The sequence below is a fragment of the Centruroides vittatus genome, unplaced genomic scaffold, assembly GCF_030686945.1.
Source record: "Centruroides vittatus isolate TY-2023 unplaced genomic scaffold, ASM3068694v2 contig_3063, whole genome shotgun sequence".
NCBI lineage: Eukaryota > Metazoa > Arthropoda > Arachnida > Scorpiones > Buthidae > Centruroides > Centruroides vittatus.
The window spans coordinates 185,752-257,840 of record NW_027121966.1 but is presented as its reverse complement, the minus strand read 5'-3'; the positions used below and the strand labels follow the sequence as shown (position 1 = coordinate 257,840).

At 27.3% G+C, this 72,089-nt stretch overlaps 1 protein-coding gene across 1 annotated transcript; it reads left to right on the top strand.

Annotated features, from left to right (window-relative positions):
* The first annotated feature begins 13,416 nt into the window (after positions 1-13,416).
* On the top strand, positions 13,417-70,512 carry Cerk (Ceramide kinase). Its single transcript, XM_067267581.1, has 11 exons — positions 13,417-13,620; positions 38,705-38,986; positions 42,945-43,073; positions 44,777-44,840; positions 51,308-51,528; positions 52,690-52,842; positions 54,791-54,896; positions 64,396-64,469; positions 66,311-66,507; positions 66,739-66,920; positions 69,743-70,512. Exons 1-11 carry the CDS (start codon positions 13,494-13,496, stop codon positions 69,846-69,848), a joined length of 1,641 nt encoding a protein of 546 aa, XP_067123682.1. The 5' UTR covers positions 13,417-13,493; the 3' UTR covers positions 69,849-70,512.
* The last annotated feature ends 1,577 nt before the right edge of the window (positions 70,513-72,089 follow it).

Below are 72,089 nucleotides of genomic sequence, written 5' to 3'. Positions count from 1 at the left end.
TCAAGGCTGGGTTGGTTCCTCACATCTGTTGAGGGCATTGCAGTAGCCATGCTTGGGCCGGTGCTGCTTTCGCCACCGGTAACCAAGGGAGACTGTGACCTATTTTTCGAACGTGAGCCTCTGCCTAACCCACGAACGCGGACCTTGTTAACCCGGGCGACGTCCGAGCCGGTATCACACTTTGATCTAGTTATTACCATGATGAATATCTCCACAGAATGTGGGTGTGGTCACTCTTAGCTTCATTTCTCCCATAGACCTTACTGGCATGGGTGTCCCTACCAGGAGCTTATGCTCCAGCCTGCATTGCCCTATGGATCAGTAAAATTACTGGGCTCTCCCACCACGACCAGGTGGTGACCACGGGAGAGTTATTATTATTATTATTATTATTATTATTATTTATAAAGGCCATTAAAATAAAGTAGGCTTATAAACATGTCAAGTGGTTGTTTAGTTTGTTTCTATAGTTCATAGTTCTTTAATCGCTTAGCCTAGTGTTTTATTTATACAACATATAATAAATGTGTACATTTTAAATCAGAAAAATTAAGAAAAGTTTTATTAATAGAATTCTTATATACGAAATTCTCCAAATAATTATCTAATTATTGTCATTTTCATATGGTATGTGCTAATGGGATATTAAAATTACAGTGTTAAGAATTTTTAAAAATTTCTCTTGTAAAATGCAAAAATATGGATGTCTTTTAATGAAAAGATAATCTACATATTAAAATATATTTTTTTCCGGTATTTCGATCGCTTGAAAATCGACAAACAGGGTTTATTTAAATCGATTTTTACACAATGCCATTTTGTACTGGTCGTATTTTTTGAGTCACACATACACAACTTTTTTAATACAAGAGAGAATAATTTATATATAAAAAATTATTTATATTCGTAAAATTTTATTCACGTATCTTTTATATAAAAATAAAATATATAAATTACATTTTAATACAAAGTATATAATGTTTCGATAATAAAAATTGACGCCATATATATACATACATACATACATATCCAAGGAATTTTCTTTTCTTTTTAATTTTTTGGGTTTAAATGCCGGAATTTTGCAAAAAAACCCGAAGGTTTGAATTTGACACGACTCAAATACGTTTCTGAGTTATATACATAACAGCCGGGAAAGTAATGTGAGAAATAAACTTGTAAACCTGTCAGACATAAAATAGGCCTACAATTTCATTTACGAAAATTTTTAGTAATTTATCTAAGAAAATCTATAGTTAACCTAAGATATTTAATTGGATTTGTAATCTTCATTCGATATCGTATTGATATGAAATACAATATATACAAATTTTAGAATAATAGATGTTATATTTTGGAGTTTATAATCCGTAGGAAATGTCAAACGAACAGCTTCATTGTTAGTCAATAGTTCATCGGATATACGATCATAAATCTGTTATATCAACTTAGAGAGACGAATCGATATTATATTTTGTCGGGGAATTGATTGACTAGGGATGATTTGTGCGCTCAATAAATACAGTATTTTATTTCATAGTGTATTTGGGAAAAACTGTAAAAAAAAGAAGATAAATTTTATATTTGAAAATTATATAAAATGTAGTAGATTAAGCAATTTAAAAGCTTATTTAATGTATTTATGTTTTAGCATTTCACGTGTTGAATAATATTTATATTTTTACATTTCGAGAATATCTTAAAATAGAATAATTAGAAATAAAATTGTTTTTCACTTTTAAATTCTATTATTTATAAATTTTTAAAATATAAAGACAATCCTCGTAAATTCCACAGTATGGAGCCTCAAGATGCATAGGTTTTGTTGTAAATTTATAAATATCTTCACTGTTAGCAGTAGATTGATCTTCCGAGTTTTGATACGTCACTGATAAAATGTATTGTTCGGCAGTTAAGGGAAACAATTTAAAACAAAACATTGAACATAAACACCCATAACTTATTAAAATTGATCGTTTTATGCTATAGCTGTATCATGTTAATTTATTCATTCTTTAATTAAATATAAAACAATGTTTAAATATATATTAAACTAGCACATCTTTTGATCGGTTATTTTGTAATTAATTCAAGAATTTAATTTTCCTTTAGAGGGGTTTTTCTAAAGAAAAATTAAATTCTTGAATTTCTAGACAAAATTTAATTCTTGAAATAATTACAAAATAAATTACAAAATTAAATTCTTGTTCCTTTGGAGGTTTTTTTTTTCCTCAAAGAAACAAGAATTTAATTTTTCTTTGGGGGTTTTTCCCTATCAAAACACTTACAGAAGATATACATTCTATATTAAAACGTAGTTCTAAAATGTATTAAGTGTAAATAAAATATGCATTATTATAAATGAAAATTTTAAATAATTATGTTAACTCTAACGTGAAGGAAAATAATCCACAATAAATTTTTCTGTGAGTAGATATATTACAGATCTATTTCTACTTGTAGAAAAAAAAAAAAAAAAAAAAAAAACCCTTACGACGGAACAGAACGGTCTGATGAGGAATTGCTATAAAAATATTTCTGAAAATATTTAAAATACTTCTACAGTCTTTAAAACAAAATACCTTTCAAAGAAGTATTTTTCCTTATGTTGATTCATTTAATAATCAGCTATTAAACTTTTCCTTCTTTTCTATAAAAAAAAGTTTCCAAAGTTTCTCTTGTGAAACTTATAATTTTCCTTCTAGTACTATGATTTTATTATATGCAAATCATTAAGAAATTAATTTAACTATCATATTTTTCACTTAATCATTTTTTTAAATATTAAAAATTCGTAAGAACTGAATTTGAAACAAAAATAATATATAGGCCTATATATATATGTTGAAATGTAAAGCAAGTACAGTAGAGCATCGATTATCCGACACCCGGATTAACCGACTTATCGGTTAACCGACCGCGTTCTAGTCGGCAAATTCAAATGTCCGCTAGTGATGTGGCGCTACAATATTTGGTTATGTCTTAGCTACTTTAACATTATTTTTGTTAAATATTTGCATGTTTTAGCTGGCAGCACTGGCTCGACCATGAAAAAGAGGCTAGTATTTAAACCAGGCCTAATACACTATACTAATAATATATTTTTTTTATATTTTTCGGTTACCCGACTTTTCAGTTATTCGACCAACCCCAGTCCCCAGTTAAGTCGGATAATCGATGCTCTACTGTAAATCAAAAATTATAATTAAAAATTATTTTATTGTATTATGCATTAATAATTTAAGCAAATTTTATTAGAATTTAAACATTTTCAATAAAAAATAAATTCAGTAAAATTCCAAAATTTAAATTACTGAAGCAATTAAATTTAGAAATTCTATATTTTTAAATACATAACTGAGTTTACAGAGAAATACAGAGTTTATATAATACTTCTACAAAATATTACTTCTATAAACTACTATTTCATTTCTTAATTTGTTCATTTTGATTATTCTAAACATGAAAAATTACTGTTTATAACAATTAAAATTGGTATATTTAGCTGTAACCTTTGAACATTAAGTTTGAAAAATACTGCATTAAAATATAATACTAATCATACAATTCATGATATAAATACACTTAACAATTAATCATAATCTTAAATATTTTAAAATTTATTTTATATACTTAATCTACTTACTATCAAAATTTTGAATAATTTACCTTTATTAATCATTGTGATAGCAATTAATAAGGGAGAGAGAGTAGAATTAATTGAAAATTATTCATACTCTCATTAGTGAAATAAATTTAATTATAATTTCACTTATTTATAATAAATTAAATTAACAATTAATTTAATTATTTTCCAAGTTTTATTTATTAAAACTATTTTAATGTTTGTCATATATTTTATATTTTGGCATGAGATAAATGTCTTATAAAATGTGATAAAATTTTATTATGTATTTTTCCAAACTGTAATTGATTTTAGATTATTTTCGAATAGCTAATTTAAATAATTGAAAATTTATAAAATTTTAAATTTGAACTGTTTTTATAAAATTTTATAGATTTTTATAAAATTTAAAAGTAAAATTGGCCTTTATTCAATACTGCAGATAAAAACTTTACTAACTATAATATCTGGCAACATCCTTTTATTTAATGTTTTCCTCTATATTAAGCAATCAAAATTCAAGGTCAGCTTGGACAAAGAAAAGGAAATTTATATAAAAATAATTGTTTATTCACTTTTAAAAACATTTTTATTTTTTATTTACAAAATTATTTTAACTATCATATAATTTATTGTGCTACTATTTTCATATACTGTAGTCTCAAAATAATTCATGTAAAGAGGTTTCTGGGAACCAGTAATTTCTAGAAAGACCAAAAAAATTTGAAGTTGTTGTAGGTTATATATATACTGTGTAATAAATTAATAACTTTTAATTGATAAAGTGAGAGCAATCTAATAACGTTTCAGAAGTTAAAAAATGGGAATATTCAAAAATTTAAATGGTTAGAGAGGTCATTCGTGTATAAAACAAGTTTGTTTTCAAGCGTATAAATGAAAATTGCTGAAATATGACAGTTGACTTTTATCTTCTGGAACAAGCACAGCATTAACGCGTGTTGTGCTACATTCAAGCGTCATACTTTCGCACTTACCTCGTCATCTTTATCTAAAATGTATGAAAATTAAATTTAAAAATTGATTTGGTTTTATAGGAGAAGGCAATGTAAACATACAAGCGATCGGCTAAAGGGGATGCCTCCTGGGAAGACTCTATGGGAAATGGCTCCTATTTAGGTTTTTTTTTGTGGTTTTAGGCTCTTTTAGAGCACTAAAAGGTGTTAGACGTGGGAAAAAACCCGGAAAATTCCACGTAGCTAGCCATACAGTCAGGTGCGAACCCACGACCAACTACCAGTGTTCTGTGGTTTTATCCACTTGGGCAATTTAAAAATCGTGTCTTTTGATCACGATATTAGCAACATTAAATGATATTGTAATGATTACGTAAACAAAATTTAAATTAGAGATGTAAATGGAGCTCTTTGACCAGCGTCGTTTTATTATATTAATTAATTAAAACTACATTACCATTTCTAAATTGAATTTATCTCGAATCTATTAGATTTCAAAAGTATTTTTAAGATACTCATTTTATATAATGCATGAAAACTATGAAAAAATGCTAAATAATTTAATATTTATTTTTAAAGGTTTCTATTAAATTTCATTTTTCACAAAAAATATCACATCTAAATTATAGATTAATTAAGATGAACGTTTTATGACTCTCATGTAGAGTAAAACAAAATTTTTATTACAGTAACTATGAATTCACATAATTATATATATATAATATATATTTCGTAAATTCAAATAAAATATTTCGTTTAAATTTCTACAAAATTAACTTACAAGTATAGTTGTTATAAGTCCAATTTTAACAGGTTTTTCCTCCTTTTTTTCCTAATGTATAGTTTCAGTTTCCGCTTACAAATTACTTGTACAGTATTTTCCCTCTTTATGTTTCCAAACAAAAGGATTATATGCAGATAAAATAAAAAATCTGCAATGTTAAAATACTGTAAAATCAGACATTATGGAATTGTTATTTCAATAAATTTTTATTTTTAAACGCTAAAATCTTTAAAATATTTGAGATAATTTAAAATAAAATTACTTTTATTCTAAAATTAAATAATTTTAGGTTCTGTATTTCATTTATTTAAATTTTATGGTTATTAAAATAGAGTAAATGCTGACGTTCATGAGCCAAGTTGGATATTTGTATATATTTAATTATTTATAAATTAATTGGTAAAAATTATAATGAATAATCTAATTATTATTTATTTTTACTAGTAGTTATTTAGGCTACTTAGAATAAAGTGAAGAAAATGGAACATTTGCATTGTTTCGCAATGTAATTGCATATTAAGAAGTAAAAAGTAGGTTTCGCCTTTAGAGTAGCTAAATTTTTAAAACCAGTGAATTTATTTTCATTGTGTTTAAAAGAAGATTTTGGTTTATATAAAAATCATTATAAATTGTTTCCTTTTTTTTGTTTATTAAGATAATTTGAGAATTAATTTCAATCACAAATCTTCCGTCAGAAATTATTAAAAAAAATAATAAATATTTTCTTTTAAATATGATTTTATGCCATATTATCCATAGGAAATGCAATTCTATTTCAAGAAATTCAACAATTAGCGTTAGAATAAACTTTTTTTTTTCCGAAAAGTGTTTTGATATGCAATCTCGTATTCAATCTAATATAAATATATACATAATTGTAAACAAGTTTTAATCTGTTGATAAAATATAGTGATAATAAAAATATAAAATAATATTATATAACAGTTTGATCTTCATGCAGTTACTTTCTATGAAGATCATTATTCTTCCAAGAATCATAATATTTTAAAGACGATTATATTTTAATTATAAAGTTAAAAACTAGTTTATTGATATTTTATTCTTTAATTTATTTAAGATTAAATAATTTTATTATTATAAAAATATAGCAATCTCATATACATGCTTACTGTATATATAGGCTTATTACACAAAGTTTTTACTAACTTGTAAATTATATTATTACAGTACCGGTACATCGAACGTCTGAAATTCATGTATGAATAACAAAAATTTACTCTAATTTAATTATAGATTTTTCTTAAAAATAAGATTAAACATGTAGGCCTATATGTAGTACTATATGTGTGTATGTATATAATCCTACTTTTCATATTCTATTACTCTTTTATGTATATATGTGTATATGAATATTTAAATATAGATTAATGTTTACAATTATTTCATGTCTTATTACCAATAGAATCAAATATAAGCTATTTAAAAAATTTCGTTTCTTCCATGAATAATGTAAAAATTAAGCGGATATATTTGTTTGTTATTAACTGTATTTAATAAAATCACGCCAAATTAACAAATTTATGAATAAACGAAATAATTTTTAAATACAACGAGCAATTATCTATTTTGACATAGTCACAATGCCGCTGCAATTTTTTAATCATGTTTTTAATTTATTTCATTTAAAATATATGCTCTCCACCTCAAATTAGTACTGTAATGTCTTGCCCCTGTACATCATACTTTTCCTTTAACAATAGAGTCGTGTCGATCATCTATTAACTGCTTTCAAGTGAAACGTTTTGAATTGAAATAACGCGGTTTTCAGTTTGCATCAGAAGTACCTATATAGTTAATCGTGGCTGCCTACCCCTAAGGTTTCCATATCTGGCCTCGACTTTCATCTATCTAATTTCTTTCTCGAGATTTAGGAAAGACAGACGGACGGACGACAGTGGGAATTTATAAGTCTACAATTTTTTCAAATTGCAGCCCAATTATTTAATGCACTATAGATTAAAGAATTATGAAAGAGATATATATCTAAGTTTATAATTTTATAAGCACAGTTTGTATTCAATGAACAGTTTGATTCTACTTAACAGTGCTTTATTAGTTTTCGACATCCACTAAGCTATTAAAACTGTGCGATAATATCATTAACTTATGGTTTTGATTTACTTTACACAATTAATTAATACAAAATTGGGTTATAAAAAAATATTGATATTATATTATTATAAGAAATCATAATAAGTTTACAGACAGTACTCACATAACATTCCCATTTAACGTTTACTGGGTAGAATGCCTTTTGGAATGTCAAAATTCATAGAACGTATGATCTCTCCATGTTTTTCGACTGATGTTTCTTAGGAGAAAAATTTATATTTACGTTTCAAAAATTCAATACGGTACAACATCTTTAATAAAACAATATTCAGGAAAAGTCTCAAGTTACATACGAATTGTATTTGGAATGTAACTCGGAACACCCCGCATATTTTTGTTCTGTATCAGTCCCCATGTATTAACCAAATTGATTAGAATGTTGGAATCACACAAGCGTTTTGAAAAACGCTCCAAGCGTAATAAACGAGTTAAAATTAATAAATAAATAAGTTATTTATTACTGTCTTATAATACAAAAATGCATAAATAAATAATATACACAAATTTATAATTAATTAATCGTATGTTTTAAATTAACTTGTTGTTTCTTTTCTTTTAAAATAAACGAAACTACGTTTATTAATCACTTTTTAAGTTAGAAATTAACTGCGTATTTATCTTTTTTATGATACTGATCTATTTTCACTAATCTATCAACAATAACAGTCGTTCTGGGTCAAAAAGATAAAGCATAAACAAAAACCATAATTTTGATAGATATTTCATTATTTCTATCAAAGCATTCTAGTTTAAATTCTTTTCGCCTTCTATTGATATTAAACACTTGAAAAAAGAAATTCTTAATACTAAAAACCTTTTAAATAAAAAAGTACTGTAATTATATTTAACAAATCAATAAAAATTTTATATATGATCATTTACTTATTTCAATCGCTTTTCAGCGAAAGTTAATTTATATTTTTGAGTTATAAATTAATTCATATTGTTAAAATCTCTTTACCTTTAAAACTCTTATTAAAACTCATTAAAACTCTATATTTTTCCGGAGATGTTTTATTTGTTAAATGCTAATTTTCGATATTAAAGAGCTAATTTCGAATTGCTCAATCATGTTACTCAGATATTTTTAAAGTTCTTTCGCAAATTTTAATGCGTTTGTCAATAAAATTGATATATTCATTTTTTTAGACTAAAATTTACAAAAACAAATTTTAAATTTCAGAAGTTTTTAATATGGAAAATCTCGACAAAATTTGATTTTTCTCCCTACTGAACTATGAACCTTCTTACTTCTTTGAATTGAAATAACGCGGTTTTCAGTTTGCATCAGAAGTACCTATATAGTTAATCGTGGCTGCCTACCCCTAAGGTTTCCATATCTGGCCTCGACTTTCATCTATCTAATTTCTTTCTCGAGATTTAGGAAAGACAGACGGACGGACGACAGTGGGAATTTATAAGTCTACAATTTTTTCAAATTGCAGCCCAATTATTTAATGCACTATAGATTAAAGAATTATGAAAGAGATATATATCTAAGTTTTTCATCACGGATATTTTACATGCTCGAACATAAATTAATATCAATAATTCTTACAATTAAAATTACATTTTTAGAATATGAAAAATGAACGATTGATTTTCCAATCTTTTAAAGTAATTTTACGTGTAATTATTTTAAAATTGAAGACAATTTTTAATATAAATCCAAATAAACATAAAAGAATTAAATTAATAATTATCATTTATTTATATTTTAATATATGAAAATAAAGTACAAGGAAAAAATCCTAATTTATAACTTTTCTTTTATACAGTACTTCTTACTGTAACTTTTATTTAACCTTCTTCCTAATATGATCAATTATGATTAATTTTATTTTAACTGAATTCCTTTTTCTGTCCATATTAAAATTAGTAAATGAAAACAACTTTTCCTCCTTTTCTCTTATGTAGTCTACGCTTTTAATAATTGATCATAATTATTATGTTAAAAAGTAAAGAAGAACAATAAATCAAATTGTCGATACTTAACAAAGAAAATGATGTCTTAATGTGAAAAATATTTATCTATTTTTATAGCAATTTTCTTAAAGTATTTATAAATATTTCATATTTACAATAACAAAATATGTTTAAATAAATGATTCTATTTTTGAATCAAAACTGAAATAGTCATATTATTATTGTTGCTTTTTAAAAATAATTTATTTTAATATTTGTATAAGAGTTAAAGTAACTTGAAGAAGCTTTACATTTTAATAGCAAGTATTTACATACATCATATCAAATTTAAATAAATCTAATTATTTTAAAAGAATACAGTCTATGTTTATTTATTAGAAAAAGAGTCTTGAATATATATGGCATTATGCTAAACCATTAGAATTTTTTAACAATAAAATTAAATAAAATTTCTAAATAAGAACGATAGTATCCTGTCAGCTTTGTTAATCTTTCATAACAGGAAACTATACTAGGTTAAATCAGTGTTCGAATTGATTCATATTAGACTTAATTCTGTCACACTTCCTTTTAGTAAAATGGATTACGTTTAATGAATACATTCCAAAATGAATAGAAAAATTAAAAATTTATCAAGTATTTAACGCATAAGGTTCACGATTTCATGTAAGCTACCAATGAAGTATAAATATCTTTAAAATGGTGCTCGAAATTGTATACATTTAATTTAAATCTTTATTTTGGAAAGACTGTGTGGAATTTAGGAATAGAGTATAGTGAAAAACTTTACTGCTCTGTTATCAAGATATAGATTATATATATATATATAGGCCTATATGTTACTGTATTCTATATGTTGATTCAGGATTCAAGTATTTCAGATTTATTGATTTTATCTAATAGGCCTAAATCAAAACGACATAAAAAATGTTTAATTTTTACTATCCATAATATTATGTATTTAGTGGTATTTGTCTATTACAACATTTGTTTCATTCAATACTAACGTATTTTAATTAGTTTCAAGCACCATTTGACTAAGTTATAACCAGGTTATAACTGTACACCATGCCTGGAGCTGCAAAGATCGTAATGATCGTAGACGTTTGCTTATGTATTCTGTTTAGCTGTTTAATAATTATAAAATTAGAGTCAAAAAGTATGTTTGTCTTATGTTTGTCAAAAAGAAAATAAATTATAGTTATTTGTACTTTGTTGTGAATTTAATTTCACGTTCATATTTGGATTGAATAAATGATATTGAACTAACACCAATTTAATTATTAAATATTTTCTAAAACATCTGCTGTTTATCTCAGTTAAGTAAGCATTGTTATTATTATCACAAGTTTTGTCACTTTCTTGATAGTTCTTTGGAATATTTTCGGTATATAGAACCTAAACATTAATGAATTTATTTAAAGGAAATAATTTATCATTTGAATTATTTTATCGTAATGATGATTTCTATCGTATATTTTTTGTTTATTTGGAAACTAGATAATTCTCTCATGAGACAAATTCCACAGTGTATCATCTTGTTTTGGATGAGTGCTTTGTAATCGATTACAAATAATAATGAATACATACAATTAAATAAAAAATTTGGTTATTTTGATAGAATACATTCGAGAAGAGAAAAAATAAACATGTAATTACAATTAAAGTTTTTAACATTAAAATGTTTAAATATATTTCTATGATATTTAAAGATAATTATTATGAATTAAAACAAATAGGAAAAACAAATAGAGTTTGACAAGAACTATCAATCATTTATTTTATGATAACATTAAAACAATCAACTGATAAAGCTGATATGTAGCTTACTCTTACTGATGATTGAAATACAATAAATTCATATCTATCTTCTCTTTTCAAGAAAAAGCATTTGGCTATTCTTATCAATGTCATAAGAAATTATATTATTTCTTTAAAAAATAGCAATTTTTGTCGTTTTTATTTTGTACATAGAAATATTTAAATATGTTCAAATATATTATTTTCTTACTTACTGGCTATTACGTTTATCTGAAAAAATATAGGACAAAAATTTTCATGAAACTTGTGTTCATGTGAAAGAAACATAAATATTTGTCTTGCTATAAGTAGGCTATAATCAGGCCTATGGATAATATCGGGGTCGATTTGTGTAAATATTGGGAGGACGGACCAACGATAATGAGTAAGAAAAATTGGGTTTTTTGTCTCGTTTTGAGTGGATGAACAAAATGTTGGGGTGATATGTCTCCTCTCTCTCACACGGATTGACACCTGTAATACACAGGATTTTTAAAAGGATGAGGTTTAAAAACAAATATTATCTTTTATATATTCAATACTCAATAACTTATTTGCTCGCAATATAACTATTTACACACAAATATACAAAAAAAAAAAAAAAAGAAAGAAAAATATAGACATAATTTATACCAGGAATCGCCAAGAGACACTATGATAATAGTCTTTCAGATGCCTTCCCGAATGTAAGGTAACAATAAATTATTTAGAAATTACATACAAAAATGCCAAAATAACTTAAATGTACAATATGTCACTTAGGCTCTATAGAAAATATATTGCAGTAGACTAAAGAGGAGTTGAATGAATACAAATAATTAAGATGCCTATACAATATACTGTTTAATTTTAATTTTATTTAATTTTTAAATTCTTTCCAAAAAGGAGAGTTAAATTTTCCAACTCCCCCCTGAAAACAGCTTGAATGTACAGTACTGTACTTGTTTCTTCAATAAAAAAAATCAGCTGTAAGTAAATAATCATTACACACCCTTAAATATGTATTGGAATCTTCCGATATGCTCAGATTAGAAATGTATTATTAAATAGATAAAATAGATCATATGTTTTAACCAGTTCGCTTTTTAAAATGAATTATAGAACTAAATATTTAAACATAATAGATTTAAAAAATAAAGATTATTTTAAATTAATTAATAATTTTTACCATTAATCTAGAAAAATATTTTAAATTTATTTAATCTGTCCATAATGGATACATTTAAAATTTGAATGAGCTAATCTAAATATGAAATTGAGAGATTTAAAAAAAGTTTTGAAAATAAACAGTTACACTTATCCAACTCGAGAAATTAATTATTTTTCATGACTTTATTGAAAAGTATAATAAACTAATGGGCAAAAAATCTCTTAAAATAGCTTACGTCGCTCATAAAAATAAATATTTATATCTGAAAACATTTCATTTCAAAATTATGCTATAATATTCAATTATATTTTTATTTAGACATTCTACATGTGTGGTAGATGTATAATAATTCACTTGATTATTTGTTTAGGCCAAATAATAGCCATCATTTGTACTTGATTCGTAAAATATTTAAAAAATTGGCAAGTATACCAAATCCTAATTTGTTTTATAACACCGGTTTCAAGCTTCCCATGATTAGGCATTGAAGCGATGGAAAAAACAGTTGTTTGTCGTTTGTAATCTAGTACTTGTTTTACCTGTACTTTTAGTAGTTTCGAGCAATATTTGATTTATATCGTGCACTATTATTTTGAAAATCTTAAAAAAAATCCTTAATTTCTCACTACCCTGTGTTGTTTTGATTTTATTCGAATTTTTTTACAGTCAACTGATTGTATTAAACGATAATATTTTTTAAAAAAACAACAACCCTTTGAAGTATTATTTTTAACTCTTTGCTATTTAATATCTTAAACACTGCGTGAAATTAATACAGTATAATAAATTTAAATTATTCAAGTGTGCGATAAATAATGAAAAAATCTATTAATTTTTATCCCTAAAATCACTTTCTGGGTCATTGGACAATCTCAAGTAGTAAGGTAAGATTTTTCCTTTTAAGAAAGTGAAAAATTTCCGTACGAGATTCACTTTCTTTCTTTCCTGGAACTAGTTCAGTAAGAAAAGTGAGACACATCCAAGCATTAAAAAGAAAAAAATGAAAAAAGAAAGCAAAACAGGTTTCGCTGCGGAGCGTTTTCTTCCACCAGGCGGCATTTGCAGGAACAGCTGAGCTGACAAGCAATCGGAGACAGACTAAGCATGGCGGAGGATAAGCAGGATCTCAATCATATCCTTCTCATCAATACTTTCTACATCCGTAATAAAAGACATAGAATCACCCTTACCAAAAATAGCATCTGTTGGGAACCTGAATCGGCTCCAGATTGTAAGTCTTAATATTTATAAAATTTATATAAATAGATAGCTAATATACATACAGAAGGTGAATACCTATATTTTCCTTTACAATTGAAATGCTTGTATCAGATACATTTATTTCTTTAATAATTATTTAATATGTTTTGATAAATTGTATTTACATTTATATTCATATCATCATTTACTTGTATAAAACATGATACATATATTAGTATAATATTTATTTTATGTTTAAAACACAGCTAAAATTTATTCATATATTTTTTTTTTTATACAAAAGTTGATTGATGCATTTATTTATAATTTTGTTGTTTTGTTTTATTTTAAATATTATATCTGGTTATGTTAATGTTAATTTGTTCATTAATTAATGATTTCCATTTTCAATAAGTAACAACATTTTTTACCAAATGATTGCATATTTTTATTTATTTATGAAACATTTCGTAACAAAACTGTAAAAAATTTTACTGTAAATTCATTTAGTTTTATTGTTAATACATAAATTCAAAGTTGAATGGCATGTCTAATACTTCTATAAATGAATAGGCACAAAAGTGTGGATTTGATTTCTGCTTGGATTTATATGGTGTATTAAAAAATAATTACGGGATATACTTAATGTCACGTGAAAAAAATGCTTAATTAAAGACAAGTAGAAAATGTTCTAATTATGTCAATATCTTTTATGACAAATTATATCAGAATGGTCATTTATATTTATCAAGAATGAAAAGCTGTAAACAATGATCAGAAGTGAATAACTTAATAATAATAATTTCTGATGAACTATAATTTAGATTACAGCATCTTCATTAATCTCTATAAATTTAAACAATAGTAAAAAACTATTAATTGTAATTTAAATATATACCTAGCAATAATACCAAACAATAAATTTTATTGAAAATGATACTGTTGATATATATATATATTAATATATTTAAAGGATTTCTTTAACATAAAGAATTAATAAGCTTAATTATATGAATTTATTAATTATACTTTTAAGATACAATACTAAACAAAAGTTTATTATAGCTGAAACTATTCAGGAAAATTAAAGTTGTATATGATGGATGGTCTGTAGAATATCTTATTTGGAAGAAAGTAAAATTATTTAATAACAATGCCAAAACATATGTAATTAATTCAAATAATTTTAATTATTTGAATTTTTAAATTTTATTAATTTTTCTTAATAATAACTACTAATAATTCAGTTTTATTTCATTATTGTAATCATATTGTCATTATAATGCTTCATAGTTACAAATAATAAATCAATTATAAATACAAAACATTTATAAAGAGAAAGATTTTAAAAATTTAGGTTTATTAACTTAGTGTTTTAGCTTAACACATGATGATGATGATAAAATGCCTCCAAAATATTTAATGCAGTACTTATACAGTTAAAACTATAGTTTCTTTAATAAAATAGAGTTGTATAATAATGGAGTATATAAAAGGAAGTTGTGAAGATAGCTAAACATAGCCATTACTTTTGTAATTTTATTAGAAAGATACTTTGAGTTCTGAAATCCATCATTAATTTGCTTGTATTTAATATTATAGTTTATTGTTTAACATGTTCACTGTATGAAGAAGTCTTTTGATTTTTTTTCTCATAAAACATACATGCTGTTTGATAGATGCTATGCATTTAAAATTGGTTTTAGTACACAAAAGTGTTATTTATGCTGAGTGATCATGGTAGGTCTTTATTTTTTGTCTAACTGTGTTACATAATGGTTTATTAGCAAGGTTGAGGCTGAAGTTTTCAACGCAAAAATTTATATGTTGGACATTCAGTGCCATCTTCCTGTAAGCGTAGAAGTTTGACAATGGCATTTGGAACGTCAGTGGAATCATGCTCAACATTCCAAATGCCATTGTCAAACTTTTATGCTTACAGTAAGATGGCACTGAACGTTCGACGTACGTGTTTTCGCATTGAAAACTCCAGCTTCAACCTCACTATTATTATACTATATATTTTGCCTCTTGTGTATCATTTGTGGTTCACACTAAAAATAGATATATTTACATTATTTATAACAAAAATTAAAAAGTGCTTTTTTATGCTGGTTTTTTCAGACTACATTTAGGCTAATAATTTAAGGCCTCTACCTTTGGTGAAAAATTATGGCAGGAAAATTAGACTTGATTATTGATTACATTATCATTTATATATCATTTTATTTTTAAATAAATTTTTAATAAAAATTGGGTGCGTAGATAGTATAAATGTACTGTACTATAAAATAATGATAAATTTTGTTTTATTTTTTTATCAATATAAGTGCATCTGGTATACTTCACTTCAAATAAAATTTGTATCATCAAAAGAAGTGTTTATGCTCCAAATATGGTACACAATGATAGAGGTGCTTTATTTGTGCCCATATAAAATGAACTCCTAATATAAAAATGCAGCTAAGCTAAGTAACAATAAATTTTACTGAGGTGGTGAGCCACAAGTGGAGCACAGCAGCTGACATGAAAGATAAAAATGTGCCATCTGTGGTACACGATATTGTGAACATGTTAAAAGTGGATGCTGGAAAATAGTCTATTTTTCTTTAATGTTACTTTTGTTGAAAATAAGTTTATAAACTGTAAATATCTCTATGAACAAATGGATTTGGAATCTTATAGTAGACTGTTATTTATACAATTCAGTTTCTCCTAGAATGTAAGAAGAGAGAAAAAGTGATCTGACCTAAAAATGGAGAGAAGTTGCAATAATTGCAGCCATTGTCTTCTAGTTTCTTTATAAAGATTTCACTTTTAATATTTATGTAATTACTTAACCATTTCTAATTTATAAATCTCATTGGGTAGAGATGTTTGTGTTCAATCTTTAAAAGATTGAAATGTTAATTTTTTTAATAAATTTGTGTTCTTCACTTGATTTAGATGTCTTTGAATTAATATGATGTGTGTTGTTGGAAAAGGGTGATCTCAAAGAGAACAATACCTTAGGTATAACCCTTTTCCTCCATAGAAAAATCTATTAGTTTAGTCTGCAGTGTTGCACACTAGCAGGTAATTTGAAGTTAGAACTGTAGTTGTAATATTGGCAGAAAAAGTGGCCAGTCAAGCTGGATATATCCTATGGCCTTGATATATCTAAACTGAAATATTTAAATTTATATAAGTTAGTTTTGTTCATAATATATCTCCTCAAATTCAATTTGCAGTTAATTAGTTCTTAAAATTACTTTAGAATTTTATACTATTTCAAAGTACAGTTTTACATGTTTAAAAAAAAAATTTTTTATGTTTTCCATTATACTTCTCATCATTTATTTGAAAATATAAGATAACACAGATTAATGTTTTTTACATAATAAATTATTTAAAATAATTTGGTAATGGTAATATTAATGTCTTTAAAAATATGTTTGAAAACCAGATTTTTTAAAAATAATTTATCTTTTTCAACAATCTAACCTTGAGTTTAAGATCAGATTGTAAGAAAATAATATAAATCAAATTACATACATACTAGTACATGAATATTGTTAATTATACATATAATATATGCTTGTTTCATATTTTATACAGAGTGTTTCTAAATTATTGTCAGAATTTTTATGTTTTATAATTTTCCAACCAGAAAAACAACAAAATAAAACTGCTTACAAAAGATGAAAGTGTAACGCTAGAAGTTTTATGTATAGAATCAATACAGCAGAATACTAAAAACTTCAACATTTGTGCCCTTTGTGGAACGTATGATTTCCAAGCAATAATCAATTTTCCTTCAAGTGTTCTCATGCATTTACAGTATAACTCTCTCTCTCACAGCAGTTATTCTGAGTTTCAGTTCATCAATGGCCTGGGTCTAAACAATGTCCTTCATATATCCTTGTAGGAAGAAATCAAATGGCATAATATTAGATAAGTGCAAGGCCACAGATTGGTTCACTATGCCCAACCTAGCAACTGGAAAATGCATATCAAGAAATTCTTGGATAATAAGAGCCCAGTGTGGCAAGAACACCAACATTCAATGGTAGTGGCTATGAATGTTATACTAAAATATATAAGTGATACATTGATGACATGTGCAACACATGAAAGCCGAAGCCAATCATCAAAAAATTTATAAGATGCATGAATTGCAAACCATATGGCCTTACAATTGAATTGGAACAAATAAGCAATATGGAGGCTCACTTTTTGGACTTTAGTATAACATTCAATGGTAGCGGATATGACACAAAGATATACCGAAAACCAAGTGCCATCCTGATATATATCCCAGCTGACTCAAACGACCCATACAACTACAAAATGGCAGCTTTTAGAGAACTTATCGGATGAGCCTACACACACTGTAGCAAAGAACAAGACCAATGGAGGGAAATAAGGAAAATAGCTGAAATTGCTGAGAGTCACGGCTACAATAAAGGCCTAATATATAGAATGGCCGATAACCAACGAAACCAGCACAAAGACCAATTGAATGGGATCCCAGGAAAGGATCCCCGACAAGATGCATCTCCCGACCATATAGCTATAATGTATGAGTGCCCTATGCAACCCCTATTTCAAGAAATTGGAGCTTACACTAATGCAAAAATAGTCTACAGACGTAAGCCAGATACATTCGCCATGTTGAGAAACAAGAAAGATCAGGCCGAAATCGAAAGAACACCAGAAGTATATAAAATTTCGTTAAAAGATAAAAGATTCAATAGGGACCTCGTATATGTCTGATCTACAAAAAGATTGCTGAAACAACGCCTCTCTGAGCACAAAATGGCCATCGAAAAAATAAAGGCAATACTGCCTTAGCGATATATTCCAACGAAAACGACATTATCCCTACCCTACAACAAGCAACAATGATTTGACAAACCCGACATATAAACCAACTATGAAATCTGGAGGCATTAGAAATTTTTAAAGCAGACTGCAAAGGCCTGTCAATCAATTTTAAAGAAAAACAACTATCAAGAGCATGGCAGGCTATTTATGACACAACGCTATAACAACTAGCGCAGGCGCACATCATTTGGATATTTGAATTTTGAAATTTTAAAAAAATTCCGAAGATAGAAGCAGTGGAGATCCGAACAGTTAAAAATCGGAGTCGCACCAGAAAACTTATAAAATACCTGAAGAAGACCCTAGAAGTGGGTCAAAAACATTTGTGTTACATTTTTAAGTAGTAACTGCAAAGCCATACAAGGTTAGTAAGATGTATCTATAAGGGTTTCTGATCCCATATTCTGCAGTTATGGTGATTTGCCTTTCCTGACTAGAAATGACAGTAATTTGTGGTATGTCTAACTGCAAAAAATTCGTGTAGTTGATTTTTGTGGGCTTCAAGAGAATGCTTCCTGGATTCAATCAACATCTTCCTGCAAAGTGCTTAGTCTTCACACTTCTTTTTTGTGCTGAATATTGTCTCTTGAAATTGCTTTAATGAACAGTAGCTATCATTATCTAAAGGTAAATCTTTTACATACCAAGTTCTGAAATGATGATGTATTGTGATAAACTTTGTTTCAAAAAACCATGTACACACATCATTTTTTCTAGAAATATAAACATTTATAAACCTGATTATTAGATTAAAACCATGAGTAACCAGTATGGTTATATCTAAATTAGTAGTTCTCAAAGTGAAGATTGGATGGAGGACTGGGTAGTATAACTGGCACTGTGACTGCACAGTAAGCAGGAGTTGCAGGTTCAAGTCCTGCTTTAGACTGATTCTTTTCTTCCAGAATCTCCTGAATGAATTATTAAAATATAAATTTAATTATAATTATTAAATTTATCAAGGGATAGTGCCTAGCATCTACCTCTAGGTCAAATTACTCAACATTTAATTATTAATAGTAGCATTAATATAGCCTGATGTAATCCAGCAATCATTTGGCTTTAATTGGTTTTAATTTAATTTGTTTTCTCTTGAACAGTTTCCATTCTGAGATATGACATATTATCTCTGTCATCAATGTAGCAATTGTACATTACTAAATAAAACATTTTGAGTTATTATTTCATATTCTATAAGAAATTTTATTTTGTTTCTAGTTAGAAAATCATAAGGGACAAAAAAACTGACAATAATTTGGAATCATTCTCTATATAATTATAAAAAATGAATAGGTCTATGCATATTTTACTGCTGAAATGACCAAGATTAGTATTTTTTATTATGGTTTCTTTAAAATACTTAATTTTGAAAATATAATCCACTTTCTTCAATACATTTAAATATTTTTTGTGGTATTAAACACACTATCATGTATGCATTCTTTTTCTAATGCTTTTGGATATAAGAATACACTGCTTTAATATTTAATTTTAAAAGTTATTTGAAAGGATAATGTCAGTTTTTGAAAATTAATTATTTTGAGTTTTTAATATAAATAAAAATTAAAAATAAATAAATATATTTAAAAAATTACTAATATTTTTATTAAATTCCTATTATTAGTTCACACTCTCCCTATATATATTTATATATCTTGTTCAAATTTTCAATCGTTAATAAAATACTTTTTATTCATCCACTCAAGTTCAAATACATTTTTTTAAACTTGTAGTGGATGACACTTGATGTTAATACAGTTTTTTCAAATATTAATTCATTAATTAAATTTAATTAATTAATTTTAGTTTTATATGGGAGAAAAAAATTTCCTTATATAAGATATTTAGCATATGTATATACATATTTATATTAATTGTAATTATTTAATAAAAAGTAACTAGAATAAAATTTTCCTTTGTTGACCTAAGTAGGAATTGACTTTAAAAAAAATTTTTTTATATTACTTGTTTCATATTATATCATATATGATTTTATTTAATTAAACTTATATAAACATTTTAATAAAACATTCATCTCTTAAAATAAACTTATTTTAATCTCATCAAAAATCTGTTTAATTTTCTCATACTATTTTTTTTTTTTTAATTTTTATGTTATTTGTTATAATTTCAAATCTTTTTACCAGTTATTAGTTTGATATTACTGAAGTATAAAAATAAATGAATAAAGCTAAATGTTTTTATTAGTTAATAAAAATTTTCCAAATCATTTTAAAATATTCTTTGTAGCATAGACAAATGTTGTTATTAAGAAACAGAAGCTGAAAATGGCTAATTAACTGAAATGATAGCATTGTTAGTTTTGTTTACTACTATAATTGCAGTAGTTAATTCATATTTGTATTCTTCATGTTTTGAATTTAGTTATTAAATGCCTAAAATTAATTATTATACAAATCAATACATTATTGTTTTATTGTATTATTCATTTTAAATAGAATAATTAGATTGTTTATAAAAACAATGTAATGAGTCACAGACCTTTCTAATTTTTGGATTTTTCAGGAATGAAAGCATGCATAAAAAAAATGAATTATGTAATTGCTAATATACTTTTACTGGAAATTGTCATCTATTAAATTTATTAATATTATTAGTTTAAAAATTTATGTATGGGTCACAAGTAAATAATGCTTGTAACTAATAATAGTAAATACAGAGAAACTATTAAATTGAAAAACAAATATATAACTACATAATATAATTATGCACTCTTGCTAATTCAAGCCTACATTAATCTGGACTCTGCTTAATCCAAGTCATTTTTTGTTCATTTTTCCAGTAAATGTTCTACCCAAAATCAAAAAGAAATCAGAACAATGTAAAATTGATATTTTCAATAAATAGGAAATGTTTTATGTGGAGTAATAACTTAAAGATACAAAAATCTTAACATTCTACTACTAGTACTTTTTAAAATTAACTGTTTATCATCAGGAATGCAGTTTTGTTACTATGGAAATGAACATCATTTTTACATTAAAGATATTAACAAATAATAATCTTTTTGTAAATTTAACTAAATATTCTTTGATCTGAAAATCAAAAAATTCTTTGTTTTTCTAAACATCTTTGTCAAAAGATGCAAGTTTGTTAAGAGATATAACAGCTTGATATAGGAGAGAGAGCCTTCTATTTTCAACATCTTCAGGAATGATAAAGAGAAGATGGATTGCTCATACAAAAGTGAAGTCTAATAATTGATGAAAAGAAGAGCATAACTATGGAATACATAAAAGTATCATGTCGAAGTGTATATGAGAAGATAAAAGAAATCATAGAACTGTATTTGCTCCCTGTCCAGAAAAACATGCACATGAAAAAATACAGACAGAAAAATATATAGTTTTTATTATTATAGTTATGTTAGATGTAATTTTTTAAAAAAATGTAAATATGTTATATTTACAAGAAGCTGTGTTGCAATGTTTTCTAGTGAAATCATCAATAAGAGATATGTTAAAGGTATTTTTAATAATAAAATTGAAGACAAAGTCTGCCCAAAAGGGACCACCATTTATTTTTTCTGTGTTCCAGACAATACATGTTCTTGGCGACTGACCTTTCTTTGTAGGCTACTTGTCTCTAGAAGTTAAGAAAGTCCTTTTAAAAAACACAAAATATATCCAACTAAAATTACAAGTAATTTTTAAAAAAGGAACTGGTGACATACAGACGTTTTTCTTGCATCCATTATACCTTTGTTGGAGGTGTTACTACATTTATCTACTAGAAACAAGTGCTGGAAAATGTAGATTTTAAGAAATCTGCCCTCTGGTGACAATACTTGTAGAATTTTCATCTATAAATTTTCGTCCAATGGAGATTATTATTAATAATAAAATTGAAGACAAAGTCTGCCCAAAAGGGACCACCATTTCTTCAATTTTATTATTAATAATAATTTCTGTCGGACAAAATTTTACAAAAGGTATTTTCATTTAGTCAATTTGATCACATGCATATATTCTTCCTCCTCTGGCTCTAGATCAGTGTTTTTCAACCTTTTTTATCTCATGGCACACTTGAAACTATAATTAAATTTCCATGGAAAAAATCATGTGATTTAAAGTTGTGTTTGTAAGCATTCTATCACCATATCACTTGCCACTTAACCTAATTCTTTTTGTCTATATTTTTTATGAATTAAATAAAACAGTATTATTGTTCCTTAAAATAGCAGCAGGTTACAATAATAGATATTTTAATTAATAATTTCCATTTACATCATTAAAGCAATCAGAAAAGCAATTAACATTTAAATAACTTAAGTCTCTTTTTTCATTTAAAAGTGGCATGATAATTGCCTTTAGAAACCTGCCAAATGTCCCACTAAGAAAAGTTAAAATAATCTGAAGTAAATATGGAAAATTATAGATGCATTTTTGCTTTAACAAAAGTTTCATTTTAAATGAAATAACCTGTGTTATGCATATTTAATTTTGCTTATGAATATATATTTTTTACTACATTATGTATATGTTTATACAAGTTTTCATTGTTATAATGAATAATCAATTTAAAGAGGTTTTGATTTTGACATGTACACTTATTGTTCTTTGGGCTTCTTTTGAAAATAGTTTATTTGATAACCTTCAAAAATTTTCACAGCACATCTATGATCCTCTCGTGGTACGCTGATTGAAAATCACTGCTCTAGACATGGTATGTGCATATGTGTCTGTTTGTATGTGGGATGGTGATTGTGACCATTTGTTGTCAATTGTTTGGTATAGATCATTTGTCTCTGCTCTCTGCAGGCTCTTCTGTCATTATAGGTAAAACTTTTTATTATTAGGGTTAAGTAGTCTTTTGACATGGTCATTGAGTATACCAAAATAAACCGCACAGTAAAACTTCAATTTAGTAGACTGGATTTAAAAGACAATTTCTAGTATGCCATATGTGAAAATTAGCATCCTGTTAATTTTAAAATGTTTTTTTATATGTAATTAATTTAACAGATTTTTTCCAAATTCAAGAATCACTGTTCTTTAGAATATTATTTATTTGTTTAGTTAAATACAATTAAAATGTATTTTCCAAAAATGTTTGTTTATTTATTTCAATTTAGATAGTACATTTGTTTGGTATAGTCTCAGAACTGTTGAGTACAATAACACATATAGAAAACTTTACTGTGAAATTAAACTTCTCAAACATACTTAACTTTAATTATACAAATATATCTACATAAGTAAAAACAGATAAGCTAACTAATTTGTGAATTTTTAACATATGTATTTGGAAAATCTACTTTATTATATAATGGACTTTTATAATAGCTTAATGGACATCCCTCATCTGAATTATCCATTAAATTGAGGTTTTATTGTACTTGTTAAAATACAAGCAAAGGGAAATTGAGCTACAAAATTGACTTATTTTAAACTATTTTATCTTTTTAAAGTATATTAATAGTTTCAAATGTTATATTATAGTTTTAATTTCTTAAGAACCAAATAAGTAAATAAATAGCTTAAAATTCTTCAAATATTTATTATGTAGTTATTGTAATATACTTATGACATAACAAAATTGTGATTTTATCAAGTATAATTAAATAATAAACCAAATTGTTTCATATGAGTATGAAATATTTTAAGAGAGGAATAACAATTTAAAATGTAGGTAATATGTATTCATTCTCATAAATGGGAGATGGATGGTTATCTACATTTATAAATATCTATGGTACCTAAAATTGTGTATAAAACTTCACTTTTGTGTGAAAATTATTATACGGTGTACGTATAGTTTTCCATGTAAGCAATTTTCCATGTGGACATTCTTGGTGTGAGCCATTTTTCTTATGTGTATTTATGTTAGTGGGGTTCTTTCTCTGCTCAATTGTGTGCACAAAAACACACGTACAATTTTCTCATGTGCATTTTTTTCATAGAATTCCTTTGCCTGTAACAGAACTGTATTCCTGATGATGATTAATTAATGTTCAAAAGTACTAGAACATTAAGAATTTTTTATATCTAAGTTATTACTTTATATAGTCTAAATACAGTATAAATTATTTTAAATAGATCAATATGCATTTGTCTGTAGTCCTTTCTGAGTCCCTGTTTTGTATATAGATAATTTTCTAATTTGAAGTTATCTGAATTAATCTTTTTACTAATCTGAAGAGTTTCATATACAGTCTTGACCAGTTGTATGGGACACCTGTTAATATCATATGATTGAATAAATATATAGGATATAAATGTAAATGACCTATACAAATATGTTTTGAAAAGCACTTTATCAACAGTTATTACTCTTTAATCTCATCTTTAATTGAAATAAGAAACAAAGTTCAAAATTTTTAACTACAAAAATTCATTAGAAAATGTATGTAATGTGCACATTAAGGAATCAGCAGTGCAAATTTCACTCTAGTGGCCAAATTTTGAAGTAGAATTTTTTTATCTAAAAATTGAAATTGCCTACTCACGACAGTATCTATACCAAATTTGATTGAGATTGGCCCAATAGTTCTTTCTACAGAGAGATCTAAACACTACTATTTATGATCTCACTGTATTTTGCTTAAACACATTCTATTATTGTTTAAAAATCAATTTCTTTAAAAAAAAAACAAAGATCTTTTTTTAAAATAATTGATAAAACTTCACAGTTAAGAATAAAAAATTACATAGGAGAAACAGGAAGTCAACTCAGAACCAGAATAAAAGAACATGAAGCAGCAATTAGACTTAAATATAACCAATCACCATGGACTAATCACTGCAGCAAGTTTGGATGTACTGTACAATCAATATCAAAAGTGTAAAAATAATCTACAAAGAGAAAGTTATTTATGTAAATTCAAAGAACACTTTGCAATTGTTAATAAAAACAAAACCATAAACTTAAATAATGGCATGGAGATTGACAACGTATAGGAGGAAATAAGAGGGGCTAAAAAGCAAGTAAACCGACAGAAAGACAGTTAGAAATGCCTTAGGGGAGAAAACATCAACACTGCATAACTGAATGTCTAAACGTAAAAAAAGGTTAGTTCACTATAATGTTAATAATTCAAAATAATGTAATTTGTAATAATTTTTGTAACTTGTAATAATCCTACTGCAATAATTACTGTAATAAATATGTTTTCTACCACTTGTAGAAATGTAACACCTGATGAGGGGTGCAAGTTATACCAAAATCTTGCACCCAAAATGCATAGTAAAATAAAGAATAACGAAGATAACACCCAGTAGTTTTGTCTCTGATGGAATGCGGTACAGATAAAATAACAATGGTTGAATTTTTCATTCTTAACTGTGAAGTTTTATCAATTATTTTAAAAAAAAGATCTTTGTTTTTTTTTCTTAAAGAAGTTGATTTTTAAACAATATAAAGAAGCTGCACCATTGATATAATACATTCTATTATATTTATTGACTTATCATTTTATTTTTAATGGTTTTTAAGGTCTGGAACAAATCTTCATTTTTTCTGTATGGACAGTATCTTTTTTACATGGATTTTTCAGGATAGTATCTATTATATAAAATCATAATTGGATGTATAAGCGTTTATGCATTGCTAAAGGTGTTGTCTCTATATATGGAGTAATAGGTTTGCATTTATCACATGATTTATTTGAATTCCTAATAAGTGCAAATTCTTGTTGATCAGTAACTAAGTGGCCACAAAGTTCTGACAGTTATGTTAAGATCAGAGATGAAACATAGATGCAAAATCTTGGAGTTGGATGAAATTTTCTTTTTTTTTTCTTCTTATTCTTCTTCTCTCTCTCTCTCATGAATAATACTTTAATATTACAAGGATTTTCTGCACTTTCCTGAGAATTAATAAGATGGTTGATACTCTTACATTCAAAAAATAATTATAATGGCTTAGTAGTGTTCTATTTTATATGAACATTATCAAATCACTCTTTCTCTGTAGAAAAAAAAACTAAAATAAAATAAAAATAATTGAGGTTGACTTATTGCTTTTGTATATTTTTATTATAGGTAATGTAAAATAAATGGAATCATTTCTTCTATTGTACTTTTTGGAAAAGACTTTTCCTTTTATGCTGTTTAGATTTTAAAAGATTTATGTATAACTTTTCATTAAAAAAATATTAAAAAGATGCTGACAAACTCTCTGAAAAAATGATAAATTTACTCTGGATTGAGTATATCTGACAGAGATCGTACTGTTTGTGATTACTATGTAATATTGTCGGGAAAACTCAATAAATGTTGATTAGAAGAATTATTAGTTTAGTACATTGAATGATTAGAGGAATCATTCGATGTTCTAACAAATACTTTTGTTAGTGAAATATTTGCTTGACATTATATAATAATTATACAAATAAAGTTAAATTTTTAGAAAAAAATGAACAATAATTCACAGAATTGCATGAAGTAATGTTCATATTATTCAATAATTCTGTAAAAAAACTTAATAATAATAATTTACAAATATAATTGACTACATTTATTTGAGTTTGATAAATTTGAAACAGTCTTGAAATGCTATTCATTAGTAAAAAACGTGTAGTATTTAACAATATATTTTAATATCTATTAATATATTTATGGTTTTTAAATGTAAAATCTGTTTTTATATTTAGATGTACTGTACATTTAAAGTAAATTGAAATAGTTTGTTTATAAAATAAATAATGTATTTCGTTGTTTATAAAATTGCACATATTAAAAAACAATATCTTTATTTTAAATTTGTAAAGCCAAACAATCACTGGTTTACATCAGGCTACTTTTTCTTGATTATATTATCTTGGAAAAGAAGCCCAATGTAATCCAAAAGTTATTTGGCTTTTTTTGCTTTTTAATGTTAATACTTTTTTAATAATTATATTTTACATAAAAATTGTATTTTGTTGTAATATATAAATTTTTCATTTAACAATTCTTATTTTATTTCTAAAAATTAAAATATGTATTTTTTAAATTTATTTGTCACGGTAACCTAATTCTGTATGACCTTGCCAACTTTTGCTAGTAAGTTTTGCTTCTCCTATTTTGAATTAAAACAACATAAAAACTTTGTTTTTATATTTATGATCCTTATAAAAATGATTATTAAAAATTTTACTATTTTATACAGATATACATTATTTTATGGTAGATCAGTGAAATGAGTATTGATAAATATAATAATTTGTATTGATAAGTGGATTGTATACAGTTAACTAAAGTATTTCTACAATAAGAATAAGAATTAAAACAATAACTGGTAAAATAAATTTTTAAATGTTACAAAAATATGGAATGTTAGTAGACTTTTTCATGTCTTAGGAGTACCAATTAGAACAATTTCAAGAAGGAAAGTATTTATTAAACTTAATGATTGAAGACATGAATGCACTTGAAGATCAAGTTACCATCCCTGGTATATAAATATAATATCTTTTACTCTTACATCATCATATAAGAACTTAAAATTAAGTTATAGATATAAAAAATTTCTAGCACCAATTAGACTTAAAAAACACTTAACTTTGACAATGAATTTTTAAATGTGTTGCTTAGATGTCATATTTGCAATCAAAAAAGAATCTGTGTTGCATTTGTGAATTGACAAGTTCCTTGTGTTGTAAAGATTAACTTCATAAAATACTTTTTCCTGATCATATGGATTATCATTACTGGTTGAACACTACTATTAATATTATTTATAAACTGTATAACTTTTTCATGATATAAGCAATTGAAAGGAATACAATTGCTTATATCATGAACAAGGAATAAGGTAATTACTAAAACATAAGGTTGCTAAAAGCAAATTAATTTAAATTATATTATATTGTTTATTAGTAAAATTAAAAATTATGTTAGAATCTTGCAATTTTATTTATATTTTATATCAAATTAATATGAAGAACAGTATGTCCCATAATACAATAAAGTTATATAAAATAAAACATAAATATTTTTTAATAGCTGGCAGTTTCCTCATTTTCAATTCCCAATATTTTGTAACAGTTAATTTATTTTTCCATTTTCTTTTAAGTTTATGACTGAATTATTTTATAGCTTTGTTGTTTTGTTAATAAATAAATTTATATATTTTATTCTTTATATGGAATTCTTAATTTTTATTTAATATATTTACACAAAATTTATATTTTATAGGTTGTAAGAGGTCATGCTTATAATATAATGATTATATGCCTAATGTTAAATAATAGTACAGTGTATACAACATAAATTTCTGAAAAATAATTCAAACTTCCCATTTGACAATACCATATTTACTCGCATATAAGACAATCTTGCATATAGGATGAGGTGTGACTTTAAAGATTAAAAAGAAAAAGAAAATTAGATTTATTAATACAATTCTATATTTTATTTCATTTAATCACAAATAAAATATTATCAAATGCATGTAAATGCACACATTGTTCACAAAAATTACTGGCATTTTAAACTTTAAGGAAAAATCTTGTAAAATTGATGACATAATTTGTTCATGTAAAGCTGGACAATCGGGAATGTTTTTTGCCAATTCTTAACAGTCCAATCCATTCTCCGTCGAATCCACACTTAAGAGTTTCTCTGAATTCTGATTTCTGGATAATCATCTGTTTACACGTGGGAATGGATTAAAACTTATATCAGACTCCCATGTGATTTTGGAATTTCAATTCAGAATTCAATTCAAAAGCTTTGCATTTCCTATTGCTATTAATCTTTACTCCTGACAATACACAAGAACAATTCAAACAACCCAGATAAAATAGTTTTGTTTTAAACACCAGAGGGTGAGCATCCGGTAAAAAATGCAAATACGTGGTTCACAAAAATTATTGCAAAAACGCAAAGAATCTTTTGCTCGCATGTATAGGACGACCTAGGTTTCTGAAGCAGTGAAAAATGAATAAAAACCTTGTCTTATACACGAGTAAATACAGTAATTAAATTTGAAATGTATTTTATAATATCTGAGTGATTCTGTCAAAATGTATAATTGGAATATGAATATTTTTTCTTAAATGTATATAAACTTTAGCATCCCATTATATAATATTGATTCATTTCTTTAAAATTATATTTTATTGGATGAATTTTATTGTTCAAAAGTTTTAATATTAATATTTTTATATTGAAATATTTTCAATGAATCTAAATTCAAATTTTATTAGTAAATTTACCAATGGCTAGTTTCCAAGGAGTTAATAAAATTAACAACTCTTTTTACATAAACTTAAATATTAAAACAAAGTTATAATTATTAAATATTTTCTGACAATACAAAAACAAAAACCATTAAATTGAACCATTATATAAGTAAATAGGATATTAATTACATACATATAATTTTAGTGAAATAATTGTACAAACTATAAATTTGATCAGGTTCCATTGTAGTCCAAAAATTAAACAATTGACATTGCTAAGACTATTCATTTATTCCAGATTATATTTTAATTTGACATTTTGATATTTATTACAAATATAATATATATGGTAAATGTCCTGAACCACATCACAATTTTCACAAATTATATTTTCCAACTGAAGCAATAAAGAACTGACACAAGGTTGTTTACTGTTAAATCTCAACTGAATAAAAAAATTGTTTCATTTTAAATCTAAGTGATGAAAATAAATAATTGATCTTGGGGAAGTCTATGTGTAATTTAAATAATCTGTCTAGTAGATTTAGTTAGAATAAATAGAAATATATCTAGTTTATCATTAAACATATTACTCATAAGTTAAAACTGGCTCGTACTCTTTCTCATCATTCAAAACAGCCATTCCAGATAATCAAAATTTATTCAGCAGTAATTCCATCTTAAACCACCAGTTTAGATAACTGTTTACTTTTTATTTTTTAATATGCACCAACCAAATCAAACCCTCTTTCAAAATCAAATTCCTTATACATTGAAAAATAGTTTATATTAAGGTGACCAACTTTTTTACAATGAAAACGAGGACAGACATAAATTTGAAGGAAAAAATATTGTAAATAAAAAAAAACATTTTATTCATTGCAACAATAATACACTATAATAATCTCTATTGCATGCGTATGTGCCTTGTTGTGTTTTGGTAAGAAGTAAACAAAGCTACTTGCATGCAGCACTCTCTCTCAAGGTTTCCTGTGCAGAGCACATGCGTTTCATAATCGCGTTTTGCTGCACTGTACTGAGCCTTGATGAACCGTCATGTCAAATACAAACACATCACATCACATTACATGCAATGGATTGGCTTGGCATCAATCAAATATGGAGATTTACAGATTAGTCTTCAAATATCCAAAAGGGGAGACATGTAGGAGGACACTTTTCGAGGGAGGACAGAACTTACAAAAGAAGGACTGTCCTCCCTAAAGGAGGACGATTGGTCACCTTATTTATATTCTTATCGTAATCTTTTTAACAAAATAAAATATTAGACTGAACCTACTCAATTCTAATCAAATAGCATAACCTGGAACATCAGAGTTCAACCTAAACAATCTTTGAATAAATATATTCTGAATCACATCAATTTTGAACAGAAAGTCTATATTGGAGACATATAGGATGAAAAAACTCTTAAATAATGAAAAATTATTTAATAAAAAAAAAATGTTTTGGCTTTAAAAAGCTATCATCAGAATTAGCAAAATTGAATATAAATTTATAATTTTAATATATCATATAGAATAAATACAAAGGTTGAAATTATTTTTTAGAATTAGGTAACATAAAATAAAATTTAAAAATGTATAGTACTAAACTATGTTAATCTATCTTAGGTTTCTTCTCTGTTGTTGTTAATGTTCAACTTTCCAAGGCATGGACATATCCATATAGGACAGGGGAGACATATCCCCCCTAATATTTTTGTACCAGAAAATTGTCCCTTTCCCAATAAGTACTCTACACAACATATACATCTTATTTTGTATAGTCACTCAAAGTTCAACAATAAGAAATTTTTCTTACTCTTTGTCATTGTTTGTCCCCAATATTTAAACAGATCAATTGGGATGTTCTAAAGATACTGTATATATTTACAATATATGTTTGGAAAGTTAAATGAACATTTGTCTATTTTTAACTATTTCAAATGCTCGTGTGTGACAGCTGTGTTTGTTAATGTTATCATATAATATAATATCAATATAATCTCAGTGTATGCCTTTATTTCTGTGTGTACTAAGAATTTGACTCTTTTGTTTAGAAGTACAAATTTAATTTACTGTAAATGTTTTTGGAATCTAAAATTATTCAAAAACATTTGTAGTAAATTAAATTTGATTTCTAAACAAAGTCAAGTTACTTCATTAAACTTTTTTAAAACTTTGTATTATGTGTAATGTAGAAATTTCTATAAAATAATTATACCTACAATTATGTAAATTTTAAAAAAAAAATAAAATTGAAAATTATATGTTATTTACTAATAATTAAATAATTTATCTACAATTATTAGATTAAATTATTATTAAATTAGTTAATCTAAACTAATAAGATTTCAAATTATTATTATTTAATTTTTAATTACATTTCAGTATCATTGCAAAAGATATTTAAATAATTTTAAAACTTTTAAAATGAAATTCTTCATCATTAGTTAAGTTAAATGATAAAAGGTTGAATTTCAAGATAAACAATTACTTAGTTGTTTTAAACTTGGCAAAGAGCAAGAATGAGAAAAACAAACAATCATTGAAGTAATTGAATGAATAAGTTTATTCAGTATGTTGTTATGCTAGAAAAAAAAATGAAAGAATTTACAGGTTGTCTATCAAAATTTTATGCATATTTTATAAGTTTTTATGATTACTTTAGTTTTAATAATGGATTATACAATAAATGATGATGAAAAATAGATAGCTAAAATTACTAGAATGTTTATTAACTGAAATCTGATGAATATATTTATTAAAAGTTCTATATGACTAAAGAATTTTGTAATTAATAGAAAATTACTGTTTTAAATTAGGAAATCAAAGTTAATATTTATTTTTCTAAATATTGTAACTATGTAAACATATCTTTAAACTTATATGAACTAAAATAAAAAATAAAGTTAACAAACAAGAAATGCTTTTAGAGATGGAAAATAACAAAAATACAACTGAAGATTGTCAATATCCATTTTAATTATAGAATTAAATGTATTTTTCAAAACATTGAATATGTGATATCAAAACCAAAGTTCTTAAGCTATCAAAATTTTTAAGATTTTGAGAATTGTAAGAAAAATCATTTATATAACCAGTGCTCTTTTCCAAAAAATTTACCATACTCCCAATATGCATATATGGCGACTAAAATTAATGATTCTGTTTTAAGAAAAATGTAACAGTAACTAAAAAATAGTGTTTAATATTAATTAATTAATTTTTTCTTCATAAGTGTGTATGTATATATATATATATACTTATATACTTATAACAATATATATATATATATATTGTTGCATTTATACTATCTTCCAAATTTTTTGTATACCTGTATCTGCACTTCCTTATTTCTTGCTTTGGCCAAATGACTGCCTGATTAAATTAGATATATTTTCACTACTGTTAATAATTAATTACTGAAATTTTGGCTTAGAGAAAGGCATTAGGTACATTTCTTATTAAATTTTATAATTTAATAAGATATTTAATAATAATAATATTATATAAATATTATAATATAAAAATAATAATAATAAAATATTTAATAATAAATTATTAAATTTAATAAGCAATGACACCTAACACCTCTTAGCCCAATAATTACATTAATTAGTTAGAGGTGTTTATATATTCTTTTGGATTTGGTGTTGGTTACTGAAAGGATACTACTTAGCAACTAAGTTTTTAACTCTCTCTATCACAATATTATCATTAGAGCTTCTCCATATCTCATTTCTTGACAAGAACATAGAGAGGACAGACAATTACTAGAAAGCATTGTCCATCATTCATTGAAAGATGGCCATCAATAAAAGAGGATGCATCCCACTCATTTGCTTTTTATGTCATCTTCAATTAGCCCATGGCACTTGTGGTGGCTATTATAATGGCCCAGTTTATTTTGCTTGTTTTTATTGTGTAAGTAATTGTGTGTGATTTTATGCAATTGAAATTTTATTTTTAATTAAATAAATGGGCAAAATAAACATGAATTAAAAAATTTGCTGATATTTACTGTTGTTTGCATATGATTACTCAAAATTTAAAAATATACACTATTCCAGAAAAAATACAGCGAGAGTGGATTAGTAATTGTAACTTTTTATTTTTTGACTTCCTGCCTTGTGAACACTAAGAGTGTTTTTTTTAATCATGACTTGATATTTTTGAGTCAGTTTCATTCTTGAAAAATTCAGATTGACCCAGACTTGAACTCAGATAAAACTGTAAAAAGTATCTATAAATTTGATATCATTCATAACAGGAATGCTTATATTGTAAAATTATTTTGTTATTGATCATTTTCAGAAAGCATGGTTGATGAAAACTGCAGATGAATTTTTTCTGGAAAGAGCAAGAGCTTTAGTATTGTTTTGAACTTATTTTTCCTCTTGTTAAAAAAGTATAAAAGATGATAGTTTTATCTGATGCACTTGTTCATTAATTTTATTTTTTATGTAATTATTTAGGGGCTTTTACTTTTGTAGATCATCATTAGTTTGTAGTGTTTTTCAGTTTTATCTGTGACGATATATTATACGTCTGTTTTACTCATTTGTTAAATTAAAATTATACTTAAAAGATTTTAAAATTTGTATATTTCAAGTTATTTAATTCTTTGAAACTTTAATAATATGACAAATGTAAGTGGTAATTGATTGATTTGATTTGATTCATGCTTTATTTCAAATTTCAATACCCACTTGATTCAAGCAAGTAGTGATATTTGCATATTATAATATAAAAATTAAATTATGTTTTGTTAACATGAATCAGTTTAACTGAAATTGATTTAAATGATATTAGAAAGTGTTTATATTTATTTTAAATTATATTATAGTAATAAATATGATAGAAAAAGAAATTGCAACTTAATCCATGTTTGAATATAGAATACTGTCTTAATCTTTGAAGAACTTGAGATATTCTTGACAGCAGCAAAAGAATTAGCAGTTTATAAACTAATTTTTTTGCTACTTGAAATTAGTTGAGAATGTTATCAGATTGATGACTTGCTAAAAATGATTAAAACAAATTCTAAAAGATAAAGCAGATTTTAGAACATGAATAAGCCAAGCCAAGCAGTCCAATAATTTGATAGTCAAGTGATTTTTTTTTTATTGTTTTTGATCACTATAGAAAGGAAGCCTTTTTAAAGTTCTGAAGTTTATATAAGGTGGATTTTTATTGGAGATATTAGTTATTGTGAAATATTTTAACCATTTACTTGAATAAGAAAAAACATTTTAATTAAAATTACAGATGCAAATCACATTTTTCTTTAAGATTTGTGATGTAGAATGAGAATTTAATATATATAATTTTCAACCTACACCATAAAAAAGCAATAATGGCAAGCTGAATCATTTGAATAAATTTTGTAGTTGATGAGATTCAACAAGATTGTGATAAAACTATTTTTAAAACATAATTTGATGACTATATTATACAAATGTTTATAATATTAAGAAAATTGATACTTATAATTGTACTGTACATATTGCATTTATAGACAACTTTTGAAACTAATTCTTTGTATTTTTGAGCAATAAACAGTTTGGATTGTTAAAATTTTTTAAAGATGAACAATAATATATTTAAAAAAAACAAAAAAACAAAAAAAAACTCATTATCATTATTTTTGTTTGTTTGTTTGACGAAATGGTTTTGAAATTGTTTTATTAATCAAACAGTATCTTCACCTTATTAATTTGTTTCCCTTAAACTTCTTACAGATATTTGTAGAGATAGTGTATTGTTTTTTATTCTAAAAAAATTGACATCTCACTTATACATGATATAATGACAATAAAATTAACTAATTTAAACATTGTATAATGTTTAAATTATTGTAACAAATTATCACCTGTTATAATTTTATTTCATTTCTATAAAAAAATAAAAATCATATATTATTATTTCATATTAATAATTTTAATACATCACATGATGATTGTAAAGATAGTGCAAAACTTGAAAAATAATGATAAAGCTGTGTAAAAAAATACAGAAAAATTTAAAATTGATTTATATAAAGAATGAGTTTTGAGTATATCAAAAAGAATATTTATTGTTCCTTTAAGATTCTAACCTTTTGATAAAGAACTATTTGTCTTTTAAAAACAGACATATGGTACATGACAAACTATAAATTTGAATGCATAACCACAACATAGTATATGCAGTTTATTGACTTATGTAAAAATTATTCTAAGGAATACAGAGTCCAACTGATTTTAAAGTGTTCATTTTTTAAGTTGCTACTAAGTTTTGAAAGACATTACAAAGTATCTAACCTTCAAATTTAGTAAACTTAATTTTAATCAAAATAATTTTATAATTATTTCTCAATAACTTAGATCTTGTCATTATACAATCAATGGCTAAAATTAATATGTAACAGCAAATTTAGTTTTTTTTTTTAATATAATTTGTTTTTTAAGTGAATTAATCTCTTTTTTGAGATATTTAATAAGCATTTATTTTTCATTATAAATGATTAACAACTTCAATGAAAAAATCAAACATTGATTTTATAAACTAATTGAATCATGAACTGGTGATCTTATTTAATTTTGTGTTTTAAAAAATTATTTTTTAAAATTAAACATTCTCAAAGAATCCTTATGTTACATTCAAAATTTTTTTTTCTGGAATAGTGTATATTTTTAAATTTTGCAATTAATTGCTTAAATTGAGAAATAAATATGATTACTCATTTTTCTGTTCTCATTTTGCAAAACTCTACTGGAATTAGGTTTGCTATGTGAAAATAAATGGTTTTTCACATTCTTGCTTTTGCTATTGAATGTTTATTTGAACTAAGCAGAGTTCTTCACAGAAAACGAAAGCGTGATGATTAATTCTCAAGTCTGTTGGATATTATAGATATTAAAATTATTTTTTGTTTAATTTTTCTGAATTTGTTTTAACATTTATTATTATTTACTTTATTTATACTATTTGATAAATAAAACAAATTAAGTGATATGGTAAAAAAAATTTTGTTGTTCAGTAGGCATTTGTATCCTCAAAGTTTAGGTGGTTTTCTCTCAGTATGTTTTCTTTGTTTCATTTATTTTACAATTGCATCTACAATGAAATGTAACAGGAAAAAATGTTTTAATGTTTGAAATGGTATGTTGTAAACTGCATACCAGTGTCATTTTTCAGCAGCTGCAGGATATACAGTGGAGAGGATTATGTGAAGTTTTTGTTTCTGTCCTAGTGATTTTCTAAAAGGTATATGTCACTATGGGTTATATGCACAACATTACAGTATCTATAAATCTATTGTCGTATCTCTTTATCTACTTATATGTGATATATTAAAAGTTCAGTTTATTTTTGAATCTAACTTTTATTGTTAACAGTACAAATATTTTCAGATGAACTCCTTTTTAAAATAAGCAACTTCTATCATCATTTGTATTGATACAAATGTTTATAGAAAAATCAGTTGACAACAATTTTGAAGACTATTCTGCATTACCACTTGAGTGCAATCATTGCAATACTTTTTACATCTTCTGATTTGAATCTTTGATCTTTGGTAGAGCCTTCATTTTGGTAAAGACAAGTCTATGGGAATGAGATCTGGAGAGTAAGGAGATTGTGGAATTACAGCTATTTGATGTTTTGCAGATATTCACTGATAAGAAGAGTAATGTGCCAGGGTTGTCATGGTGTAGAACTAAGCCTTTTGCTTGCCAGAGATAAGGTGGTTTTTATCTTACTGTGCCACTGAGATGACTGAAAATGTCAATGTCGAACTCCTCATTAGTGACTATTCCATTGGGAACAAATTCATATTGCAGTAAAGGCATTATAGATCAAAAAAAGTGTTGATGATTACAATAATTGCTGACATTTTTAAATTTTAATTATCTGTAGACATTTTTACATGTAAAAGGCATGCATAGTTTTAATAATGGATGATTCATCCCTTAAGACTATATTGTTCTGTTAAAATAAATGCAAAAGTTGCTAATGTAGGAATGATGACTTTTCTTGTGTCATAATTGATGTTGCTTGATTTTAATGTATGAAAGCCTTGGAAGTTCAGCTTATATAGCTACATTAACAGTTAAAACTATCATATACAGGGTGACTGGGAAGTTGCATCACACCTGTATTTTTGTTATTGTAAAGGAAATATCAAAACATATTGTATGTTAGAACATACCTCATACTTGTTCAGAACTACAATATGAACTTTGTCATGATCATGGAAGAGTCTGATACAGTGCCAAATTGGCCAAAATGTTTTGTGGGGATAATCTGGTGTGAGAAGAGAATTTTCAGGGCATCTTTTCATAAAATCCACATCCACACTTAAGAAAATAAGTGACTTACACACTTATCCAATGATTTTTGGACCACTTTTTTTATGGTCACATTCACATGACCATATTATGAAGAGATGCCCTGAAAGTGGCTTTGTTCTTTGGTTGGTAAATGCAAGAATAGCAAACATCATTGTCTTTCAATATGATGGTGCTTCTGGTTATTTTGTGTTAAATGTCTGCAGATGCTTGGACAAACTGTTCCCAAATAGATGGATTGTTTGTGGCTGGAAAGCATCCCAGCACCTCTCCCATGTCCACCAATGAATCCCAATCTATGATATAAGATAACACTTTGTGGAGCTTTCTCAAGGAGAAATACAATTAATAGTGCTACCAGACAACAGAAGAGTTGAAGAATGCATTGCTAGAGCATTTTCTCATTTCACACTAGGTTATCTGTACAAAACATTTTGGTAAGCTTGCCACATTAACGGAGTCTGCAATCACAATAGAGCTCATACTGATATTCTGAACAGGTGTAAGGTACATTCTGATATATGTTTCAGTATTTTCTTTTAGAAAAGCAAAACACAGAGTGATGCAACTTCCTGGACACCCTGTATAAGAAAAATACAAGTAGAATAAATTTCTTGCTGGATATTCAGAGTTTGATCTTATATTTAATTTTTGCATTCAGTTTGATACATTTTTGACTTAAACTTTACTATATAGATATATACACAATAATAACGTTGATATATATAATGTAATATTGTTTTATAATTATATAAATTAAACAATTTTAATCAATTTCTATTTCAGTATGTACTGTTTTACCTTTAAGTGAAGTAATTGCAATCACTCCCTGTGACTGTAATGGTGATCAGACTTCTCGAACTATACAGTGCCATCATTGCCGGCATTCTCGAGATCAAGTCAGTCCTGCCATATCAGAATTAGTTCCTTTACAAGCTCAAGCTGTACGTTTATATTATGCTATTAGAGTTGGAAAATATCGATGGTCTTTGACAAGTATTTTATTGCGCCCAGTTGAATTGAATGTTTTAAGAGAATTCATAAGCAATTTACAAGCTACTTTAAATGGTAAATATTAATAACTTAAAATAAATTTTAAATGTTCACAATTAATTTGATGAATATTTTACACACATTTCAGCACAAATAGCAATAGAATCTATATCAATACTATAGTTTAGTCTAGTTAAATATCTATATTTACAAGTCACAAAATTCAAAGTTCTCATAAGTATATATGTTGGATATTTTCTACAATGATTTGTTATAATTAAACCACTAATGTTGAAGTATATTATTGTCATCTCATATTTCTGTGCTATTTTTTGATATTGAGATCTTAACTGAAGAAAGTCTAGACTGATTCTTTTTGAGATTAAACCATAAAAAGTCATTAGATACTAAACATGAGTATTAATATCAGCAATCTGTTTTATATATATTAAGATAAATTTGAAAGTAATTACAGTAACTACACACTCAAACCATCTTTAAATTTAAAAAAAATCTTTAACAAAACTAACATTTCTGGCCATTTTAAATGGTTATCCTTCAGGTTTACAAAACATTCAAATTTTCAAACATTAGAACTTTAGAACATTAGAGAACACAATTTGAATTTTAAAGAATAAATTTTGATAGGGTTACATATATGTTACATTATACATGTGCCATCACAATGTATGTATGATATTATTCCCCATACTGGTTTTAATAGTTTGGCTTCCTTGAGGAAAATTTTTATAGTATTTTGCATGGTGGAAGCTGCCAGTCACCATACATAGAGCAACACCTTTCATTAATGATGTCAGAAAGCTAGAAAACAGTGGTTATTGACTAGAACCATGATACTCCACCTGTGGCCCGCTGAGCTTTTGAGTGACCCGGACGTGACCTGTAAATAATGCAGTCAAAATATAAATTTTGAAATTTTTGCAGCAAAAAATAGATTTGGTCACTTCGCCCACACTGCTAAGTCCCTTTTATCCTTTCTGTAAAAAAATGTGCTCAAATTTTACGTTGTTTGCATCAATGTATCTGCGTGAAACGTCATACTCAAAAATGCAAAGAACATATATTTAGAAATCGGCTTACTGATTCACACCTGGATGCTGTTTTACGAATAGCGTGCAGCAGTTACAAGCCTAATTTAAATGAAATTGCAAAAAAATGTTCGCAATATCAACAGTCACACTAAATTTCTAGGGTGAGTGAGAAATTATATAAGTTTTTATTATAATCGTTATGTTGCGGCCATGTGTAATAGCTATCATGTGTATGTGGCCCGAGAAAAAAAAAGGTTGAGTAACACTGGATAGAATCAATCATGTGACAAATCTGATGTCACTTTTTACTCTTACAATCTGGTTACTTTAGTTTGTATTCATTTTGTGGACGAATGCTTTAATAAGTTAGATATCTTCAAACATATTGTTATATCTGTGGTTGCTAGTTGGTATGACTTGATCTGGTAACTATTTGTCATTTCTTTTGTAAATCACTTAATTTAAGAATAAATTTCCTATTAAGGTTGTCAATAAACTTGTGATTATATTGAAACTTTAGGACTATGTTTTTTGCATAATAATTTAGCATCTTGATTTTGAAGAAAAGAGGAATGCTTATTGTATTATTGCTCTGAAGAATTATATTTTGTAGAAAAATGAATCTTTTGATTTTGTGTATGTAAATTGAAAGCTAGGACAGCTTTTTATCATGAGGCTCTGGACAGGATCCAAACTCCTCACAAAAATTTGCTTTAATTTTTTTTTTTTTGAGTGAAAAAAGAGAGATAGAAATATTTTTTTGTACAATAAACATGTTGAGGATGTTTATTTTACACCATATACAGTATCCTAAGATCTGCCATCTCCAGTTGGGATTGAATTAAATATTGATGTTGACCTCTAGCAATCTAAATGGAGATTTTGTTGCATCTAGTAAACAACTACATATAGAGTGAAGATGGGGGTCTGGAACCAGTTAGGACAACCAATCGAAAGGCCACATTAATAAAAACCCATGTTTTGAAGGATGAGGTTCTTTGGTGAGTATCTGTTAGTTCTTCAAAAGAAGATGTGGTATTCTACTAAGATCTGTTCGTTATACGACGAACTTTCCACCAAATATTCTTGTTCCTTTTCAAGTGCTGTGATCTCATCTAACTGCTCCTGATCAGTATCTTCACTTGTCCAGATGGTTGAGAACATCCACTAGTAGTTCAACCATTCTTTTCCAATTTTTTATATAAAAAGTTTACAGTTAATGCATAAATTGCCTCAAATTCAAGAGAAATAAATAGAATTTTATAATCTAAGAGTGTTATTTATGTGGATTTTAACAGAATCAACTTCTCTCAATTTGGTTGGAGTCTAGCTTCTTTCAATTTCTTTTACTATCTCATATCTCTTTACTATCTTATTGACCATTCATTCTTAAGAGTTTTAATGAATTTATTGTAATTTCCATGATTAGAACTTTTCCAATTTGAAAAACAAGAATAATTATATATTGTAGTTTTACTGATATCTGTCATAAATAAAACACAACAAAGGAATATGCTAGATTTTTTAATATGGAATTTGAAATCTGCTACACAGACTTGTTAGAGAATTTTATTTTATTATTACTTATTTACATTATTATTAGCAATGTTTTTACTTCATATGTAAAGTTGAAAAGCTGTAGCAGTTCTAGAGAATTTGAAATTGATCCAAAGATGAGATCGGAAGTCTTAAAACTGTTAATCAGTTAAGTTCTGTTTGATTCTTTAGTCATTGGTAGTAGTTTAATAAAAAACTTACAACTTTGTGGAGATAAGAATATGGAGGAAAAAATAATATATTTTTCAAAAGATATTCTCTCATTGTAGAAATTAATTTTTGATATATAACTCCTTATTATTGATTAGTTTCAATATATTCATGAAATAAATGAAAATGTTATTACATTATTATTTTAGTTAAATATTATTAAATCATATTTTTTGAGATTATTTATTGATAGCAATATAACTTACAATGAAATATTATTATACCATACTATTAAATAAATTCAGAACAAGTAATTTGTTATAAATACAATCATATAGATTAGTCATAAACAGGCTGCAGTGTAAGTTTATTATCCTGTTACCCTGTGCCATTATGCAACCCATAATTAAGATGATGATGAGACCAAACAATTGCTGGATTTAAATCAGACTACTTTACCACTACCATTAATAATTAAATACTGAGTAATTTAGTACTAGAGGTAGGCATTAGGCACCATCTCTTATTAAATTTAATTAATATTAAATAATTTAGAATATTCTGGAAGAAAAGAATCAGCCTAGAGAGGACTCAAACTCGCAACTGCTGCTTACTGTATGGATGCATTGCCAGTTACACTACCAGACCTCATCTGATCCTTCACTTCCAGACATATTTAATTTAGATATAACCATCTTTGGTTACTTATGGCACTGACTGGGGATGACTCAGTGTCCACAGTGTGTAATAACCCTTTATGGCACTTGGTTAGCTATTGCTTTACCCCAGCATTGTGTGTGTGTGTCCATATATCCAGCAATCTTTTGGTTTCATTATAAAATATCAGGCTTTGAGATAAACTTGTCCAGTGAGAAGATGGACTTGTCCAGACTAATATATATTTATATATTAGTAGTTTGCATATCATTAGCATATATTACTTTAGTACTTAGTGTACTGATAGTTATGTATGTAGTATTCAGCAGGCTTAAAGCCTGTTTACTTACTCCCTAAGTAAAAGTCCATGTGGCCCACCGGAAGCCTACAGAGTTCACATGCAGCCTGCATACAAAAAAGCCTGTTCATCACTAATATAGATAATCTCTTTTATTTATTTGTTAGAACAAATAAAAGCAGTAAAGATTATATTTTCATTTGGGTAAATATTTCTGTATTTATCTGGAATTAATGATTTTTGTATTATTATTTATTTATGAATTTTTAAAATCTACAATTATAAAACTTTTGTTTAATTCATTTCTACTTTTTTATAGGATTAAATCGACCAAAAAAGCTATTAATTTTTATTAATCCTTTTGGTGGGAAAAAACAAGCACCAAAAATCTTCAAAAAAAAAGTTTCACCATTACTTCATCTTGCAGGAATTGTAGCACATGTTATTGGTAAGTGAAAAATGTAAATTCAAAATTATTATATATATTGAAATTTTACAAAAACATTTAGTAATAAATCTATAATTATTACATGCATTTATACAGTATCTATATAACTTTATAAATGAGACAAAAATCCTTATTTTCTTTTCATTTATAAACTTCTAATTTTATTTTATTACATATATGAAATACAAAGAAGCACAATAGTTTATACTCCAAATTATTAGTATATCATAATCAGATTATGCTGTTTTTTTAATACTAGATGTCCAAGCAATTTCATTTTTTTAGCTCATCTTCAGGAGGATATATTTTAGAATACACCATTCAAAATTCTAGAATATCAAATTCAAATATCTTCTACATTCAATAGAAGATAATCTGTTCTTCACTCTTGCATTGTTTAAATTGTAAAATCTGTTGTTAAAGTTTTACATTTTAATTTTGTTTAGCATTAAATTTAAAAAATAATAATTAAGATATCTAAAACAAATTTTAAGTTTCATGTTAATTTTTTCATAATATATATGGTTCATCAGAAATTAAAGCATCAACAAAATGTAAAAAACCTTTAGTATATAGTGAAGATTCCTGTCTGTCCTCCATCTCCTCAAGCAACTTACTTGCATAAGCACAGCCCAAGATGTTCTAAGCGTACAATAAGTTCATAGGAAATACACCTCCATACTCAACTCGTTCAGTATATATATAGTTTATTTACAGAAAAAATACAGTTTATCATGACACCACACTGTATCGATTGACACACTAACAATCAAGGATAGGTTGGAGTAATTGGAGATCGGATGTCTACATGATAATTTCTAAACCACGGATAGACTCTGTCAGCACTTTTCGTCTGATCTCAGATCTCATCCATCATCATGTATTTCTCATATGAGCAAATTAAACAGAATAAAATCAGAATTAAATGAATTTGATTCCATCTGTTTCAAGTGTTTGTTTAAGAACTTAAAAGAAGAAGCTACTTTCATGTTTAATTTGCTTATTTAATTAGAGAAAGTGGACTTTCTCTAATTAAATAAGCAATTTTTAAAGTTGTATGTTTGAGTCTACAAAAATAAGTTGATTGTTTTTACATTTAAAATTTACTGCCAGCTTTTGTTTCCTATTGATAGTAAGGATTTGTAATTTATCAGCAACTTACTTTTGTTAGTATATATAATTAAATGTTTGAAGAATGAGTTTATCCTAAAATTTGTTTTTTGCTTTGCTACATTCTGATGATAATTCTTTAATAAAATCAGATCTCTGAACTTAGGTTATCAAAAATGAACATGTTATGTCTGTAAAAAATTAAAATTAGAGAAAATTGAAAAAAGTAGAATTTTCCATTGATGTCTCTGAAGATAATTGTCACTTAATTAGATAGAAAAAATCAGTTTGAATTTGTACTTTTAAAAAATTAAAATGCAAACTGATTTTTAATGAGGTACTGTACATGAAATGTATGTATTACATTTTATATTAATTAGTATGTGATATATATCAACAGAATATAATAGTAAAATATTTCTTTATTGTTAAAGTAAAGAAATCATTCATTTTATAAAATGAACATATGCTGTAATGTACTTTTCACACATATACTTTTATAAATGAAATTTTAATCAATATATTAAATTATTTAATATATTATTTATCAAAATGTTAAAAAAAAAGATAAAAATTTTGCTTTTTGTTTTTAGTGACACAAAGAGCTAATCATGCCAAAGATATGTTGCAAGAACTTGACCTTAAGCAATTTGATGGGTAAGTTATTTCATAGTGAAGTTTAAAAATTAAGTTAACTATTTGAATAAAAAAATAATGATAGAAAATCAAACTTTATTAATTTTAATCATCTATTTGGTGCCAGTTTTCAAGTTTATTTCTTTATCATTTTATGTAATTTTGGGTTATTTCTGATATTACGTCTATCCATATTTTTTTACTATTTCATTTCATTTAATTCAATTCATAATCTTAAGTTTTCTGTAATGTAATCATTTCTGAATTTGTTTTTCAATTTTGGTTTTTTGCAAACACTGAGGTGAATTACTATCAGATAAAGATATCAATTTAGATGTTGAATATTTTATTTCAGTCTATGCCCCAAAAATTTCATTGTCCTGTGCTGTATGAGATAACATGTTTTTGTTTCTGATTATGATAGTGAAAAGATCATGGGCATACTGAATGAGAAATACAAGAACAACATGCTCATTGGTGAATTTAGGTTATATTGTTACTTTAGAAATTGCTTTGTGCCCTAAACAATTTCAGTTATATGCAAAATGAGTGTCAAAAGAGAAACTTGTGATTTGTATGATGAATGGAAATAAAATTTGTTTTTGTTATGCTGAATAATAAATATGCTGTTTAATTTGTTTTAACACCTTTATCTAAAAGAGGTACATGGAATATCAATTACTGTGCAATAAATAATTGTTTTGTTGCATAATTTTATAAGAATAGATTAATAAACTTTTATAAAAATTAAAATGTGATAGTAGATCATTGGTATCTTTTACTCATTAAAGTTGATCACATCTCACTATAAGTTGGCCAACCTGATCAATTGAATATATCAGAATAGTAATTTTTGCATTCAGCCACTTGGCACATTTCTGTTCTGACATTACTGATGTTACCAATACCTATAGAGACTGTGCTGAATCTGCTTTTATTGAGTATTTTCTCACTATTGATCCACAACATCAGCTTCATGTTTGAGATTGTTATAAAGTTATATCACTTTAGGTGACTTTTTCATTTATATACAGCTGTAAATTTTCCAATAACACATTTCCTGAACATAACTGTTAGTTATTTGACCACATTTCATCTTTTCAAAGCAAACAGAATTTATATCAATAGCAAGCCAAAATTTAATTTCCAAACTTATAAGGAAACATTTTCCTCCTCAATAGGAATACATTCTGCTTATATAACATAGTAAATAAATTTTTTGCACCAGAGAAAACAAAATAAATTTGCCATTTTAAATTTCTAATTAAATTAATATGAAATTTAATATAAATAACCACTCACCACACCACAGTAACTTAAAAAATTATGCAATCAGAACCAATATATGGTGTGATAATGTCGAAAAAATTTCAAAAAAATCGAAAAAAACAAATGTTTTTGAACCCCTTCTGGACTCTTCTTCAGGTTCTTAATGGTTTTTAGATGGAAATTCGATTAATGAATTTTTTCGAAATATTTTTGACGTTATCACACTGTATATTGGTTCTGAGTGCGTAATTTTTCAAATTTAATATATTTCATAATCTTCCAAATTCTATTGAGACATCAGTCTGTTTTCTTTCAAAGAATAAACCACAAATGATTTATTTAACTTTCTAATATATTAATTATCTGTGATTAAAAAAATATATAATTAATATTTTTCTTGAAAATTTTTAGATATAATTTTACCATATTAAGAACTTTCATTGATAAAAGTATTAGAAAAATCAAAACATATGAAAAATAAATTGTTAGAAAAAGTATTTGTGACAAAATTATTTTATATGCAAAATCTTATATGATATATTTGTATCAAATCTGTTTTCTTTGTCTATTTCTATAATAATAATAATTTCTTCAACAGCAAGCCAAATTAATACATACAGAAACAGAAATTGAATACAAATTAAAGTAGAGCAAATACATTTTTGCTCACTAAAAATTTTATATTGAAATATAACCAGTAGAAAGTTCCATGATAATGTTCAATCTACTTGAAGTTCCTATTTCAATTCAAAAAATGGCAGATAACTCACTCTTTGCTGACATTGTAGGAATTGAAAGATGTTTAATTGTAAATTTGTAAGATTTAATGTACATATTTGAGATTATTTATTAAAGTTTATCAGTTTTTACATACTTTACTTGTTTGATATTAGGCATTTGTCAATTATATTAACTATAGTACATGTGACACATTATTTAGCTCAAATCCATTAGGAATAAAATAGATATTTATTTTACTTATATGGTAATGCTTTGTCGTCAACTTAAAAATTGCCATTCAATACTTGTTGAATTGTTTAACAGGTATAAACTGATAAAAAATAAAAGAAGTATATAACATATAACTTTCTGTTCATGTTTCACATGTTTTTCTTAGGCAGAATTTTTTGTGAGAAAATTTGATGGTAATGCTGAAATAACTGCAATTTTCAAGTTTTTGTAAGCCTTAAAGAAGTTAGGCTTTATGATCTTTAATATAAATATTAAATAAAGGTAGCAGCATATATATCCCTCAAAAGATCAAAGAAAAAAGTTCAACACACAACACTTGATAATATGAATAAGTTTTTTTCGAGTAGGGATCCTATTTACATAGTCTTTTAAATTTTAAAAATTTAATATGTAAAAATTTTCAAATTCTTTTAAATTATATACTGCTCAGTTAAAAAAGTTTATTGCAATTTTGTGAATTATACAACTATGATTTTTTTCATATTTGTATAATTCACATCATGCAGCTTTTTCTGAGACATGCAGATATAAAACTTTCAGATCAATAAAATTAATTTGTATAATTTGGCAATATTTTTTTAATAATCATCTAATAAATAAGAGAAATTTTGTAAGTTTATGGCACTGTTCCATCTGTTAGAAGTAGAAATATTTGTATTTGTATTGTTGTATTGGCAGTGTTATCAAATTTTGTTCTTTTTCCCCCTCAATGTTTTCAGGAAATTTATCTTTTTATATATGCACTCTCCTACAAATCCATTCCATTGTATGTTATAGAGTGTTTTGCAAAAGCCCACAAATTTCTTTGAAATCATCATAAATGCTCATTGTAGCAAATGAATCATATTAGTTTATTGCTCCCAATGTAAAGCATAATCCATATGAATATTTTGAAAGTATTACTTAAAAAAATGTTATTTATATTATTTCCCATTTCTTTCAAAGTTTCTTTAAAAATATAATTTGTACCTGTTGAAATATATCATTTTAAATTATTTTATTGCCAGTTGTTCTACTAAAAATTACTTTCTTTGTTTGAGAGAGATTTTTTTTAACTTTCACAAATATTTCTGTAAAATATAATGGAAAAGTCTATCTACTTATATAAGCCATTGATCCCATTGTTTGTATATCTGTCATCTGTAATCTGTCACAGAATGCCTAGAATACACACTAAGTGGCATCCGTAATGATGATTTTCAGCTATTACTTAAATTAATAGTATAATTTATTTATTAACAGTGTATATTATTACAGTAGAGCGTCGATAAGTGGAACCAATTGGGGACTGGGGTCCTTCCAGTTAATGATTTGTTCCAGTTTCCGACTTTGTACGAAAAAATACATTAACCTGTCCGATGTTCAAATTTTTCTCCATTGCGTGTCGCTTCGTGTTGAATTTTCGTCGATTTTAAGCCTAACGAAAATTTTTATAATAATCATCGAGGCTATCGTATCGTTAAAAATTATTTCTGCATTTTGTACAAACAAAATAAATATATTAAAGAATATAAAAAACATGAAAATTATACTTTAGAAGTAAATTTAGTATCAAAAACATTCGATTCAGCACGACACAGTCCGACTGAAAATCGTTCCACTTTCCGGCCATTCCACTTACCGACGTTCCACTTACCGACGCTCTACTGTATTTTTATTTGTAATAGGAATTTATTATTTATATGAATTTTATTATTTATACCATGGAATGACACCACCGCTGCTAGATTGCCCACTAGGGGGCATTCCAGGCTACTAGTACAAAGATAAATAAATAAAATAAGTATTATTTTATTGAGAATTGAAAGAAAACTGACAAAATTTCTAATGCTTCAATGGAAACAATTATTCATTGAAGGCTTATACAGGGTGACAATAATTAACCTGTACAAAGTTTGTAGCAATGCTGCATTACCATCACTACTTTACATACTGTTGTGTTTAATTCTCCGTGATTTCTTGCCTATGTAGATGTGCTTTCGGTGTAATAAGGGTTAGTTCTTTATTTTTTTAAGGATCTCGAACAAACGTTGTGCAATTTTGGAACTATTTCAGCAAGGAAAGCATCAATGTGAAATTGTTTGTTTGCTCAGTGTTCCCAAAATGACAGTCTCAGATGCAGTTCAGTGATTCAAGGAGCTTGGCCACAATGGTGACCATTCCGGACATGGAAGAAAGCGCATTGTCAACACGTCTAGAAACTGCAAGATCATCAAAAAGTGAGTTGACCAACATTTGAAGGTCTCCACGAGAAAAATTACTTGTGAGATCAGAATCAATCGCAAATCGGTGCAGTTAATGGTGAAAAAGGAACTTGGACTCAAGCCCTACAAGTTCCAAAAGATTCAGCTCCTCACCAATGAAAACAAGTGTGTGCGACTCCAAAGATGCCGTCAACTCAAGCGTCGGGCCACAGGTCGACAATGGGAGCACATTCTCTTCCCAGACGAGAAACCATACAACAGGCGCACAACCATCAAAACGACAGGAACTGGTCTGCAGAGGCTCCTGGATGCTCAGCTGTCATTGAACATTGCCAAAATCCAATGTCAGTCATGGTTTGGAGCGGAATTTGTGCAAGCGACAAGACACCCCTTGTTTTCGTCAATCAAGGGGCCAAAATCAATCAAGACGCTGTGACATTCTTGAGGCTGTGGTACTTCCATGGGCTCAGCAGCATTTTGGTGGTGCGAAATGGAAGTTTCAACAGTACTCGGCACTTGCACACAAGGCAAAGAAGACTCAGGAGTGGTGCAAGGCTCATTTTCCTGATTTCATCTCGTCTGTGGAATGGTCACTGTACTTGCCAGATCTGAACCCAATGGACTACAGCGTGTGGTCCATTTTGAAGACCAGGACCTGCACTAAATGCCACAGTTCCTGGAGTCGCTGAAGCAATCCTTACACCAGGAGTGGGACAAACTGTCTCCAGAAGAGCTGCGGCCCATTGCCGAGAATTTCAAAATGCATTTGGGGCTCTGCATCAAGGCAAAAGGAGGCCACTTTGAAACCGGCTGAATATCTGATTAATGCATAAAGTATTGTCACTGCTATCCACTGTTGTTTTGCTAATTTTCATTTCTTTAATAAATTTATGATGCAAAAAACTTGTACGGGTTAATTATTGTCACCCTGTATAGTCATTGTGTACCATGTGTACCAATATTTAACAAAATCACATGTAGTTTTCAATCCTGTTCAATGTTTTCTTAAGATAACCCAAGCATTGCTGGGTATATTAGCTAGTTATGACAAATAACCACTAGAAATTACACATTTTATACGTTAATATATAAGATCAATCTGTTCCTCAGGTCTGAAAATATTCAAGATAAAATCAAATGGTTAATTGTGTGTTACTAAAATACATGTTAGAAACTTTTCTTGATATTTCATTTGTATTTCTATCTCTCTAAGAAAGAGGAAGATAAACTTTTAAATGAAAATGTGTCATTGTTTTTAATAGTTAGTTTGTTGTTAACAAACAATATAGCTTTATGTATATTTTTACACAAGTTATGCATAATATAAGTTTATACAAAATAGTTTTATACTTGCATGATGAGAGAAAGTTGATTTAATACTAACTGACCCTATCTTCCCTAAAATAGGCAGACAGGATGGGGTACTAATCTCTGCATCAAAACTTTTCTCTACTGGTTATTTTTAAAATCTCTTTAGAGTTCCATTAAACTTGCTATTGAATATAAATGTGTGTGACTGACTATTAAATCCATAGATCACCCTTTCTCTCCCTACTTTCCCAATTATTACCCAGTCTACAGAGGGTTCACTTTTGTTTACACAAATGCTCTTTTTGAGGAAAAGTGATGTATTATAACTGTTAAAACTTGTATAGCATAAGTATTTGCAAGTGTAGCAAAATTACCACAGAACTATTCCATCCTGTCATCCTATCTTCTCTAAAATAGACAATAAGTATTGACCAAGGGCAATCTTTTTTTGCCAACTATACATATAAAAGTTTTTTTTCTTCAATAACAGAAAGAAGTTAATTATAATTTAAATTTATAATTCCTATTGATTTTTCAAATATATTAGGTTATAGTAGTGATGATTGTAGGAAAAAACATTTAATAAAATTTTTTAGAGAATCAAGATGATCAAAAATTAGCTTTATATAATAAATTTATATTATGATGATACTAATAATGAAAAGAATTTAAAAAGATGCAATGTTAATTAGTATTAATATTTCAAAAATTTGTATTTTTACAAAACTTTAGAATAATCTGTGTTGGAGGTGATGGCATGTTTGGCGAGCTTTTGAATGGTCTTATAGTGAGAATACAAAGAGAAGAGAATTTAGATATTAATGATCCATTTACATTCTTGAAACGTCCTACAATACCTCTTGGTGTGATACCAGCTGGTTCTACTGATGCAGTAGCTTATAGTTCTAATGGAACAAATGATCCAGTAACATCAACATTATTAATAATTATGGGTGAGTATTTTTATTTTTGCATTATGTGAAGAGTTTAGTAAGTTAAAGAAAAGAAAAAATAAAATCTCTTTTAAAGAAAAGATTGATATAATTGAAATAAATTTATATTCTGAATTACCAATGATCGCCTTAAAGATCTGGGTCAGTTCTTTCATTCTAGAATGTTCTAAATTATTTATTAATTTATTAAAAATTATATATATTAATTTAGTTAAGAGATGGTGCCTAACGCCTCATTCTAATGACGAATTATTTTATATTAATAATTTAATTAGCCAAATTATAGCCTGATCTTTAATGCGATCATTGGTAATTCATTATATACTCATCAGGCTTAGAGATGTTTATTATCTATATATATAAATTTATAGTCATAAGGTAAGATGTAACCTTTATGTAAAATTGAATGTAATAATTAGAGAAAGGATTTTATAGTGCAGCACCTTTCTAGAAATATAGCTGTTTTCATAGTTCATAGCTATTTCACTTCATTTCATTTTGGGGCTTAAAATGACATGAAATGAACACACTATGTTGCACCTTTTTTCCACCTTTTCATAAGATTAGCACGCTTCTTCCCCATTTCTCTCCTTATTGACACTCCAGCATCTTTTTCCTTACTTTTCTGTGTTTTTAGAAGATTAGATAGGAAAATAAATTATTTTCACTCTTATTTGAAATTTAGAATGCATATTTCTCAATTTAGTCATTACAAATGTCTAATAATTGTTTTATTATTTAGTTATTTATAAAATTATGAAAATGTAAATTATTATTCAATGAAATCATGGAAACACTAATGAGAATATTGATTATTAATTTATAATTGTTTGATTTTTTTATGCTTAATGAATACCAATATGGAGAGATTATAAAACTGAGTATTTTGACAAAAGCATAAAAAGTATTAGTTATTTATATAAGATTATGGATGATTTCAAAATTTCAGTATCTAGCTCCATTGATACAAAATCATGTTTTTCAATTACAATCTTAATAATGGAAATTGCCAATGACTGCAGTTTTAAATGTTTGATGCTGAATTTAGATTTATAACTTTCAAACTTTTTCTAGAGATTAGAGTTTTAAATCTAAACTATTTCTTAGTCTCTTAGATTTAACTTGTTTCTGTGATGCTAAACTTATTTATGAAATTTTCAGGTGACCAAATTAATGTTGATATAAGCAGTCTTCATCATGAAGGCACTTTACTAAGATATTCCATATCATTTTTGGCATATGGCTATTTTGGTGATACATTATTTGAAAGTGAAAAACATCGATGGATGGGTCCAAAACGATATAGTTGGTCAGGTAAGTTGAATCTTCATATTATCAATAGACTAAAATTGATAATTAATTTGTTTTGAAATACTTAGTGAGCAGTTTATGTTCATGATAATATAAACCTGCTCATCTACTGTATTGGCCTGAATATTAGTTGATGTTTTTTTCCTCAGTTTTAAAGAGGTTAAAAAAATTAATGGACTCCAATACAGATTGAGAGCAAAGTTTTCTTCAATTTCGATAACTGACTGTGGTACAAAATGATGCAGGAATTAAGTTTTTGGCACAGTTGTAAATGATTATTTTTATCATATTCAACAGAATCAATCAATCAACTAATCACCCTTTTAGCCAGCATCGCTAATTAGATAAAGTATAAAGGATAAACACCGGAGCAAATAAATGTTTGCAATTTACTGAGAGAAGAAGCACATCGGTCAAAGGCACTTCAGTTGTTTATTTTAATCACCCTTTTGTTTTTTTTTTTTTTTTAAACAATAGACCAAACCATTAATATTGGAAACATGTACAGAAATTTTATTTTGGTAACTTCTTTATTTTACTCATAGGAGTCTACTAATTGAACAATTGTCAGAAATTGGGGAAGGTTGCTAAAAATTTACTGTAAAATTTATTCTGTTGTGAAATATAAATGTATTCAATATGATTACGTATTTAATACAAATATACTTTATTACACATACATAGAATATTATTACATTGAAAGGGTTATCACACACATGAAACAATTAATGCCTTATATATCCCCTAAAATGCATTTCAGCTCCTTGGTGTTAATGGCCCTTATCAATGAGGTGAACATCTTTAAAGCAAAAAAAATTATCCTACATTTAAAAGAATTTATTATGAGAGACACATACAAAACAATAAAATTATAAAACTATTAACATCAAAATGTTTAAACATTTTAAAAACTTCACAGGCTTGTGTGCTACTAAGCTTTTTCTTTCAATCTGCAATTTACTGCATATCTGCCACTTACATCTCAACTTCTTAAAAAACTGCTTTGAAAACTCAGATTAATTAAATAGGATTGTGATTGCAGTCATTTCACATGGTAGTTTTCCTTGGTCTTCCCCTTTCTGTGTTGATCTTTCAAACTGTTAGTATCTACATTAGTCATTTCAATGAGACTATCAGGTGATGACAGTCATATTTTATAGCAATCAGTAACAGGACATTTCTTTATTATGCAGAGCAATAATCACATGTAAGCACTTTGTCTTCAGACAACATAGTTTAAATTAACAAAGAAATCCCTCAGAAGTGTAATACAGGATGTTCAACTTTGAAATGACCAACATGGGATAGGCACTTGTTATATAGCAAAAATTTTACATCTGTAATGAATTAAGCTAACTGATTTCACTGTTTGTTGATGACCATTCATGTTTCAAGTGTATAAATAGCTAATTAAATCAAATAGGTCAGAAGAAAACAAAATGAATACTTGCTATCATTTCTTATAAACTAATTGAAATTTATTTGATTACTTTTTTATTTGAATAAAAGTATTCAAATGCTAGACACCCATTAAAACTAATCCATTAGTTGAATGAAAGAGCCGACATTCTGAATATTAATAGATGGAGACCACACATGACTTGTCGTTGAACTTAAATAATGATTAAAACAGCACTTTGGCTGTGTATTTAAATAGTTGATTAGTGCATTTTTATTCAATTTGCACAACACTGGTTATTTGTCTTCATGGTGATACAAATGCAAAAATTATAATTACATTTTTGCAAAAGTTCTGCAAATAAAGCATGTGGTAAAACTTCTTTGTCACTGAACTATATATAATTTAATATCTCAAAATCACAATTATTTATTGAATATATCTTAGCAATAATGAAATTTCATTATAGTGTATATATAATTCTAATTTACAAATTTTACCTTGACTATTTGTGTTTATATAATATAATATGTATATATTTTTTTTAAAAAGGTTTTAAAAAAGTTTTGCAACATCGATCTTATGATGGAGAATTGCAACTACAAGTTGTTAATATGAATAATTCACCTTATTGGCAACATGACAGGTGTCAGGCAGGGTAAGAAAATATTTTTCAGTCTTATTTATTTGTAAAAGATTTTGATCAATCTACCTTTGTTTGCTTATATTAGCAATCAATTCAATATTTCAGAATTTTAGATGTTTTTGTTATCTGAAATAAATAAAAAATTATATTAAAAATTTCTTACTTTTTAATTCTACTTCATATAAAGATGGAGTAAATAAATTTTTGTAAAATTATGAATAATTAAATTTATAATTTTACAAAAATTGTTTGAAACAGGATTTGTGTTTTTATTATTTGACAAAAGGAAATATAGCAATAAAAAGTTTGCTGAATTCGCATGAATTTAAAATATTTGTACCTCTATTAAACTTAAAGTTTTTCAAAAAGGTATTGTTTGAACCACTTAACATTTATCCATACGCAAGAGAGCATTTTTGGACATTGCATATGATGCATTAGTTCCACTGCAATGCTTACAGTAAAGTAAATTAATTCATTCAAAAAGGGACATGTAAATCATGTAGTTCTACGGCAATGTCTAAATTTTCCAAACATAGGAATAAAATGCAAATTAAAATGCAATCTTGACAAATTATGTGGCAACAATGATGATGATGTTTTTGCATGATGTTAGCTCATTTACAATCTGCTAATTGATAGAACACTACGACAATGCATTATACTCATGAACACTGCTATGAAATAATTATGCTTTTTAGGAAAATGAGAAGAAATGCATGAGAAGTAGTACTAAGCTTTCCAGCTTGAATACTTGTACATACAACAGTTATGAACATAATATACACTTGATACAAACCTGTAGCAATACTCAGAGATCACAGTCCAGTTTGCCCTTATCTTCGTGGTATTGAAATTTTGGCATATTTTCACACAGCAAGCATATTTGAAGCATTGAGGTGATGTAGACTGCAGCAGTCACAAATACATTAAAGTTTTCATTGCTATTATATATTGCTCACTTTCTTTTGTTCTGTATTTGCTCAATTCCTTGCCCCAGTTTGGGATATTGTATAACATTAAGAGTTGAAATCTGAAAGAATCCTGTATATTGCTAATCACGTGAAAAAAAAATAAATAATTGTTATTTTTTTTGTGTACTGTCTCGTGGACTATTGTACACGAGACAGTACACAAAAGAAAGGAAGAAAGAGAGAGTGAGAGAATGAATGAATGTTTGAAATGTAATTATACAAAGAATTATTCTATGTTACTCTACTCAGATTTTTTTCCAATTTTTGAGCTTTACATTTGACGTAACTGCGAATTTACATAAGTCGTGTGTTACATAACTCAGGGTATTACTGTATTTAGTAAAGTTTATTTAAACATTTTTAGGTAAGTGTCATTAAACATTTTTTAGCCATAGATATTACTTATGGTTGTTACTTATGATTACTTCATTTGTAAAAATGATGAACAACTTGTACTATTTAATGTTGAAATGTTGAAATTAATTCATTCGTTTATTTTAAATAGTACGAAAAGAGACTTTAATGCCTATAAACATAATTTTGATGAATGTATTAAAAGTATTACATAAAGAAATTCATTATATATATATATACTCAATATAACATTAAATAAAATCAATGTATATATGTAGATTGACACATCAATAAATTTTAGCAATATTTAAATTATATATTTTTAAAAACCTTGTGCTCATTTACGTTGCTCAGAAAGCTTTCGTCTTTTCCTTAATTTTTGTGTGCAATTTTTTTTCCTATATTGTGCAGGAAATATTTAACAGAAATCGCATTATTCTTTTTTTTTTTGGCATCCACCCTCTCATTATCGTGGGTGCCCTGGTGACCAGAGCTCACCAGGGCACCCACGATAATGAGAGGGTGGATGCCATCGCCAATCAGCAGTATCTCGGTATTTGAACAGTTCCTAACTCAAACAATTTGATATTTATGGATGGCAATCCATAAAAAATTATGATAAAAATAAAAACTGGAGATGTTGCTGATACTTTTGATCAAGATCAATAAAAAAGCTCAGAAGATGAAAATACTTTGAAAAAGAAAATGCCCTTGTTTAACTAAAATTAATATTAATGCATCATACAGTACTTTTAATTGTGATTGGAAATAAATTATTGATTGCTTTAATAAACATATTTCTCATAGTAATGAAAAATAATAGCATACTTTTGTTAACTTCTGGAAAATAACCCTATGTTTTGCATTAGTCCTTTGTTTCATATAGCATGGATTCACATAATATGGCACTTTTTTGGGCTGCAATTTGAAAAAAATTGTAGACTATAAATTCCCACTGTTGTCCATCTATCCATCTTTCCTTAATCTAAAGAATGGAGTTAGATAGATGAAAGATTAAACCAGATGTGGAAACCTTAGAGACACGAAGCCCTAATTAACTACAGTCAAACCTGTTTTTATGCGCTCTTTTTATGTGCGATTTTTTTAATGCAAATTTTTAATTTATGCGGTTTTTTTTGTGCGGTATAGTTGGCGACTAGTCTCGTGCGATTCGTCATGTCTTACGTTGACTTATTATAGCTAAATAAACTTATTATAGCATAAATGCACTTATTATAGTAATATTATTGCATGAATATGCGAAAAATGAAATAATTTACTTTTTAAGTCAACAAAACACCACCTGGACAAAAATATGTAAAACAGACGATAGACCAGACGATGCAGTCAAGTGCTGACATCTGTTGTCAATAAATTCTATTTCGTACGGTTTTGAGTTATTTTCTATGTGAGACTTTTTTTATGCGGTCCCTGTTGACCGCATTAAAAAAAAATATTTTTTAATTGTGTTGCGAAAACTATTATTTACAGCCATTCGTGAAGTTTCGTGAGATTTTTTTAATGCGGTCCCTATCCCCCGCATAAAAACAGGTTTGACTGTATATATAAACTTCTGATACAAACTGGAAATCATGTTATTTCAGTTCAAAAATTTTCCTCTGAAACATGTTAGATAAATGACTGGTACAACTCTATTTTTAAAGTATGATGTATGGGGGCAAGCCACTACTAATTTGAGGTGGAGAGCATATATTTTAAATTAAATAAATTAAAAATATGATTAAAAATTGCAGCTTGGCATTGTGACGTCACAATAAATAATGCTTGTTTGAAACACATCTACTGTGTTATACGAAGGATACCTGTAATTAGGTCTGAGATGCTTAAAACTGAAATAAAAAATCAGATAAAAAATTTTTTATTCATTTGCATGGCCTCAGAGTTCTTGACATACACCACTTATGCAACTGTGGTTCATATTATTGCAATAATTAGATATTTCAAACAAAGGATATTGCTTTGTTTTGGCTAATCATTTAGCAATGTATAAAGAAAGTTTATATAGCATTTGGGACTTTTTCCATGAGAGCATGATGACCTAGTTTAGCTTTTAAGTTGGTTAAACTCCTTCATCAGTAATCAGTTTTTATATACAGTGGTACCTCAGTACTTGAACCATTCTAAACTCAAACAATTCAGTATCTGAACACATTTTTGAGGAAAAATCTTGCTTGGTATTTGACTGAACAATCATGAACTACTAGAACAAATTTTTAGTTAATAACAAATATTTTTACTTTAATTTTGTCATTGATAAAAATGAGTAAATAAAAATAAAATAAAACCTTATAGCTGTCTTTCATTGTCAGACAAAAGTATACTCAATTCAATTTGTTTTTTCATTTAATGTGTGTGGAACTCAATCATAACGTTGTTGCAAGTTCATGTGTTGTTATTTGTTGATTTTTAACAATTTCTTCCTGCAATATTTCTTTATTGACAGCTTTTGGACACCTTTCCATTATGTATCTTTAAGTTCAAAATTTCCCAAACAGAACTTTTAAAACCACATTTGACATATTCTAAATTTAGGAACATCTTCCCCATACACATTACGAAGTTTTTTTTACTGTTTGTATTCTTTATTTAGAAGCTTATTTTAAAACTTTTTACTTCACATTTTGTTTGAGTAAAGTCAAAATATCTGCAGATAAAATGTGTATCTAAGCATATAATGCTATACAATCTCACATTAGCAATAATGTGTTAAATTTCACAACTGTTTTAATTAAATCAGGCATTTATATTATGTAATGACTTCTGTTAAAAATACCCAAAAAACTTTTTGTTCAATCCAATAAAATTAATAGGCAAATTCTACTATTCTGTATACAATGTATGCATGCTAGACTTGTAAACTTCTTGTTAAATTCTATTTAAAATGCTTTTACAAGTGTATTCTTGGGGGTCTGGAATGGATTAATCTAATGTAAATTAGATTAATCCATTCCAGAAAGATTTGTTCAATACTCAGACTTCAAGAATAAATTAAGTTCAAGTATTTTGAAATACCACTGTATTTTAACTCTCATAATTGTTAGTTTTTGTTACAGTAATACCTTGGTTTTTGTTGACTTTGGTTATCGTCAGTTTCGGTTTTTGTCAATTTTTTTCGTGAAAAATTTGTCTCAGTTTTTGTCGATTGCCTCGGATTCTGTTGACATGCTCAAGTGACCTCGTTGCTAATTTTGCAAAAAACAAAGGGAAACCCACACATTTTCCGGCACAGTGTGGCATTATTTCTCGTTGTGTGAACATTAGAAAAAAAAGCCATTGACTGGTCAAATGATAACTACACTAATAAGGAAATCGCTACTATTACAGACAGCACTTCTGCAATGGCACTCCTTCAGGTCAAGTCTTATCATCCCATTGCCACTGGCATTCACAAAGCTGTTATCCACTCTCCCAACCATTTTCACATCAGCTGGACCAGAGCTCACCAGGGCACCCACGATAATGAGAGGGTGGATGCCATCGCCAAACAAGCTTCCACTGACAACTCCCTGCCCTTCTCTTATAATAAAATTAAGATCAGGGCCATCAAAGGCATCCTTTGGCAGGATGAATGGAATCATAATGACTCCATCACCTTTAACTTTATTCTGGATATAAAGAAATTCCTGACTCTTAAGTGGTACACTCCCAACCACCATCTTTCTCAGTTTCTGACCAACCATGGTAGGTGCTTTACCTACCTGGCTAGGTTTAAAGGGACTACTAACCCTTCTTGCACCATCTGTGGAACCTCTGATGGCAGCACCCACTACACCCTGCAATGTCCGCTTCTGGTGTTGGAACGACTCCACCTCAAGACGACTATCAAGACCCACAATGACAACTGGCCCCCTCAACACCTGGACAGTCTTCTTAAATATAAAGACACCTACAGTGCCTTTTTCCACCTTATTTGTATATATTTTAAAAGAACACCTGTACCTGCCTACTGAATTCTTGGCAATGGCTAGCGGCCATTTTCATCCTGCTCCTCAGCATGTTCATCTAGCCTCTGTGCTTGTGTATTGCACAATTCATTGTAGATTTTGTAAATATTTGTAAATATTGCATTTTATTTCTCTTTATTTTATCATATGTATTTGTATTGTATTTAACTGTATTTTATCCCACTTTTGTTTTTATTTGTTTATCATAACTTTGTCTTACATTTTAATTCTCATGTATAAATTTTTTTTATAATCTTATCTTTATCACATCATTGCACTTTGATTGTATCATTGTATTATTTTTTCTGTATTCTTGTTGTTTTTATTTACACTGTATACAGTGTTTTAATTTACCATATCTATGTTCCTATGTATTGTAATCTACACTCTCATCTATTGTATTTTATCATTTGTTGCGCTTGCACCCGGTTATGTTATACTACGGTACCGGGAATGTACCTTTTTGGTATTTTATTCAATAAATAACTAACTAACTAACTAACTGTATGAACATTATCCCCCAATGGCCCACCATTGGCCAACGGTTTCATTCCCTGAACACTGGGAATTTCAGTCATGGATTCGCGCTTCACCGGGGCAGGCTGGCCATGTGAAGTTTTCCGGGTTTTCTCCATGTCTGTAACGTCTGAATAGGGGCCAGTTACTCTTAAACGGATTTCCTGGAAGGCATTATTCCCCTCAATATGACCATCATAAATGCATACAACTACTATTACACGACAATTATGTCACACTGTACCATGGGGTGATATAAGCTAGAAGCTCATGTCCAACTAGCTTCTACAAGACAAGAAATTACCCCACGTGTCTAGCCGAATAATTCCATTGCTTTCATCTTAAGATAATTAGCATAGATAATTAGCATTATCTTTAATCTTAATAAAGATAAAAGCATTATGTTAATTTCTTATTGCTTTTAGAATTTAACGCTATATTAATTCTCTATAAAATGCATTTTTTGGTATGTACGAAGGCTGTTCAGAAAGTTTGCGGCCTCAAATAGAAGAACAAACAAAATAATTTAGTTTTGTCCTGAGGAAACCGTGTTTTGTATTTTCTTTCTTTCGGAGACACAATGTAGTGACGTAATCTTAAAAAACACTGGGCGAATTTTTCATCCTTTTATTCGGTTGGAATGCTTTTTTTACATTACGCATTTTGGGCCGATGCCCCTCTTCAGCCAACTAAACATTAAAAAGTATTTTTTACATAAGAGATGGCTATAGACAAATATTTAAAATAAATACCGCGACAGCATATATAACTAGTTTTTAGAGGTTATTACCTTCTAAATCCTGGTGGTAAGAGCTTATATACCATTAAAAGCTGGACCGTACCTCGTTCGGGAGCATAGACAGGGTGCGAATAGTCCAAGGGTACGAATCTTTATAAAATTCCATAAAAAGGTTTAGTATCAGTCTGTGGGAGCATATCGGGCTATTCTCCACGGATCGTATTTATAAAACCATACCTGAGATTCGTCTACCGGCATGTTATCTAGGAATTCCCCTGTGTAGTGTCTAGAGCCGTGTCCGCACACTGATCTTGTACTCCTCCACCTCAGCTGCGCAATACGGTCTGTTTCCAATTTGCATACATCTGGTCGAGCACCAGCAGGGCAGATATTCCTTTTAAGGGGTTCTCTCTTCCAATAAAATTATTCGGGAGCTTAACGGCGTCTTATTAGTACACAGCATGTACCCATTTCTATTTTTTTCTCCACTTTTGGTTTTTTTAATTTCTATCATTATGCAAATGACGTAACATCGGATCTTAAGACAATTTTTTGTTTTATATTTTTTATAGTAATTTAATCCAATTTTCGTTAATTTTTATGCTTAGATTAGTATTTATACAGGTCTTATTTTTGTTTTTATTTTTAATGATTTCTACACTTTCTTTGAATTTCCTGTTATATGTCTTCTTTTCTCTATGTAGAATGCTTATTTTATTATCATCGATTTTACAGTTATTTAACACACAATGGTCATGGAATACTGAGTTTAGTCTGTTGTACTTTAAGTCGGCTATATGTTCTTTCACTCTTATTTTGAGTTTTTGTTTTGTTTCTCCTATGTAGAAGTTAGTGTTTTTACAAGTACATGGTATCTTATAAACTATGTTTTTTATATCATCTTTTTCTATCTTCTGTTTCTTTTTTCTTTGTTTAGCTTTAAGTCTAGATAACAAATTTATGTATTTTGGAGCAAGTTTTATATTATTTTTCCTCATATCTATATCGATTTCCTCATAAAGGTTCCTAATGTATGGGAAGCTGACGTATTTTATTTTCGGTTCAGTTTTTTTATCTTTTGTTTTTGTTTGGTTATTAGTAATTTTATTTTCCCATTTATTAATCAGTCTGGTTGGGTACCTGTCTAGGGCAAACTTTTTCTTCAATTCGTTAATGTGTTTGAGTTTATTAATTTCTTTACTAGTTCTTCTCTGTATTTTCTGGTATTCCATGTTAAAGATATTTTCCAACTGAATAAAAGGATGAAAAATTCGCCCAGTGTTTTTTAAGATTATGTCACTACATTGTGTCTCCGAAAGAAACAAAATAATGTTAAAACTTTTTTATTTTTCAATGTAGTCTCATTTGTTAGCAATGCACTTATTCCAGCGATGCTCTGGCTTTTTTATGCCATCACAATAGGTCGATTTGTCAAAATACTCATTCACTTCACAGATGACTTCATCATTTGAGTGGAATCTCCTTCCAACCAAGAATTTTTTTAGGTTTGGAAAAAGGTGGAAGTCACTGGGGGCCAAATTACGTGAGTACGGTGGATGTGGAACTAATTGGAAGCGAAGTTCATTTATCTTTTGTTCAGTGATTCTGGCGGAATGTGCAGGTGCATTATTGTGGTGGAACAGAATCATTTTCTTCTTAAAGTGTGACCTCTTTTCTTCAATTTCTTTCTTCAGTTTTTCCAAAAGTTTACAGTAATAGACAGCATTGATGGTCTTTCCTCTTTCTAGGTAGTCAATAAAGATGATTCCTTTAGCATCCCAAAAACCAAGGCCATCACTTTCCCCGCTGATGGAACTGTCTTTGCCTTCTTTGGTGGTGGCGAACTGTGATGTTTCTATTGCTTTGACTGTTCTTTTGTTTCAGGAGTGTAGTAGTGGATCCAGGTTTTGTCAGTAGTCACAAACTGACGCAAGAAATCCCGTGGGTTTTTGTGATAGAAGTCCAAACACTCCTTTGACATCAAAGTGTGAACACGTTTTTGCTCGGCGGTCAGCAAACGTGGCACCTGCCTTGCTGAGACCTTCGTCATACCCAAATTTTCGGTTAGGATGTGGTGCACTCGGTCGACAGAGATGCCTGTTGTCTCAGCTATCTCACACATTTTCAAACGGCGATCTGCTAACACCAAATCATGAACTTTGTCGATATTTTCTTCAGTGACAGCAGCTGACGGCCGTCCGCTGTGAGGATCATCTTCCACTCTCTCTCTGCCAGATTTAAAAAGGGCTGTCTGTTTTTTCACAGTGGTGTACAAAGGAGCAAACTCTCCCAAAACTTCATCCATGTCAGCTTTGATTTGAGACAGGGTCAACCTTTTTTCGTCAGGTATTTTATGACCGCACGAGTCTCAGTCTTCTCCATTTTTGACAAAGCATGTGCACACTGATTATCTAATAAGCTGTTGTGGAAAAACTTTACGACAAATCTAGCAGAAATTCATATCGTATCTTTAGCAAAGATGGCTGAATTATTCCCGCCAAAAATTAAATTGATCACAGCGCCGCATATAGGCAAGGCCGCAAACTTTCCAAAAAGCCCTCGTATTTTGGAGTGTCTAGAACAAATTAATTGGATGTTACATTGATTCATGTGGAAATAATTGCCTTGGTTTTTGTCAGTTTCGGATTTCGCCGATTGTTTTCAAATGGATTATCGACAAAAACCGAAGTATCACTGTATTTGATTAAAATAAAAACAAAAAAAAGATTTTTAAATTTAATCATTAAATAAAGTTAATTGTAATTTAATTATAAAATATTTTCATAAATAAAATTTAATATTCTGTATCCAGATATTTAAAATTTTTGGTATCTTGTAATATATGCAGTATATAAAGATGGTTTTATTATTTAAGTTAAACTAATAAATAAATTACATTTTATATACAGTATTATTAACAATTATTAATATATACCAGTTAAATTTGTTGTTTTTCTGTTTAGTTGTTCTGTTTGTGTTAAAGTTAAAGAAAAATTAAAAAATTCCAAATCACAATTTTTTGATGAAGAGAAACTTCGTAAGTGAATTATTTATAACATTTTTTATTATAAAAATAATTAATTAAGACAACTTTAATATTAATTTTGCTTGCCATTTACATACTGAAACACTTTTGAAAAATTTACTAATTTAAGAAATAATGATTTACTTCCTTTACTCATTTTTTTTTTTTAATCATTGGAATTTAATAGCGAGATTGTGGCTGAAGTTTTCAACATGAAAACATGAACATCGATGTTCAGCACTGCCTTCCTGTAAGCCTAGAAGTTTGACAATGGCATTTGGAATGTCGAGCATGATTCCACTGACGTTCCAAATGCTACTGTCAAACTTCTAGGCTTACAGGAAGGCAGCACTGAATGCCCAACATCCATGTTTTCACGTTGAAAACTTTGGCCACAACCTCACTAATTGCTTTGTTGTTTTAACTGGGAATTGATATGAACTTTCTGTAATAAAGAATATAATGATGTTTATGTACTGTTTATGCATTTCACATTGGTCAAAACATTCCTATTCCTTTCAATAATAAAATATTTTATTTTTTGTCTACACTCATTATGTAATTTTGTTTACACCATCAGATTTCTGTTCATTCCCCAAACTGAAGAACACCTTAAAGGACTTCATCTTTGGTCTAATGAAAATGTGCAAGAGTCAAAGATTTGGTTACATTTGCAGCATTCATTTTTCTATTAGCAAGATTTGATTTTCAATCTACTGCTTCAAGAAGTGACTCAAATCAAACAAGGCACACTTTTGAAAAATAATTTGTTTCTTGTTTACATTGTAAACATTAATTTAAAATACAAGGCTTGTACCACAAGTAATGATCATTAAATTAATCAGGCAATCATTTGGCTTTAATACCAATTTTTTACATGAAAGTCTGGGTCAGCACAGTAAACATTTAATTTCTGATTTTTTCTTCAGACTTTTTTTTGTATAATTTTTCAATGATATTTCCATCTTCATCAACATATCTTTTTTCCATCATTTTGGCAATTCAAAGATACCTCTGAATAGCCACTCTGTTCTGGCATGTAAGTAGCAATGTACAGTTTCTGGAGTGCTCCCTCAAGCAATTCTTGACAAACCAAACAAGTGGTAGTCCAGTTGTGCTGGATCAGAACTGTAGGGGAATGAGGAAGAATTTTCCATCCATTTGTCCTTCATCCATTGGATGCTGGAACATGCAATATGTGACTACATGCTATCATGCAGAAGAATGGTTTTCCTGTCCAGTCTCTTTGTCACATAGTGCTCAATAGTTTTTCAGAGTATTCTAGTATCAATCAGCACTGATCTTTTCTTCACATTTTTAGAAATCTGCCTTTAGGCATTCCTTGAAAATGAAGCTTATGTCTTTAGGAATGTCTTCTTAGCAAATCTGATTGCCATTTCATGTTTTGTTTTCTGGTTTCAAGATCATAATAGCAAAAGTAGAACTCATCTCCTGTCACAATACTCAGAAGAAAATTTTTCATCTTCAGTGTCATAACACTTAAACAATTGCTTAAGCTTTAATATGACTTACAGATGTTTATATTCAAAAGTTTGTTGAAAGTAGGAGATATACTGTAAAATGTAATTTAAAAATTCCCATGCATTTCTCAGTAATCTGAAGGCATTCATTATTAATAATAATAATAATAATATTTTTTTAAGGACTGTGCTAAAAGTAAAGAACCTTATTTTTTTTTAAATGAACAAAAAATATTTTAAAAACAAACTCTGTCCTTTTTATTTGACATTTTAAAAACAAACTCATTCTAAATTAACAATTTAGTATATAATAATAATCTTGTTGTTAAATTTAATTACATTCTTGTTAAATAAAATTTAAAATTCATTTAGGTTGGTTGACAGTCAAAGGGAAATTCATGTGTGTAAATGTTGCTACTGTGTCTTGTAAATGTGGAATGTCAAGAGAAGGAATCTCACCTTGTGCTCACAGAGGAGATGGATGTGTAGATGTTGTTGTTGTATCACGTTGCTCACGTTTTAATTATATACGTTATCTTTTTCGCACTTCCTTTCACAATCAAAGCCCTGTAAGTATTTATTTATCATTAATATTTGAACTTTTTAATATAATATAAATATATTAGGCACTCTGGAAGCCTTATGTTAAAGATGTAAAGAATCGTGTATTGCATCACTTTATGATGATCTGATATTTTTTGTAATTTTATTTTATATATATAAAATAATGTTTTTAATCTTCTAGTAGTATTTGATCTATATTTACTTCTAAATTTTTCATTGATAATTTTCTTTTCTAGTTTGATCTCAATTTTGTTCAACTTTATCGTGTACGTGAATTTCGTTTTAGTCCTTATGTCTCAGAAGGTGATAGGACACCTGCTGCAACTTGTACAGGAGTACAAGACAGTCAGCGTCGTTTGGTAACTAGTGTTTGGAACTGTGATGGAGAAGTTATAACAGAGCCAATGATTCATGTTAGGTAAATCTAATATAACAATTTTTCAGAATAAATTATCTTGTAATCTTTTGTGATTTTTTTTTTTTTCCTCCCTGTGGTCAGCACAGGTTGGGCACATTGTTTCTTGTTTCGTACCCAAGTTGACCTACCCATAAGAGACAAGAATCTATGTGACCTGTCAATCTTAATTTTGTGATTATATCTACTGTAAATTCTTTAAATCTAGATGAGAGACAATTTCCTGGGGAGTGTAACTGGTAATATTCATACCAGTAATGAATAATAATTAATAAAAATTTTTAGTTTTTCCAATGAATAATACTAAATAGTTTAAGTTATTTAAAGTAACATAATCTCTCATCAGTTTATATTTGGACATAAATTCTACTATTTTAGAATAATCGAAGTTATTACAGAGTACCTAAAAAGAATTAAAATAAAATGGCTATGAATTGTTAGAAGTCAAGGGTGTAAAACAAAAATTTGTTTAAATTTTATATTATGGGTGTAGGTTTCTGAGAAAACCCATATGAGCTGTAAAAGACAGGTTGGGGACCAAGTATAAAAGATGTAGTCAAAGAATAATTTTTTTTTTATTTATGAATAACATTGGACATAAATCAATCTGAAATTTGCAACTGCTTTTATAAAAGAATATAAACAAAATTGGGGATAAATTTTGTGGCACCAAATATTAAAAATCTCTTTTAGATATTCATTGTACAGTGACATTTAACATTTTGATTTTATACACAGTGAGGTCTCTTGGCATCACTGTTAATCTTTTACCAATGTTTACTATGTCAGGCATGCATTAAATGATAGTATGAATTTCCATTCCCTCCAGCCCTTCTATTGAATGAATGTTTGAATATTGTAATCTTAGTCCTAATGAAAATAGAGCAACATTGTCAATTATAAAATTGTAGCACACACAATAATATTTACTATAACCTTTTAATGCATTCCAAAATATTAAGCAGGATCCTGGAACAAGCTGTCAAACATGACAGGTAAATGCATTAATGCTAGGAATAACAATGCATTACACAAATGCAATGTAGGCATGGTTGAATGTGCAGATAGGTTTAGGTTAGCAGGAATATGGTGATTAGGTTAGCACTGTTTGATATTTTCAATTAAATCAGATGATTTGCATGTACTGTACATAGTATACATCAGCAAGAGGTCTAGTGATTACCCTATTACTTTTTGAAATAATTAGTAATTAGCCAGAGAGAAATTTTTGTTACCACCCTGTGTTTAATTTTTGAAAAAAGTTTGTTCAAAAAGGTACTTAAAAGCAACGATAGGAAATATTATGTGTGAAAACTTTTTAGATTTAAAATTCTCTTCAATAAGTTTTCATAAAAATCATTTGCAGTGAGGATGTTGATGATAAAACAAGCTATGTGGGCCAAATAAATATGCTTTGGATGTTGTATTTGGCCTGTGAGCCATAGGTTGAAAATCCCTGCTTTACAAAGAGAAATATTTGAGTATCCCAGAATTGTATATAATCAGTTCTTGAACTTCAAGAAAATTAGAGAAATATATTATTAATTCAAAGATTACAGTTTTAATGAAATGCAAGATACATATTCTGGCAATCTTTTGATGAAAAAGGAAAGATATTTACAAGCATTTTATCAATGACTTGAAGTGCCATCAAAAAGCAAGTCTAGCATTAGTTAACCATTGTGTTACTAAAATGTAAAAAAATATTTTTAGACTTTACTACTTCATTGATAGAAATACAAATTTTCTGAAAACAATATTTTTTGTACTTATACTGCTAAAAAGATCTTTGGAATATCGGCATTCCACATGCTAATAAAAAAAATAGTTGTTGATTTGTACTCAGAGAACACTCAAAAAATATAGTTGTTTATTTTGAATTTCATTTGAACACAATGTAAACTTGAGACTGGAAAAACAGGCTCAAAGTTTTTTATGATAAAGTTACTTGTAAATATGTGGATCAGAAAAGAAATTTTATAGTAACCAAAACATTCAAATAGTTTTGATTTTTTCAGTGACCTAAAAGATAGTTACTACTTTAAGAAACCATCTCCAAACTGATTATTTAAAAGAAGTAAGAATCCTTTTCCAAATTAAGATGAACATCTACAAGGTTAAAAATACTATTTAAGTAGTACCTATTTGAGCTTTGGAAAATAGATTAAGAATGTAAAAGAAGATATCAAAATTAAAAAAAAAAAGGGAAAATGTCTATAGATCTTGCAGAAGATATATAGGGGTTTTTCAGCTGGAAAATAATAGACTACTGATTATTTTATTTTATAGTAAGTTCTTTAGATCATATATATAAAGTTTATATATAAAACTTTTCCTTTAAAGAGAAATGATCTAAAAAGAACTTTTAACAAAAATTACATACATTCCTTGGATCTGTGATTATGAAGGCAGACAAAACTAATAAACCTATTAATTAGTCATGTAATTTTAGATCAAATTGAATTTTTACATTTATTTACTTTTCTTCTATATACTCCTTGAAAAAGTTTTAGATATTACATGATATAAAAGTCAAATATTATTGTTAAATAATTTAATGTAAAATTCAGTTCAAATGCACTTGAAAATGGAATACCTCAAGATTTTCATACAAATAAATTTTAAAACAAAAATGGCTTTGAAATCTTAGAAGTTCTCTCTTTTTAGCTTAATTTAAAAATTATTCACACTAACATTTCTAAATTAAAATCATCATTAAGAATATTTGATATTTAAAACATGTATTGTGATAAATTTATATATATATATAGAACTTTATAAATTTAATAAATTAAAATAAGTTAATGAATTATGTTATATTATAGGGTTCATTGCCAATTAATCAGTCTGTTTTCTCGAGGAATAGAAGATAGAGAAATTGAAAATTCTTGCACACATTGTATAGGATTTTGTAAGAAGAAACAAGGTTGATTTCAATAACTTAGAAATAGCACATTTCTTCATTGGCCAAAAAGTGCCACATACCATTATGCACCAACAGTCCTTTATATCAGAAAAACAAAGTGAGATGTTTAAGTTTTGTTTCATTTTATTACTTCCATTATTTTTAATCATTCCAAAAATCTTTGCATGATCATAATCATATAAATAGAACAGATTTAAGTATTATGTAATATTTTAGTAAAATGTCTATTCTGAGAATGGAAATTCTTGAATAGGGAATTTGTATTTTAAAATGTTAATGAGCTGGATCTCATAAAAAGAATTATGTACTTTGATTACATAATATATGGTATTAATTTATGGTTCAATAAGAAATGAAAGCATTTTTTCAAGATAAAGTGAACAAAACTCTTTCTATAAATTGTGTATGATAGATCTGAAAGTTTCTTTGACAAATATATTCAAATTCATAAAATTAATATATGAAATATTTAAATTTATTTCAATTTTTATGAAATATTTGTATATGTACTATTATTATATATCAAAATAATGGAAGAAAGTTGTTGTTTATTTATTTGACAGCTTTGTGTTAAAAGATTTTTATAAGAACAATGATGCATTTTATTGTATAAATCATTATTATTTTTATATCTAAATATGATACAAAAAATAGTGTATTATTAAAACAATTTTATTTAGTATATAAATTATAAATTATTTTATAATCTTTGCGTTTTTTTATAAAATGATTAATTCATTACAGTTTTTTTAAAATTAAATTCAAAAGTGTTCTGTAACTGTTAGAATAACAAGCTTGTATTGAGTGCATGCAGTTCTTAAGTTTGGTATCGTCAATTTGATCACCAAAAAATTCTTTCACTACAAAAATTTATTATTTTTATTTCTCTGATCATAATTTTTATGTTATTGATAGTTTGTACGCTTCATTTATTTATAAATAGCATACCAAAACAAACAAATAATCCAAATATGTTGCACATTTATTTGAATATGCTGACATATCTCTTAAGCTCATTTGAGCATTATAGGTTAAAAAAAAAAAATTGAGGAAAATTTACAAGTTTTCTCAAAATAAATTTTCACTATAATAAGAAATATGGCTACAAAATATTTTAAAATAAATTGTTGCCTCTGTATTATATCAAATATATCTATAATATCCATTAATGATTATATATAATGTTTTCTATCCTTTTGTTATCTTAATTGAAATTGAAATACTGGAAAAAAAAAATATGTTGATTTTTATAGAACATATTCAAATAATGGTGAAAGTTCTACTTTTATAATTGTGAAAAAGGCAAAAATAATGATTTTTAAATGTCATAATAAAAATTATTTCAATATCAATCATTTCATGGTTTTCACTAAATAGTTTCTATTACATAAAACAGTAATTTTATAGTTCTTATATATACTTAAAATATACAAAAATTTTCATATATCTAATAATAATAATTAAAACATTTGCTACTAAGGGGATAAACCCAAATCTATAATGTTAATCTTAGATAAAACAGATTTTCATCTTCAAAAAATTTACATTGATAGCCACCAATAAGTTTTTGTCAGTATAAAATACAATAGTTTAAAGATAATGTGTTACTTTTATAATTATAATAATGAGTTAACTTGTTTTTGGTGTTAAAATATTAAATACAGTAGAGCGTCGTTTATCCGAAAGCTGATCAACTGAAACATCACTTAACCAAAAGCTTTCCAGTCAGACTGTGTCATGCCGAATCAAATGTTTTTGATACTAGATTAACTTCTAGAGTATTTTTTCTTGTTTTTATATTTTTCAATATATTTTGTACAAACAAAATAAAGAAAGAAATAATTTTTACCAATACAATAGCCTCGATTATTATAATAAAAATTTTTGTTAGGCTTAAAATCTACGAAAATTCAATGGAGAAAAATTGCAACATGGGATAGGTTAATATATTTTTTTTGTATATAATCGGTTATCAGAAAAATAAGTTATATGAACAACCCCAGTCTCCAATTGATTCGGATAAATGACACTCTACTGTATATCATTTTGAAACTATAAATACTTTTTACACTAAATTCAAAAGCCTGTTTTAACTAAATCAAAACAGATTATTTTTCATTAAATTATATTGTTCCATGTAGTTTAAATTGTTATTTTTAAACTACATAGAAATTAAGAAAAATTATACTAAGGTAGGAAAACTCAGTGTGAAGCCCATTCACTCAAAGAAAATTCAATAACTTGAG

Excerpts from the sequence above, each read along its gene's own strand:
- Cerk (XM_067267581.1), top strand. The coding sequence starts at position 13,494 with ATGGCGGAGGATAAGCAGGATCTCAATCATATCCTTCTCATCAATACT. Across the intron at positions 51,529-52,689 it reads AACATTATTAATAATTATGG|GTGACCAAATTAATGTTGAT; the intron begins GTGAGTATTTTT and ends TGAAATTTTCAG. Across the intron at positions 66,921-69,742 it reads GAGCCAATGATTCATGTTAG|GGTTCATTGCCAATTAATCA; the intron begins GTAAATCTAATA and ends GTTATATTATAG.